Raw genomic sequence first — 69855 nt, 5'->3', positions numbered from 1 at the left:
ATTGGTTAATTGTGGGTCTCCTTGATCATTTGGGAGATTAATAGGGTTGATTGGGGATTTGATTTGGCATTCAGTGGGATCTCCATTGATTAACTGGGCATTAATTGGGGGTTTACTTGATTAATTAATTGGGGGATTAAGTGGGGTCTCAATTAATTGGGCCGCCTGCTTGATCAGTTGGGAGATTAATTGGATTATTTGATTAATTTGGGGTTAAGAGGGGCCTCTATTGATTAACTGGGCATGAATTGGTTAATTGGGGGCTTACTGGATTAATTGGGGGTTGATTGATTAATTGGGGGTTAATTAGGAATTGGTTGGGGGTGGATTTGGGGTTGATTAATTGGGCTTGATTGGTTCATTGGGAGAGTTAATTGCCCCCCAGGCCCCACCCTCCTGATCCCCCTGGACAAGGCCTCGGCCACCGGCTGGACGGCGCGGGAGGGGAAGGCGGGGGAAGAGAAGGAGCCCCAGCCAGGCCCTGCCCTGGAGGTGGAGCTGACGGCCCCGCCCCAGGCCCCCATTTGCCGCTACCGGCTGAACGTCAAGACCAGGACCCCCGAGGGAGACTTCGCAGCTCCCTTCCTGGAGGGCAACAACTTCGTCCTGCTGTTCAACCCCTGGTGTCCAGGTAGGGGCAGCGCGGCGCAGGGGGAGAGAGGGATTTGGGGGGGGAAAGGGAGATTTGGGGAGAAAAAGAGAGGTTTGGGGGGGAAAAGAGAGACCTGAGGCCATCGGGGGGGGGGGGGAGGAGGAGGAGATTTGGGTCAAATCTGTCCCATTTTGGCTCTGTTCAGGGCAAATCTCTCCAAATTTGGCTCCACTGGGGACAAACTTCTCCAATTTGGGCTCAAATTTGACAGGTTCAAGCTCAACCTGGTCAAAGTTTTTACCATTTGGATGAAATTTGCCCAATTTTGGCTCAGTCTGGTTGATGTTTTTCCTTTGCTTTGCAATCTGGGTCAAATTCCTCCAATTTTGGCTTAGTTTGGGTCGAATTTGTCCAATTTTGGCTCTGCTTGAAGTTTTTACCATTTGGCTTAAATTCCAATTTTGGCTCAATTGGGGCCAAATTCCTCCCATTTTGGCCCAACTTGGCTCCTATTTCTCCTGTCCTCCCCCTTTTTGCCCCCAAACCTGCCCCTCCCCTGCCTGTGCCCCGCCCCAGAGGACCAGGTCTACATGGAGGACACCTCTGGCCTGGCCAAGTACGTCCCGAACGATCGCGGCACGATCTTCTATGGCACTGAGGAGCAGATCGCGGAGTGCTGCTGGAACTATGGACGGGTGGCACCCGAAACCGCCTCGAATTCACCCAAAACCCACCCCTGGGTGGCCTCCCCGGGCCTTTCTGCTGCTGCTGGGACCCCAAAACCCCCTCCCTTGTCCTCCAGTTTGAGCCTGGGGTCCTGGATGCCTCTCTCTACATCTTGGACCAGAGGGGGATGCCCCACAGCGGCTGAGGAGACCCCGTGATGGTAGCCAGGGTGGTCTCAGCCATGGTGGGTCAGAGGGATGGCATCTTGGGGAGGGGTCCTGGGTGGTTCATGGTGGCATCTCAGCGGGGTTGGGAGGGGTCCTGGAGGTGGTTTTGGGGTCTCTGAGGCATCCTCGTGGGATGTGAGGAAGGGTTGGGGCTCTGGTGGCTGCTCAGGAGGGTTCCTGGGGGGGGGCCCTGGGGCATCTCAGGGGGGCTGGAGAAGTCTTGAAGGTGGTTTTGGGGTCTCTGAGGGGTCCTGGTGGGATGTGAGGAGAGGTTTGGGCTCTGGTGGCAGCTCAGGAGGGTTCCTGGGGGCATCTGAGGGGGATTGGAGGAGTCCTGCAGGTGTTTTTGGGGTCTGTGAGGCATCCTGGTGGGATGTGAGGAAGGGTTTGGGCTCTGGTGGCAGCTCAGGAGGGTTCCTGGGGGCATCTGAGGGGTCCTGGAGGGGTCCTGAAGGTGGTTTGGGGGTCTCTGAGGGGTCCTGGGAGTATCTCAGTGGGGTTGGAGGGGTCCCAGTGGGTTCTGCTGCTCCCTACTGGTCCACACTGATCCCTGCTGGTTTACACTGGTCACTGCCGGTGCAAGTCCACTCCCTGGACGACAACGGGGTGCTGGTGGGAAACTGGACCGGGGACTACAGCCGTGGGACCAACCCCTCAGCCTGGGCAGGCTCCGGGGACATCCTCAAGGCCTACCAGCGGGCGCCGGTGCACTACAGCCAGTGCTGGGTGTTTGCCGGTGTCGTCACCACCGGTACTGGCAGGCAGCTGGGTCCATGCTTGCCCATTCTGGTTCCTACTGGTCCTTACTGGTCCCTATTGACCCCTACTGGTCCCTCTTAGTCCCTCTTGATCCCCACTGGTTCTGACTGGTCCCTATTGATTCCCTACTGGTCCTGACTGGCATGCACTGGTCCTGACTGGTCCCTATTGATCCCTATTCAGTAAATTTGCTGACAACACCAAGCTGGGGGCAGGAGTTGATCTGCTGGAGGGTAGAGAGGCTCTGCAGAGGGACCTTGACAGGATCTCTTAAGGGGATCGGTTGACACCTAAGGTGCACCTGGGGGTATCAAAGGGGAATTTGGGGGCACAGAGGGATCAGGAGGGCCCCTGGAGAGTCTCCCAAAGGATCTTTTAGTTGGATATTTAGGGTTATTTGGACACACACCCCCACACCCTCCCCTCCAAAGGCCACTACTGCAAACTTACCACCACCACCACAACTAACCCTTACCATCCAACTAAAATACCCACAGGAGACCCTCCATTGGCCCCCACAAGCCTCTATATGCCTCTAAATTCCACTTGACTTCTCATTCAAATTAAAAAACTAAAAATAAAACCAGTGATGGTTCCTTTGTGTGTGTCTTGTGGGGTTTTTTAATTTATAAATAAAAGTAATTTCAAAGCCGTTTTGCATCCACCTTACTACTGCTCTGCAATCTCTCGATTAAGAGCACAGCTTTTTCTCTGCTGGAATACCTCACACTAATACTTACTTTTTTCCATGGGTTTTCATCCCCTCTGAGAGCATTCAGGCCTTCAAGCAGCTTTTTTGGGAGGCTTCCCCCACCCCTCCCTCACCTGCTCCTCTCCTGCATCACCCACCCCCATGTGGTATTGTGGAAGGAAAGAGAGACAGCTGAGAGGCTGCCCTGCTTTTTATCACCCTGACCCACAGACGCCCTTCTCGGTAGGATTGCACCTTCGGCACACAGCTGAGTTTTTGCTGCGCTTCTCTGAGCGCTGCTGCGCGGCTCTGCATCTCCAAGCGCGTTACGCGTTCCGGGATTTACTACCCCAAAAGTCACCTTGCAGTTGGTGCATTTCTTGCTGGCAATCAACTGGTCTCCTCCATCTGTTGCTCTCATTGTTTTGTTTCAGCTTTCTGAGCCTGTGTCGGTACAAGTGCTTCTCAGGGCACCACAAACAGAGAGAGACAAAGCCTCCTATTCTCCAATAGTGCCAGGAAGATTTCCAGCACCCCTAGGCAAGCAGCAACAGAGTGACAGCTGTGAGGTGACATCAGCCTGGCACTGGAGCTGGGCATTCTGAGCAGATGAGGAACCCTGGGGAACACCTGCAGAGAAATCTTGGTTCCTCTGTGGAGAAGCACTGGCCTTGGAGACAAAGCTGTCTTTGATCTGGGCACCAGCTGCAGCTCTCAGCAGTGCCCAGCTGCAGAGCAACGCCCTGCACCTTCGTCCTGATCCAGGTGGAGAGAGAACTGCCAGGAACACAACTTCTCTGCTCCGGTTGCAGCATCCCCAGGTGCCGAGCGCAGCCTCGCCCTTAGTGGAACGCAGCCCCTGTGAGAAGCTCCTGGGGTCAGGGGACAAACAAGAGGTTTTCCACAATGGAAACAAGGGAAGTCTCTTTGCCACCCCCATTATACCCATCAGAGGACCTCTGCTTGCCTACCTGCTCGGTTGGAGTCTACAGTGGCAGAAATTTCAGCTCCTCGGTAAAAGCGTGGACTGAACAATTTCCTTTTCAGCCATTCCCTCCTGACTGACAGAGATCAAACCCTACCTGGAGCCCACACAAGCCAAGCAGGAGATGATCCCCTGCTAGGCTGCAGGGCGAGGCTGTACCATCGCAGCAGCCATAGCCCTTGTGCCAACCGTGTCGCTGCTGCGCGTCTTGCTTGCTTGCTCGGTCAATGAAGTGGAAAGCAAAGTGTCAATCTGTAAAGAGTAAAGCAAAAAGCAAAGGGCAAATTACTTACATTGTAAAGCTGTGAGGAGGTTTGCATGCATCCAATAAAAATACTACAAAATCATTTGTTTCTCCTTCAGCGTTCATTTAACTTGCAAAGCTGTGAACTGATACCGTCCCAAAACACACAGTCAGCATCTGGTGGTACTTGGAGCACCAAGAAGGGAGTTCAGCATACTGGGAGGACACTTCCCCACTGGGGGCAGATCTGTGGCCTCACTGGGAGACTTGGAAAGGCACTGGGAGCACTAGAAAAGGATTTTGGAGTTACTGGGAGGAACAGGGAAAACACAGGGGCCATGCTGGGAGCAACTGGGAAAGCAGAATAGAATACAGATTTAACCAGGCTGGAAAAGACCTTCAAGATCACCGAGTCCAACCTATCACCCACCACCATCTAATCAACCAAACCATGGTATTAAGCGCCTCATCTAGTCTTATTTTAAAGACTTGCAGTGATGGTGACTCCATCACCTCCCAGGGCAGCCCATTCCTCATGAGTGTAACACAACGCAGACTTACTTATGGTCTTGCTCTCCAAAGCACAACGTATAGGCCGCTCCTGATGTAGACACACACACACATACAGCATGTATAGAACAGCAAGAGTCCTGCAGACAAGACTCCTAACAGGAGTGGGGAAACACCGGGTGTACCAGAAAGGAGAAACAGAGATAAAGGGCCAATTCTGGCATCACTTACAGTTCCACACTTCAGTCATTGTTGCATGCACTAGGAGCCCAGAGTTCCAAGTACCACTGGGTACAGCTGAGCCAACTGACTACATTTACACACTCAGGACACCCGGCGGGCCCCCAAGCCCTGAGCAGGCAGCCCCCCCCCCCCCCCTGCGGCGGCGATAGAGAAACCCCAGAAAGCAGCAGAGGCTAGCACAGACCTGGTACACAGCAGGGGACCTAAGAGCTCTGCCAGGCTCGACCCTGCACTGAGTCATTTTAAAGCATCCGGCGCCATGTTGTTGAGAGCGGTGACACCCCCTACGGGGGCGGTGCCGGCTCGGGGAGGGCGGTGCCGGCTCGGGGAGGGCGGTGCCGGCTCGGGGTGGGCGGTGCCGGCTCGGGGAGGGCGGTGCCGGCTCGGGGTGGGCGGTGCCGGCTCGGGGTGGGCGGTGCCGGCTCGGGGAGGGCGGTGCCGGCTCGGGGAGGGCGGTGTCCATCTCGGGGAGGGCGGTGCCGGCTCGGGAGGGCGGGGTCCATCTCGGGGAGGGCGGAGCCGGCTCGGGGAGGGCGGTGCCGGCTCGGGGTGGGCGGTGCCGGCTCGGGGAGGGCGGTGCCGGCTCGGGGAGGCGGTGCCGGCTCGGGGAGGATGATGACAGCTCGGGAGGGCGGGGTCCATCTTGGGCTGGGCGGCGACTTTTTGGGTAGCGCCGCCGGCGCCTGGGTTCGGAAGGTCGCCGTCGTGCGGAGGGCGGCGCTGTCTGGGTGCCCCCCCGACCCGTTTACGTGTCTCCAGACCGACTTTGTCACCTCACAGGCACAGCTTCCCATGGGTTTTATTCCCCTCCAAGACTGTTGAGTTCTGAGCAGCTGAGCCCTGGGGAACACCTGTACAGAAATGTTCCTCCGAGAGCTGTCAGAAAAACGTTCATTCCCCCAGCAGGCAGCTCTGGCTTCAGAGCAAAAGCCTTCTGTGATCATTCTGTTTAGCTCAGCACCAGCTGCAGCTCTCAGCATTACCAAGCTACAGAGTAATGGCCTCCTCCCAGTGCCCTCCCAGTCCCAGCAGTTTCCTCCCACCGAAGGACTGGGAGAGAACTGGAAGCGACTGGGAGGAAACTGGGAGTGACTGGGAGGGCGCTAGGTGGAATCTGGGAGGGAAGGAGGAGGAAACTGTCAGAGACTGAAAGAAAACTGAGTGGAAACTGGTAGAGACTAAGAGGTAGTGGAGGCTCAAGTGGGAGGCACTGGGAAGAGCTGTGAGAGAGCGCCGAGGGAACTGGGAGGGACTGGGAACAACTGGGAAAAAAGTCCCAAACAGGACCCTAAATTGGCCCAAATGGCCCCAAAGTAAACAGAGCCCAAACTGGGGTGATCTGGACCAATGGAGCCAGTGGAAGCACTTCCCAACTAAACTGCACTGATTGAAGAGAGCACAGCTCTGCTTTCCCATTCCTGGAAATCTGCCACACTGCAAGATGAGAAGGAGACTGGGAGGGACTGAGAGGAACTGGGAAAGGACTAGGAGAGATTGGGAGGGGACGGGGATGGGACTGGGAGAGACTGGGAAGGGAAGGACTGGGAGGGACTGGGAGGAGACTGGGAGAGGATTGGGAGGGGACTGGAAGGAGATTGGGAAGGACTGGGAGCGGAATGGGAGGGACTGCGAGGAACTGCAAAGGGAATGGGAGGAACTGGGATGGAAATTGGAGGGACTAGGAGGGACTGGGGGTGACTGAGAAGAACTGGGAAAGAACTGGGAGGGGCTGGGATACCACTGGGACCCTCACAAGTCTATGGGATCAGATGGGATCCATCCCAGGGCAGAGAGCTCTGGCAGATGAGCTCCAAGCCACTGTCCAACAGTTGCCACCGGTCCTGCATGACCACAGAGGTTCCAGGTGTCTGGAAGCTGCCAGTGTGATGCCATTCACAAGAAGGGCCAGAAGGAGGAAAGAACCTGGGAAGTCCAGGCCTGTAAGCCTGACCTCAGTGCCTGGCAAGACTATGGAGCAGATCATCCTGGGGGCAATCACAGCAAACCTGCAGGACGGGCAAGGGCTCAGGCCCAGCCAGCAAAGATTTGGGAGGGGCAGGTCCTGCCTCACCAACCTGATCTCCTTCTATGCCCAGGTGACCGCCTGGTAGGTGTGGGGAAGGCTGTGGGTGTAGTCTGCCAGGACTTCAGCAAGGCCTTTGGCACTGTCTGCCACAACAAACTCCTGGCCAAGCTGACACATCCTGGACAGGAGCACTCCGTGCTGGGTTAGGAACTGGCTGGAAGCTGAGCCCAGAAAGTGGTGGTGAATGGTGCCGCATGCAGCTGGCAGCCAGGCACTAGTGGTGTGCCCCAGGGATTAGTGCTGGGCCCCATCCTGTTCAATATCTTTATTGATGATCTGGATGAGGGCATTGAGTCCATCATCAATAACTTTACAGATGACACCAAGCTGGGGGCAGGAGCTGATCTGTTAGAGGGTGGGAGAGCTCTGCAGAGGGACCCTGACAGGCTGGGCAGATGGGCAGATTTTGGAAAGCATGCACAGACTCCCTGGTTGGTGAAGCAGGAAGTGTTTATTGGTACAGAACGAGCAGTTTATGTAGGAAAAATCAAGCAGGCTAAGCGATTCCCTGACATTCTTGCACCACTGCTGCTCATTGAGTTTTCTCCTTTGATATGCAGCTGTCCATTATTATCTTCATCCCATATCAGGTTGAGCTTCTCCGGCGTGGAGGCAAGCGTCCTTCTGTCTCGCGCTTCAGGCTGGTTACTGCGGTCGGCTCTTCTTCGTCATCGGACCGTTCTTCTGTTGTCAGCAGCCTGTTGTTCTTTCCTGTCCTGAAGCCTTCCATAGATACTTTCTGCTTTCCTACAGGCAGAGTCCAAGGGCATGATATTTAACACATCCAAGTGCCAGGCTCTACACATTGGCCACAACAACCCCAGGCAGTGCCACAGGCTGGGGTCAGAGTGGCTGGAGAGCAACCAGGCAGAAAGGGACCTGAGGGTACTGGTTGAGAGTAGGCTGAACATGAGCCAGCAGTGTGCCCAGGTGGCCAAGGCCAATGGCATCCTGGCCTGCATCAGGAACAGTGTGGCCAGCAGGAGTACCGAAGTCATTGTGCCCTGTGCTCAGCACTGGTTAGGCCACACCTTGAGTCCTGTGTCCAGTTCTGGGCCCCTCAGTTTAGGAAAGATGTTGAGATGCTGGAAGGTGTCCAGAGAAGGGCAACAAAGCTGGGGAGGGGTCTGGAGCACAGCCCTGTGAGGAGAGGCTGAGGGAGCTGGGGTTGCTTAGCCTGGAAAAGAGGAGGCTCAGGGGAGACCTTCTTGCTCTCCACAACTACCTGAGGGCAGGTTGTAGCCAGGTGGGGGTGGGTCTCTTCACCCAGGCAAGCAGCACCAGAACAAGAGGACAGAGTCTCAAGCTGTGCCAGGGGAGGTTTAGGCTGGAGGTGAGGACAAAGTTCATCCCAGAAAGAGTAATTTGCCATTGGAATGTGCTGCCCAGGGAGGTGGTGGAGTCACCATCCCTGGAGGTGTTCCAAAAAAGAACTGGATGTGGCACCTGGAGCCACGGTTTAATTGTCAGGAGGGGTCAGGGATGCAGTCATAGGTGGGAATTGATGAGCTCTGAGGTCTCTTCAAACCTGGTTGATTAGGTGATTATGTGAGACTGGGAGGTACTAGGAAGGACTGGGGGGTGCTGGGAAGTACTAGAAGGTACTGGGAGGCCGTGGAAGGACTCTGAGGAGGAAGTGGGGAGGATCAGGGGGGCACTGGGGGTTACTGGGAGGTACTGGGAGGTAGTGAGGGGTACTGGGAGGCTGTGGAAGGACTCTGATGGGGAGGGTTACTGGGGGGGAGTGAGGGGGCACTGGAGAACTATAAAGGTTAACTGGGAGGTACTGGGAAGGGCTCTGAATGGCACTGGGAAGAACTCGGAGACTGTGGAAAGACTCTGGGGCAGCCTGAAGGGGCTCAGGGGAGCACTGGGGGTTATGAGAAGATACTCCCAGTGCTCCCAGTGTTCTCCCAGTTGTCTCCCAGTTCCTCCCAGTGACGTCTAGCGCTCCCAGTTGGGTTCCTGCTGCTTACAGTTGTGTCCCAGGGCTCCAGCAATGCCTCCACGTGGTCCAGGTATGTCTCCCAGTGCCTCCTGGTCCCTACCAGTCCCCTCCCATACTGGGATAGGACTAGAAGGGATTGGGAGGTACTGAGAGGGACAGGAATAAACAGGGAGGGACTGGGAGGGGACTGGGAAAGGAGTGGGACAATGTGGGAGGGGACTTGGAGGGACAGGGAGGGGCCATACTGGGAAAGGACTGGGAGGGGACTTTCACAGCTGTCTCCCAGTTTTCTCCCAGTTGGGTTCTTACTGCTTCCAGCTGTCTCCCAGGGCTCCAGGACTGAAGGCAGGTGGTGCAGGTATGGCTCCCAGTCTCTCCCAGTAACTTCCAGTCCCTACCAGTCTCCTCCCAGACTGGGAAAGGTGTAGGAGAAAATGGGATGGACTGGGAGGCTGTAAAGGGCTCTGGGAGGGAAATGGGGGGGCTGAGGGGGGTATTGGGAATTCCTGGGTCATGCTCCCAGTGCTCCCAGTTGTCTCCCAGTGTTCCCAGTGGGGATGCTACTGCTTCCAATTGTCTACCAGGGATCTTGCCAGGTAGTGCAGGTATAACTGGGCAAGGGACTGGAAAGGGATGGGGAAGGGACTGGTTGGGGACTGTCAATGGACTTGGAGAGGAGTGGAAGGGGACTGGGAGGACCACTGGGAGGGCCACTGGGAGGGAATGGGAGGGACTGGGAGGGAATTGGGAGGGACTGGGAAGGGACTGGAAAGGGAATAGGAGAAAATGGGGTGAATGGGAGGGTACTGGGTAAAACTGGGAAGGGACTGGTAGGCGACTTGGAAGGGACTGGGAGGGAATGGGAGGGATGGGGAGGACCCTGGGAGGGGAATGGGAGGGACTGGGAGGAACTGGGAAGAGACTGGGATGGGAGTGGGAAAGGAATGGGACGGAATGGGATGGACTGGGAGGGGACTGGGAGGGAATGGGAGGGAACCGGGAGAGACTGGGAAGGACTGGGAGTGCACTGGGAAGGGACTGGGAGGAGAGTGGCAAGTGACTGGGAGGGGACTGGGGAGGCACTGGGAGGGGACTGGGAGGGAAGTGAGAAGGGACTATGAAGGGCCTGGGACAAAGTGGGAGGGGACTGTGAAGGGACTGGGAGGGGAGTGGGAGGGACACCTGAGTTTCTGAGCCTAGATGAGTCTTACTGCTGTCTGGCTCTGAGCTCAGGAAAACATGCCAAGCTGCTGGCTAACTGCAGACATCACATCGATACGACTGCATCGGCCCAACTTTAGATTTCAAACAGGCAGCACCTGTCTGAACGCTGGAATCACGTAAGCGTGCCCAGGCAGATCACACAAGCAGGCTCCATGTCCGGCACAGCCCTGAGGGCACTCGCCAGCTAGCAAACAAGCATCACACAGCAGGATGTGGGGGAAGACAATTGGAAGGGTAAAAGTGAGAAAACTCACGGGTAGGAATAATAGTAAGAGCAATAATAAGAAGAGCAGAAGTCCTAAGGAGGATAAGGAATGGAAATGAACACTATTGCTCACCATCAGCTGAGTGAGGTTAATCCAGTCCTGGAGAGTAGTCCACTGGCCAACCTGCCCTCCAGTTTTCTTGCTGAGCACGTGGAATAGCCTTGCTAAGTTAGAAAATTCTTGCTGAGTATGCAGCGTGCTCAGCGGTAATGAAAATGTCCGTGCATTATCAACACTGTTTGCAGCACAAATCCCAATCCAAACCCACCCCGAGACACCCCCAGCTTCCACGGGAGCCTGCAGAGACGTCCCAAAGGGTCATTCAGAAGCACCCAGGTGCCTCTACAGGACCCTTGACCCTTTTAGATGACCCCACGAGAAATTTAGATATCCCCAGACCCTTTTAGGTGCCCCCAGACCTCCTCTCTCACCCCCAAATGCCCTGCGGATGCCTCCAGATCACCTTCAGACGCCGGAAGGAACACACCTGGGAGTCCCAGGCCGGGACCCCTTCCCCCACCAAAGGATGGTGGCTTGCAGGCACCGTGGGGCATAGAACGACGTCAGGCGCCGAATCGATTGCTCTCCATAACCATTCCTGTGCCAAAGCTGCACACCCGGCGCCCGCCTCCGCCCCATGAAAGCACGCCACAGCCCATGAGGCGGGCGGGGGTGCGGGACCGGAGCCGCTGCGGCGCATGCGCTGTATCCATAGCGACGCTCGAGTAACGCTCTCCGCCCTCCCCTCTTCCCCTAATAATTTTCGAGCATCTCAAGCATTCAGCGCAGTTAGGCTGCAGCACTGATCTCCCACGGGGCGGTACACGCCGCTGCACGGCTGCCCTTCCGACCATTACACACAGGGTGGCAGCAATGAGCTCCCACGGGGCGGTACACGCCGCGGCACGGCTGCAGCGCCGACCATTACACACAGGGTGGCAGCAATGAGCTCCCACGGGGCGGTACACGCCGCGGCACGGCTGCAGTGCCGGCCATTACACACAGGGTGGCAGCAATGAGCTCCCACGGGGCGGTACACGCCGCGGCACGGCTGCAGCGCCGACCATTACACACAGGGTGGCAGCAATGAGTTCCCACGGGGCGGTACACGCCGCGGCACGGCTGCAGTGCCGACCATTACACACAGGGTGGCAGCAATGAGCTCTTCCCTGGGCGTGGGCAGCAGCTCGGCTCGTACCTGCTCAGAATGTTTTCTATTTACATTACAAACCACAACGCGCACAAGCCCCTGTTTTTAATTTGTACGGACACAGGCTGTGTTTATAGTTCAAGCCCCTATGTGATTTTATTTTGTTCTTAAAAATAAAAATCAATCCAATTCCTCACTCTCTAGAGGAAACTGAGAGGTTTTGCTCCATATTGCCTCACACCAGTACTTAACATTTTAAAATATTTTGTGATCTCCTCCGAGAATTTTCAGCATTCAGCAGTTTGCAGGGGGTGCCCCCAGCCCTCGCTCACCAATAAGAATCCTGACACTCCTAGGCAGGCACTGTCGGGGTGGCAGCCATGAGGTGACATCAGCCTGGGGCAGCTGAGGAACCCTGGGAGTGCTGGCCTAACAGACAAAGCCTTCTTTGATCTGGGCACCAGCTGCAGTTCTCAGCAGTGCCCAGCTGCAGAGCAAGGGCCTGCACCTTTGTCCCAGTCCAGGTGGAGAGAGAACTGCCAGGAACAGCTTCACTGCTCCACTTGTGGCATCCCCAGGTAGTGCTGGGAAGAGATTTGAGGCTACTGGAAGGGCACTGGGAGCACTGGGAAGGAGATTTGGGGGTTACTGGGAGAACTGGGAGGGCACTGGGAGCCCCTACTGCATCCTTTAAGTATCAGGAGGCAGGTAGGAATTCCTCATCCATCTCTCCCTAAGTGCAACCAAGGAGACAGTATGAAGTTTTAAAAGCAACACAGAGAGTCGTAATTCCTTGTGAAGTGATAATCTGCCTGCAGAAGTCACACTGCCAGAGGCAGACACCAGGAACAAAAGCCAGGGCCATTGCCGAGACAAAGCAGTGACTTGTGATTTTAGTTACACAACTAACCCAAGTGGAGCAATCACAGCGCACAGTCATCGGGGCCGGGGGGAAGGGCATCGCAGTATCTTAGTCTCTTGCTGGCAGGGCACAGGAAGGGTAGAGCAGCTGCCTTTGCCTTTTCACAGAATCACAGAATGCATCGGGTTGGAAGGGACCCTCAAAGGCATCTTGCCCACCCCCTAGTCAGCAGGCTGCTCAGGGCTCCAGCAAGCTTGACCCTGAATGTCTCCACAGATGGGGCCTCCACCACATCTCTGCCCAACCTGTCCCAGTGTCTCCCTACCCTCACTGTGAAGAACTTCCTCCTGACGTCAAACCTAAATCTCTCCTGCTTTAGTTTCAAACCATTGCCCCTTGTCATGTCCCCACAGGCCCTTCTGAGCAGTCCCTCCCCAGCCTTTCTGTAGACCCCTTCAGATATTGAAATGCAGCTCTAAGATCCCCCCTGGAGCCTTCTCCTCTCCAGGATGAAGAGCCCCAACTCTCTCAGCCTGTCCTCATAGCAGAGGTGCTCCAGCCCTCTGATCATCTTTGCGGCCTCCTCTGGATCTGCTCCAGCAGGTCCACATCCTTTTTCTGTTGAGGGATCCACAGCTGGACACAGCACCCCAGGTGAGGTCTCACCAGAGCAGAATCACCTCTCTTGACCTTGTTGGCCATGCTGCTTCTGACACGACCATTGGCCTTCTGGGCTGCAAGGGCCTATTGCTGGTTCATATCCAACCTCTCACCCACCAGCACCCCTCTCCTTTGCTGAATCAAGAGCATGAGGGCACTGTGGCTGGTCCTAGGGCAGGGTCAGTGGTGACATTCATCAGAGAGTACCAGGAGGCCCCTGCTAGAAGGGGAGTCTCAGTCACCTCCCAGGCAACCTAATCCAGCATTTCAAGGTCTATGCAGAGGTAATATCTGAGGCCAATAATTTCCCTTAATTAAGTCTTCTACGTCCTGAAGCACTAGATGCTATCCACTGACTGAAGATAGGAAATCAATAATGTGAGTTTATTTAGCTCCCTCCTTCAGGGGCCCTTGGAGAGCAAGCAAACAGCCCACTGCCAGAGGAAACAACCGAATTCAAGCAGTGCTCAGGCAGGTAGGTGGAACACCAAACCTTCAATAGCTTGTCTCAGATCTTGGGGTTTGAACTAAACACAGCGGTAAGGCAGCAAGTGATGTTTGCTCTAAGAAAATGAGTTTTCCAGTAGACCCTCAGACCAGAGAGGTAAAAAGAGAGGCTTATAATCAAAAGGGCCCTGAAGTGTCCACGGCTCCCCTATTGAGGGAGAAAAGCTGGATGTTCAAGAGCTGTACGTCTCTCCTTGGCAGGCAGGTCCTGTTCCAGGGTACACCACGTGCCCTTGACCCTGTCTTGAGGGAGGGATCTCTTTTGTGATCTTCAGGGATTTTCTAGAGAGGGTACAGCAAAGGACTGACTACGAAGATGTTGAGGGGACTGGAACAGCTCTGTGAGGAGGAAAGACTGAGACAGTTGAGGGGACTGGAACAGCTCTGTGAGGAGGAAAGACTGAGAAAGTTGAGGCTGTTCAGGCTGGAGAAGAGCAGCCTGAGGGGAATCTCATCAATGCTGATCAATACTTCAAGGGTGGGTGCCAGGATGGGACCAGGCTTTGTTCAGTGCCCAGTGACAGCACAAGGGGCAATGGGCACAGACTGGAACATCAGAAGTTCATCTGAACATGAGGAGGAACTTCTTTAATTGAAGGGTGCTGGAGCCCTGGAGCAGGCTGCCTAGGGAGGTGGTGGAGTCTCCATCTCTGATGACATTCCAAACCCACCTGGACATGTTCCTGTGTGACCCCCTCTAGATGACCCTGCCTTGGCAGCAGGGTTGGACTCCATGATCTCCAGAGGTCCCTTCTGAGCCCTACCATTCTGTGATTCTTTAAGATGAAAACAAACAAACAATCAAACAAACCTCACTAAGAGGACTAATTTGCAGCTCTGTCTACAGTCTACCATGCTCCCTGGCTTTACAATATCTCTTAAGCTCTGTACCCCAGGGCTCCATTTCTGCACCACAAAAGCCTGCTCAGGACATAGTTTGGTTATTGCTGCTAAAACCCAGAGGACAAAGAAAAGATCATTATTGCAGCTCTGGCTTCCTGGCTCTCCCTTGCCTTGGTAGGTGGTTGTGAGCAAGGAACTAAGCTTAGGAACAGGAAGAAAGGCACAAGCCTTTCAGCAGCTGCCTGCACTCAAACAAAAGAACCTGTGGAGAAACACATATCCAGTTATTTGTTCACAGTAAAGAGACAAGCTTACACCTGAACTTGGAAAAAGACAACGAGACACCGTTTAATGAACACAAGTCTTGTCTTACTCAACTCCAAGGCAGCAGAGGCCTTGGCACAGAGCAGAGTTCCTGAAAAACATGGAAACATAGAATTGTTTGGGTAGGAAAAGACCTTTAAGATCATCAAGAGACCTTTAAGAGCATCAAGACCCAAGACTACTGTGGCAAATTCACACCTTGATCTCTAGATTTTTTGGTAACACCTTGAAAGTCTGGTACAAAGGGCAAGTCCACACTGCAGCCTGAAGCAGCAATGACATCATGCTAAGGGAGACGAAGATGCTGAGCTGAAGGCAGTGCCTCCGGAGTTGCACTGTCAAGTTTTAATGCCTGAGTCCCAGGGAGTGAACAGGAGGGGGACAAGAGAGTTGGATTTAAAAACAAACTGAAGATCTGCTAGATAAAAAAAAAAGGTCCAAACTCAATCTTGAAGTTGTGCTCTGTAGCACAAAACCCCAAAAGTCTCTGGCCTCAAACAGCTCAGCGCCTCAAGTAAAGCAGAGGAAAGTTGTGGCAAGAGCTCACCAAGTTACAGATTTCTCCCCTTTGAAATGCAGAGATCACAGTCTCACAGTATCACCAAGGTTGGAAGAGACCTCGAGGATCATCGAGTCCAACCTGTCACCACAGACCTCATGACTGGACCATGGCACCAAGTGCCACGTCCAGTCTCCTCTTGAACACCTCCAGGGATGGTGACTCCACCACCTCCCTGGGCAGCCCATTCCAAGGACGAACGACTCGCTCAGTGAAAAACTTTCTCCTCACCTCGAGTCTAAACCTCCCCTGGCACAGCTTGAGACTGTGTCCCCTTGTTCTGGTGCTGGTTGCCTGGGAGAAGATACCAACCCCTTCCTGGCTACAACCACCTTTCAGGTAGTTGTAGAGGGCAGACAGAGGAGAAAAAACTGGATCAAACTCATCCCTGGAAAAAAAGAGCCTGAAAAATGAAAGATAAAATCCATTTTGTAAGAATCACTGTGAAGCCATGTGCACCACTTCAACACAGAGCCCAAACTGCATATAGAATCTATAGGATACCAGAGAGTTTCTATGACTTAGGAAGGCTTTGTCAGTCAGATGCCATCAGCACCTAATGCTAGAGAGAAGAGACCCACACTCCCTCCCCCCGTTCCTGTCCTTTCCAGGACCTGTAGAGAGCAATAAGCTCTCACCTCAGCCTTCCCTTCCCCAGTCCAACTCCCCTCAGCACCTTTATGACCCTCTGCGGGACCCTCTCATAGAATACATAGAATAAACCAGGTTGGAAGAGACCTTCAAGATCATCGCGTCCAACCCATCAACCAATCCAACACCACCTAAACAACTAACCCACGGCACCAAGCACCCCATCAAGTCTTCTCCTGAACACCTCCAGTGATGGCGACTCCACCACCTCCCCAGGCAACCACCTCCAGTGGTTTCATGTCTCTCTTGAACTAGGGAGCCTGGAGCTGGACCCATCTCTCCATCTGTGGTCTCCATAGGGCAGAGCAGAGGGAGCGGCAAATTGCCCTCAACCTGCTGGCCACGCTGTTGTTCGCGGCCCCCCAGGAGACAATTTGCCTTCTTGGCCACAAGAGCACATTGCACACGGTCAGTCTGTTGTCCCCCAGCACTCCCAGCTCCTTCTCCTTGGAGCTGCTTCTCAGCAGGTCACCCCACACCTGTACTGGTGCAGGGGGTTACTGCCCCACAAGGACAAGCCCCTCCAGTTGCCCTGGTTGAGGTTTAGGAAGCGCACTGCAGCCCGACGGCGCGCAGGGCCCCGCGACACTCTCACCCGCGGACCTACCGCTGGCTTCGGTGGGCAGCTAAGGGCACAGGGGGGGCTCCAGTAAGCCGGGCACGGAGACGGACGCAGGACCAGGCCACGGGGTACATAGTACCGCCACCCTCCCCCCGGCCATTGCCCCTTTAAGCCCCTCCCCGAGCCCCCGCCCGCGACTCAGCGGAGCTGCCGGCAGCGGCGCGGGCCGCGGGCAGCGCTCGGGATCCGGCTGTGCGGGTGGGCAGCGGCACCGAAGCGGCGGTTCCCGGGCAGCGGCATGTCCTGAGCAGAGCGACTGAGCGGCGCGGAGCCGAGCTGGGCCTCACTCCCCGCACCCACCACGGAGGGGTCGGCGGAGCCGCGGGCCAAGTGCCGGGCCCCCATGAAGGAGAAGGAGGCGGGGGCGGAGCGGGGCAAGCCCGCCACCTACACCGGGGACAAGAAGGCTCGCATGGCGGCCAAGACCAACAAGAAGTGGGTGCGCCTGGCCACCGTGCTGGCCTACGTCCTCTCCGTCTCGCTGGCCGCCATCGTCCTCGCCGTCTACTACAGCCTCATCTGGCAGCCGGTGCGTGGCGGCGGTGGCTCCGCTTCCAGCCCCGGCCCCGCCGCAGCCGCCACCTCCTCTTCGTCCGCGCAGCCCCGCGCCGCCCCGCCGCCAGCGCCGGGCGCCGGGGCCGGCCCAGCACAGGAGGCTCCGCCAGCGCCGCCGCGGACGGGCCCCGACCCCCCCGGCCTCGCCCGCACCGATCGCCCGGATGCGTCGCAGCCGCCGCCACCCGGGGCCGAGCCGGACGCGGGGGACAGTGCTGCCGCCGCGCTTCACCGGGTGCCGGGGAGTCCTTGAGGCGGCGGCCGGCAGCGCTCGGCCCCAGGCGCTGCGGGAGGACAGCGGGGAGCGGTCGCGCTGCAGCCCAGGAGGCCGAGGCCGAACTCCGGGGGAGATGTCCGCCGAGGCCCGCAGGAGGATGGAGGCCGGCGGGGGACTGCCGGAGGTGGGATGGGGTCGGGAGAGCCCCGAGGAGCTCAGGCGGGAGACTGACCCGGACTTTGCCTCGGTGCCACTGCGGTGGCTTCCCTTTCCCCCCCCCATTTTTCCACCAAAGGGGATTCTGCGGCTGCGTTCTTCTTTCTGTCCAGGGCTAGGCTTCCCCCTTCGAATTCCTCTGCTGTTTCTGCCACTGTTGCCACCTACCTAAGGATATCCCTGTCCCAGATCCCTCACTATTTACCGGACCAGCTGGGAACATGATGAATTTAGAGGCTGTAAACCATTGTTTAAGTAAAAAGAAAAAAACAAGTCCAGTTTTGTTTAACGATGAGCATAAACTTATTTAAAAACCATGTGGAAGGTAAATTGACTTGTTTACTATATTAAAATATTTTCCCAATATGAAAGTCTCGGCAACACAGCATGTATTCTTGGGTGGTGGGGTGGGTGGATTGGGAGGAATGCCCAGCTGGGTGGGCTCTCCAGGTAGCAAAAGTGGTTTGCCTACGCTAAAGGGCAGCTGTGGCATTTGATGATGTCGATTCATTTGTCATTAATCTCCTTAGGTGAGGCTGGAGGAGCCTCTGTGATGCCTCAATCCCACTGATGATGGCTCAGCATGGGTGATGGCAAATGGTTTGATCTTCCCTGGCAGAAAAGCTAAACCCAGATCTGGTGCTCTCTTCTCTGGAGCTGCTGCAGTAGGCATGGGTGGGCAGCTTTGGTGGGTGTGCTGCAGGGTGTTTCCTGGCTCTTTTATCTCTGCTCTTGCCTGCGTAGTGTGACTGATCTTAGAGACATCTCCCAGCACCTTGGTGGCATCCCAGAGGCGGTGGTATCAGGAGACAAGGCTGTGCCATCCAGCTCCTGATGTGCCCTGGAACAGGCAGTGCTCCCAGTTTAATGCTTTCCTGCCCTGTAGCCTGCAGAAATGTTCTCTGCAGCTGTGTTTATGGATGAGCTGTGCAAAAATTGTGGCTTTACCTGACCGAGGACATGGGCTATTGCCTGGGGAGCTGTGAGACCTCTTGATCATAGCAGCTGCTCTTCAGATTGATGGTTTTGGTTGAATGCCTTAACTGTGAGGCTGCCAGGCTGTTCCGGGTCCCTGGAGTTCAGATTCCTTCTGCTGAGGGACAAAAATGTGCTCTGAGGAGATGCAGGCATTTAAGCTGTGCACATCACAAAGGTGCTGTGTAAAATACAGCACTGGAATGTTTAAAGTTGAGAGGGGGAAAGAGCTGTTTTGTACCTAAATGGGAATGTCTAGGACTAGCGGTGGTGTGTTGAGCCTGCATCTCTTGAAGGGAGAAACAGGAGTAGAGGGCTCCCAGACAGAAGTTAAGTGGGGGGAATGGTATGGGTGTGAGCTTTCACCCTCCTTTTCCATCTTCTGGAGAGCCTGCAGAGGAGTCTGTGGTGTTAATGTGCTAGAGAAGAAGGTTGGCTGGTGGAAAGGAAAGAAAAAATACCAGTATTTAGTAATGTTAGTCCAAAGCATTTGTGTGATCACTGCCACCCTCCTGCAGGGCAGGTAGAGGAGCTGGTGAAAATGCTGCAAGCCCAAAAGCTGTGGCTCTAGCAGGTGGCTTCCCTGCCACCCTGTTACCTCCTGAGCTGCCTCTAAATTCTTCTTGCTTACGCCCTGCAGTGGCTGGGCTGCTGGTGTCCTGGCAGCATTACCAGATCTGGGGGTAGCTCTGTGTGGCAGTGGATGACTTTGTCCCTTGGCAGTTAGATCTGTGGCAAGTTAAGGCCTGTGGGTGGGGCTGCCACACGTGGGCAGTAGCTCTGGGTCCTGCTAAGGTTGCTCTCCTTCGTGTACCTCTCTGCTTGCAGAGTGAAAGGCTTTCCACAGCTCTCTGAGGGAGTGATGAGTGAAAAAGAGACACATCAGGCCCGTTGTTTGGTGCCAGCTGAGTTTAGTCTGTGTCTTGGCTTCGGTACTAAAAGCAGCACCAGTTGGGTAGCATCTCTGGGGTGGAGCTTGTGTTTAAGGGGAAGAATCTCCAGGGAGCAGAGCTTGTGTTTAACTGTTAGACCCTTTGGAGATAAAGAAAAGCAAGGTGGAATGACACAGATGCTGGGATTTCACAGCATCACAGAATCATTAAAGTTAGAAAAAACACCTTTAAGATCGAGTCCAACCATAAATCAGCTACCACAGCCATTTCTCTGGTTCTGGCCTGCAGCTTGGACTTGGTGGATCTCTGGTGGAGCCAATGTACACTGGAGGCACTCAGACTCCTGGCATTTCTCACTTTCCATACAAGTTCTCTCAGAAGACTAATCAAGCATGGCTGGGAGAGCAGATAGGAAAGAAAGTGGATTGAGCTAAATGGGCTGCAGAGCGGGGCTGTGAATTCAGGAGCAGGAACAGCTTCAAGCTCTTCACCTGGCTGGTGGATTTGGTGGCAGTCACAGTATTCAGATGTTTGTCAAAGGGAATAGTCCCACTGCTGTCTGTTGCCTCCTGTTTGAGTGCTAAAAATAGTTGATGAGGCAGTAAGGAGATTGTTGTGGCTGTCTTTGTTCCTCTATGAAATGCAAGCTTGAGGAGCTCCCAGACTCTGGTTTTGCATCTTCTTCTCTGCTGGGAAATTGGAATTTCAGTGAAACACTTAAATTTCTGTACCTGTTACAACTGGCTTTGGAGCATCTTGTCACTTCTCTGCTGTGGTACTAAGTATGTGACGGGAAAGTTTGTGCAGAAGGGTTGCAGGCTGCTGGGAGCTGTGATTTTGGCAGCATTGTTCTCCCTTTTGAACCTAAATTCTTCAGCTAAAATCTCTTCTACACCCTTGCCCTAGCCAGGAATTAGCTAGTCTTCTGTATGCCAAGTGTGCTCCTTTGGAGATATTGCCATTGTCAGCCTCTGTGCTTGCTGCTCTCTTCATGACAGACTGTCCCAGAAATCAGTGACTATGTGCACTGCAAATACTTCTAGTACCAAAAATGGTTTGTCTGGGGTGGTTTCTAGGTGCGAGCAGTGTGTTTGAAATCCAGGGTACTAGGGATTTCTTGGGAAGTAGGTTGGCTGCGACAAGTAACAGCTGGATTGTCACCTTGGAGTGAGAATGATTGCATCTTGTTGCCATCTTTGTTCTGACAGAGTCATCTGCATGTGAACTGAAATTTTTAGTGCCCTAAAATGGTGTAGTCACCAATCTCAGGTGAAGCTGAGGTTTAAAAGGCAGACTGTCTCCTCATCTGTTGTATTACTTCAGCTCCAATTCACTCTTTCCCTTGATTGCTCCTCAAAAAGAGCCAGCAAGATCAGTTCTGGTAGTGGAATTGTATCAGGGCAGATAAAGTGTTAAGCTGGAAGAAGGGAGGTGTAGAGTGGAGATTGGGAAGAAATTCTTGAGAGTGAGGGTGGGGAGACTGGCACAGGTTGCCCAGGTTGTGGCTGCCTCCTCCCTGGAGGTGTTCAGGGCCAGGCTGGATGAGGCCTTGAGCAACCTGGGCTGGTGGGAGGGGTCCCTGCCTGCGGTAGGGGGTTGAAACTGGATGATATTGGAAGTCCTTTCCAACCCAAACCAGTCTGTCATTCCTAGATGGAAATGGGTGAAGCCTCCTGGTTTGTAATGTGATTTCCTGGGTGTTGCTGGTGAGCATTGTTTGAGTTCCACAGAAGCTGTTGATGCAAACAGAATTGTGTGTGAGCAGATCTGTGAAAGAGGGAGATGTCTGGAAGTCAATTTTGGTGAGGAAGGTAAGTAAACATGAGGGAAACATTGCGGTCTTTATTTTAGTGGTAGAAGGAAGTTAATGAGAGTCTCACAACTTGGAAGTGTGGGATGCTCAGTTCTCTTGGCAAGGTTGTACAACAGCAGCTCTATCAGTTCACAGCCTGGCTGCTCTGAGCGTTGGGGAGTAGTCTGCAGAGCATGTCTGCTGAGGGAGCTGGAATTATTTAGCCTGAAGAAGAGGCTGAGAGGAGACCTCATTGCTCTGTACAGCTATCTGAAAGGAGGTTGGAGTGAGAAGTCAAAACTAGTCTTCGTGGACTGCTCTGGAAAGGGTCCTGCCCAAAAGGGGATGTGTTACTGGTAGCCTACTGCAAGTCCTGGAGGTGCTGAACAGGGGAATGATGCAAGAACTAATCATTCCCATACAGCTAGGGAGGTGGAGCTTGACTTTGGGCTATTTCACCTGTGTTCAGAGGCAGCTTTGGGAAAGCTTCATGTCTTGACAGTTGTTGTATCACTGCTCTAAGCTGGTGTGATCAGGAACCTGCCATGGAATTCCCAGTACAGTGGCCTTGCCAGTCAGTAGTTGCAGCGTCCTTCAGGCTGTGAACTGATAGAGCTGCTGTTGTACAACCTTGCCAAGAGAACTGAACTTCACAGCTCTGCTGTACCCTGCTCCTGCTCTGTGCCTCTAATTCACTTAAAAAGCTTTCCTCGTAAGTGAAAAAGACCTTACTGATGCTTTACACAGCAAGATTGCCGAATAATGCAAGTTGAGCTTTAGGCTGCTGCTATAACCAGTTTTATCTGGAGGGGAACTGGTGTGGCAGATTAGTGAATGCTCCTGTGATTTCTCTTTCTAGGCTCTGTACAGGGCTGCCCTTGTCAGTGGTCTGTGGAGTGAGCTCCTGCTGCAGGTGTTACCTTGGTTGAGATGGGAATGGAAAGCTGGAACTTCTGTCAAGACCTTGTGGTGTTGCCTCCTGCAGGAGTTGTCAGTTGGAAACTGAAGTATATCCAACTTGATCCAGATGTGGTTTTGTCCTTGGCTTGAGGGCTTTTAAATCAATCTCTTTGTACAGGAATTGATTCACGTCTGAAATCAATCTTGAATCAAGAAAGGAGATGATTCTGCCTCTCTGCTCTCATGAGACTTCACCTGGAGAGCTGCATTCGGCTCTGCAGTCCTCAGCACAGGAGAGACACGAACCTGTTGGAGCAGGTCAAGACGAGGCCACAAACATGATCCAAGGGCTGAAACTCCTCTGCTTTGAGGCCAGGCTGAGAGAGTTGGGGAGAGTTCTGGAGAAGAGAAGGCTCCACTGAGACCTTCTGGTGGCCTTTCAGTGCTTAAAGGGGCGGAGGAGAAGGCTGGGAAGCAGAGCCTGTTGTGACAGGATAAGGAGTAATGGTTTGGAACTAAAAGAAAGAGATTCAGACTGGAGAGAAGGGAGAAACTTGGCACTGAGGGTGGTGAGACCCTGACCTAGGTTGCCCAGAGAGGTGGGAGATGTCCTATCCCTGGAAACATTCCGGATCAGGTTGTTTGGTGCTCTGAGCAACCTGCTTTAGTTGGAGTTGTCTAGGCTGCCTGCAGGGGGTTGGATCAGATGAGCTTTAAATATCCCTTCTGACCTAAAGAGAATTTGGCATTCCATGACTTCATTAATATTAGCCACAGAGTTGCTGTGCTGAAACTGGTGGTCAGTTTTGCCAACAAGATGTCTAGCTGCAAGCTGCTCCTTTGGTTCAAAGGGTTTACAGCTCAAGAGTCTCTGGTGCTTTCCTGTTGTGCAGAAGATCTAGAATAAGTTCCACAAAGGCCCTGAGCTACCAACCTCTGCTGGAAGGAATCGGATACCTCTGTAGATAGATGACTTTGCACTTTGCAAGCTGCTGTCATATTTGCTTGCATGAGAAGTGCTATGGCAATGAGAAGGCTTTGATGCCTCTCTGAAGTCATTAGTGCAGTGAGCTTTTTGGGTGAGGGAGCTGAGCTAGCCCAAGAGTTGAGCACTTTCCTAAGGGGTAAGCAAGTTAAATTGGAGCTGTTGCTCTAAAAAGCAAGAGATTACTGATTCAGTTCAGAAAACTCCACATGTGGGACTGAAAAAGACTTAAGAAACTGGAGATTTTATGACTCATGACAACTTTTATTTCATATAAATACTCCTTCTACATCAGAGTTTTCAGCTTTTTCATCTTTTCTATCACCATAAAGAAGAAATAGCCACAGTTTTCTGAAAACTTGCAATCCAGGCACCAACCAAAGTCAATTTGAGCAAAGTGTTAATGAGCAGGGGGAAAAAAAAAAAGACTTAGAATAGGCACTATCTGTACAGTCCCATCCCCAGAGCTTGGAACAGACCCAGTCCTTCCTCAGCATCATTCAATGCAAAATGATTTGGCTTTGCAGGAGAAAAAAGAAGAGGAGGGAATGGGGGACAAGTAACGGTTTTCCTTTCAACGAGGATAAGATACAACAGTTGCAGGCAGAATTTCATCTCTACAACCAAGCTGCTGGAGCAGGGGCAGTGTAAAAATTTCTACCTGGCTGGGTGCCCAAGTGCTGCTGAGGTGCCACAACCTCTCGATCTGAGGGTGTGTTTTATATGGACCATGAGGCAAGGCAGCTTCTGGTGTGTGCTGGTAAGGACTCAGCCTGCCTGAATGAAAAACAATCATAACTGAAACAATAAACCAGCTGTAAGCAGGTTTTGAGCCAGTCAGATAAGGAAAATCGGTCTGTAACAGCAATGGAGATCTCCAGGACTTGGAGCACTTTTACAATCTGGCTTTTTTCTGTCTGCTGGATACCCAGCCTGAGCTTTGGGTGGGGTGAAGATGTTTCTACTGATAAAACATGCACACTCTGTTGCTTGAGAATACCTGGTCTGAAGCCAGTAAACTCTCCTGAATTTGGGCAGCAGAGGAAATTTTCAGGCTTGTCCCTCATATGGATCCATGGTTTGAGGGGCGGGGGGGAAACAAGCTTTGTGCAAATATTTGTTTATTAAAGCAGCATACAGCATTTCTGTCCACACCTACCACCCTTTCTGTCCACACCTGCCACCCTTTCTGTCCACACCTGCCACCCTTTCTTCCAAAGGATCTTGCTCTTCTGGTTAGCAAATAGGTCTTGCAATGAAACCAGATACATCTTCACTGACAGCTATCCACACGTTTATTTACTCCTGCTTCAAGTTTTAGAGCAGCACTTCAAGGTGAGGGCAATACCCTCTGTGCTCTGCATTTAGTCAGGAGTCAGAAGCACAGGATTGTTTGGGTTAGAAAAGATCTCCAAGATCTAGTCCAACTGTCAACCCAGCACCACCATGGCCATTAAACCATGTCCCACAGTGCCATGGTCACGCATTTCCTGAACACCTCCAGGCATAGGGTCTTCACCACCTCCCTGGGCAGCCTGTGCCATCCCCTGACCACTCTTACAGGAAAGAATTTTTTCCTCATGTCCAACCTAAACCTCCCCTCCACAATTTCAGGCCATTTCCTCTTTTTCTACCACTTGATACTATGGAGCAGAGACCAGCCCCCACCTCACTCCACCCTCCTTTCAAGGAGTTGCAGAGAACAATGAGGTCTCCCCTCAACACAGCTTGAGTTAACTCCTCCTCTGGCAGCCACGCTTCAGCTGGGTTCTACTTGCTGCAGCTCTCTTTGCTGCTTGGCCTTCCAGGCAGCTGGCAGTTTGGCACATTTATGCTTGTGATTGCTCTTCCAGATCCCTGATTTGAAAGGTGTCTTGTAAGGCAGGTTCCATGTGTGACCTTTCAGGGGAATTGCTCCCCACCTTATCCAGCACAGGGCTGTGAAAGGCACAACCAGGAAGGTGAAAGCATTCAGCAGGAAGCTTTAGGCCTTTGCAGAATCGCAGAATCGCAGAATGCTAGGGGTTGGGAGGGACCTCTGGAGATCATTGAGGTCAACCCTGCTGCCAAGGCAGGGTCACTTAGAGAGGGTCACACAGGAACATGTCCAGGCGGGTTTGGAATCTCTCCAGAAATGGAGACTCTACCACCTCTCTGGGCAGCCTGCTCCAGGGTTCCACCATCCTTAAAACAGAGAAGTTCCCCCTCTTGTCACTGGGAACCACTGAACAAAGCCTGGTCCCATCCTCCTGATATCCACCTTTGAAGTATTGATCAGCACTGATGAGATTCCCCTCAGTTCAGCTCTGGTGTAGCCTGGGTCCTGCTGCAAACTCCTCTGTGCAGTGCAGGGGAGAAGCAGGCAATTGCATTTGTGCTGCCTTCCTTGTCCTGCTTAGCACATGGAGCGGCAGGCATCCACAGCTGCTGGAGCCTGGCCAGTGTTGGGAGGGAGTAGGGTGTCCTGCTGAGCTCTGTGCTTCCTCCAGCAGCCACCTCAGCAGAAAGCCCAGCCTCCTGACCTGCTGATCTGCTGCTGCTTGTGTCCTGCCACATCCCACAGGAGGAGGGAGGCTGTTCCAGGCTGAGATCATAAAACGGCAGAATGGTTTGGGTTGGAAGGGACCTTCAAGACCATCTCGTTCCAACCCCCCTGCCAGAGACACATTCCCCTAGACCAGAGTGTTCAAAGCCCTGATGCTGATGTGCTTGTCAAAAGCACCTGCAGCACACAGCTAAGTGAAGACTCCTCCGTCCCCTTTGTGTCCTGCAGCTTGTGGCACTACTGCACCCCTCTGCCAGCACTTCAGCCACCTACAACACTGCTCTGAACACCCCTTTGTCAACCCACCTGCTGAACCACAAGTTCACCATCCCTCACCCCAGCTCCTGCTCCCTACCCAGCAGACAGGGAGAAGCTCCCCCAGCCCCTGTCAGCCTGTGTGGGAGGGAAGGGGGGAGTGTGGCTAGAGACCTGCATCCTAGCTTGAAAACAGAATTAGTTAACAAACTAAAGTGCATCCAGTCAAGGTGTCATTGGCCTGCCACTTAGCTGCAGTAGAGGCAAAACAAACACAAAGCACAAGTGATGGTGTCTCCTTCGTAGGCTGGGGGTGTGCAGCCTTCCCTGTCCTTCAGGATCGGGATGGGGAAGGGTGAGGCCAAAACAGTTGAGTGAGGGGAGATGAAGCAAGACCCCAAGTGTAGTGAATGGTACTGAAGGGCACAAGGCAGGTGCTGAAAGCTGGTTTCATAGGAGATCAAAGAGTGAGGACAAGTTTGTGCTCCTCTTCTCATCCACCACCTTCAGCACATTATCCTGTGAAAGGAGAGCAGAGACAGCAGTGGGATGAGCAGTCTTCAGGGAACTGCTGAGCAGTAAATGAAAAATGTGCTGAACCTCAGCCTGACCTTCCTGCAGGGCTGGAGCTGCTCGAGAGCCACCAGAGACCCAGCTGCTACATCCCAGGGCAGCAGTGAGGACTCTGTGGCCCAGGGGATGAACTGAGCCTCCAAGTCTGGATGAAACATGCTCCCAATCCTCCTCTGGGTTAGGTAAGACAACTTTACTCTCTCCTTTTTGTCTCAAGAGCAGTAATCTTTACATGGTTTTGTGCCTCAGTAAGAGGAGGGGCTGGTTTGGGGTTGGGCTTTGTGGTACTCTTTTGTGAGACCTGGCTTGGGGATACAGCACCTACAGAATTATAGAATCCTGAAGGCTGAAAAAGACCTCTAAGATCATCGAGTCCAGCTTTCTGCCAAACACCCCCACGACTACCAAACCATGTTCCAAAGTGCCACAGCTATTCATTTTCTGAACACGTCCAGGGATGGTGTACACCATTTTCTCTGGAGAGAAACCTAACCTATGAGAGGAGCCTGCTGTCCTGTACCTGCCTCCAGACCCAGAGAGGTTGATTTTAATTGGCAAAGGCAGACGTGTTTTGTCCTCCAGTTGTTTGGGTGCTGCTCAGATCTGATGAGCTGGCATTTCCCTGCATCCGTGGTTAAACCCACAGATCTGCTGACACAGATTTCAGCACCTAAGGCTCCAAAAAAAATGGCAGAGGGGAGAGATTAAAAACAGATCAAACTCCATGAAGGCAGGAGAGGTGATGTGTGTTTGTACACCCCCATGGATCAGTAGAGACTGGGACTGAGAGCAGCTCAGCAGAGCAGCTCTGGGGAAAAGGACCTTTGAGTGCTGGTGGACAACAGGATGCCCATGAGCCAGCAATGTGCCCTTGTGGCCAGAAAACCAAACCCCTCTTCTGGGGACCATGAAAAAGAGTGTGGCCAGCAGGTTGCGGGAGGGTTCTCTTCCCCCTCTTCTCTGCACTAGTGAAGCCATATCTGGACTACTGGGTCCTATTTCTGGGCTCCCCAGTTCCAGAGAGACAGGGAACTACTGGAGAAAGTCCAGTCCACCCTCACTGTAAAGAATTTCTTCCTAATCTCCACTAACTTTCCCTTCTTCCAGCTCATTCTGTGTCTACAAGCCCCTGTAAAAAGTCCCTTCCCAGCATCCTTTAGGTACTGGCAGGCCACTGTAAGGTCTCCCTGAGGCCTTCTTTCCTCCATGCTAATCACTGTGTCTTATTAGTAAGAGAAGTAATGAATTCAGATCCCACCAGCTGTGGCTGTGCAGTCTCACTTGTGCACAGAGAGAAGGTGCCTGTGCTGTAAGGATAGTGTTGTAGAAGAGGGAGGAGAATGGTCTGCCAGCACCCAGAGCACTGGGTTGTCACTGAGACCCTTGAAACCCTTAATGATAAACAGCCAACAACAAGCAGAGCTGGCCCTGGAGCAGCTCAGACCTGGCAGATCATTTTGCAGTATCTGGACCACCAAGTACAACTCAAAATCTCCTTCCTGGCCCTTCCCAGTAGCATTAAATCCCCAGAGTGTGCTGCTGCAGCACTGAGCACCCCCTTGGCAGCAGGATATGGCCAGCCCCATCCCTTGCACACATGGCTGTGAAAAATGTCTCCAGCAATAGGCTCCGAGTCTTGGCTGTGGGTGGCATTGATTATTGCAGGTCGTCACGTCTGATCTCAGGGCAGTTCCTTATTAGATATCAGTGACTGTGTCTGTACATGATTCCTTTACAGGCTTCTTTTTTATGCAAGACAAGCTGATTATAACAGAATCACAAGATGGCAGAGGTTGGAAGGGTCCTCTGGAGGTCACTGAGTCCAATGCCCCTGCCAAGGCAGGGTCACCTAGAGAGGGTCACACAAGAACACGTCCAGGCAGGTCTGGAGTCTCTCCAGGGATGGAGACTCCACCAACCCTCTGGGCAGCTTGCTCCAGGGCTCCAGCACCCTTCAATTAAAGAAGCTTCTCCTCCTGTTCAGATGAACTTCTGATGTTCCAGTCTGTGCCCACTGCCCTCTGTGCTGTCCCTGGGCACCACTGAACAAAGCCTGGTCCCATCCTGGCACCCACCCTTGAAGTATTGATCAGCACTGATGAGATCCCCCTCAGGCTGCTCTTCTCCAGCCTAGAAAGCCCCAATCCTTTTGGTCTTTTTCCTCCTCAGATATTCCAGTCCCTTCAACATCAATGTAGCCCTTTGCTGTACCTTGTCCAGCAAGTCCCTGTCTCTCCTGACCCTCAAGTCCCTGTTCCCATCCTCTTGCCCCTACCCTTTATCTCTTGCGAAGCATTGATCAGATCCCCTTTAGTCTGCTCTTCAGGCTCAACAAGCCTCAGGTCTCTCAGCCTTTCCTCCTGACAGAGAAGCCCCAGGCCCCTCAGCATCTTCCCAGCCTCCACTGGACTCGCTCCTGTAGTTCCTTGTCTCTGTGGAACTGGGGATCCCAGAACTGGACATTATCTGCCTTGCCTTTCCCAGCCTGACAGCACCTGGCTGGATATAGAACATCACTGGGATGACTTTTGCAGTCAAGCTAGCATTGTAGAAGCTACTGGTTACACCTCGCATCATGAGGGTGGATGTACAGGAGGTTCCTGAAGACTGCAGCTGAATGCAGTTTGGCCCTTTTTTCTTCAGCTGAGCCTAGTGCTATCCATCCTCTGCCTGGGTTGGAAGGCATTGTTTTGCTGGGCATCCCCTGGGACAGGTCCAGAGCTCCCAGAGAGAATTTCATTCTTAGCAAACCACTCAGACATTCTGGTGAGATACCATCTGCTAAGCATCATCACACCACCTTTTGTCCCCTAGTTTAAGTGTCTCTATCTATCTGCCGTTCCAGCATGCACTGTGAGGCCAGAGAGAAGACCTGTAAGATCATGAGGCATCTTCTACCTAGTCTGGAGGTCATGGAGGTTGGGTAGAAGGTTGGACTCAACCATCTTAGAGGTGTCTTCTAACCTTTATGATTCTAGTCCCTGACAAAGCATGCTGGTCAGGCCCTGAAGGTGAGAAGAATCCCTGCTTCAACCATGGAATGCTTCCAAGCCACATGCCCTCTGCAGGTAACAATCTCTTTCTAAATTTCCCAGCTTCATTTATGGGCTCCCTCACAACATTGGTCCTTCCACCAGTCTTGTTTTCTGGCTCGACTGTTTCTCCTCCTTCACTGGTGTTCACTACCCTGTTGTATTTATAGAGATCCCACCTCCCTCCTTGCTGCCTTCATTTTGCTAGACTAAACAAACACTTCCTGAGCATCCCTGGAGCCCTTCTCTGTGGCTCTCCAGTCCTTTTTTCCAGAACCAGTCTCACATAATCCCTGACATCCAATGTTAGCAGTATTTTCCCATGGCATGCCACAGGAAGGGCCTCCCATCACTCCAGAGGTATGAAGATAACTGCCAAGTCCTGCATTCAGCCAATTTACAGAAAGAGTGATTGCCCATTGGAATGGGCTTCCTGGGGAGGTGGTGGAGTCGCAATCATTGGAGGTTTTCAGGAGAAGACTTGATGGGGTGCTGGGTGCCGTGGGTTAGTTGTTTAGGTGGTGTTGGATTGGTTGATGGGTTGGACGCGATGATCTTGAAGGTCTCTTCCAACCTGGTTTATTCTATGTATTCTCTTCTATGTATTCTGTCCCAGTTCTGCATCAGGATGAGAAGAAATTTCTTTGCTGTAAGGGTGCTGGAACCCTGGAGCAGGCTGCCCAGAGAGGCTGTGAAGTCTCCTTCTCTGAAGGCTTTCAAGACCCATCTGGGTGTGTTCCTGGGTGACCCTGCCTTGGTTTAGGAGGTTTAGGTTGGATATAAGGAACAATTTACTTGCTGAAAGAGTGGTCAAGCGTTGGAACAGGCTGCCCAAGGAGGTGGTGGAATCACTGACCCTGGAGGTGTTCAAGACAGGTGTGGCCACGGGGACAGGGCTTCGTGGCCATGGTGGTATTGGGTTGAGGGTTGGAGTCAGTGATCTTAGCGGTCTCTTTCAAACCAAATAATTCTCTGCTTCCCCTGAACCTTGAGGAAGCTGATAGGTCCTTCAGTAGCTCTATAGCTATATTGAGAAGTGTTGGCTTCCACTTGCACTGCTTCCTGCCCCAACTTTTGGTGCTGGTTTGGATCAGACAGCTGACCTCCTCCGACCGCTCCTCCTGCGGCACTCAGGCCCTGCCTGCCTCACTCCTCTTTACGTCAGCCAGAGCTGCAAGGTCAGCTCCCTGGAGCTGCTCTGGAAATCTACCCCCAGCTGCAGTTTCTCTAAAGATGTTAGGATTAATTTTCTCAGGAGACTTCAGGGAAAAGCTTCTGTGTTTTTTGTGTATCATTTACTTCTCTGGGACTTGTTGGCCACTCTCCAGGGATTCCAGTCCTGCACTTCGGGTAAATATTTATTCCTTGTTATGTGAAGCAAAGGATGAAAGCCCCACCACACTCTCTGCACTCTATCTCCAACTGGTTTGAAGGTGCTGGAGATTTTTAGTGCCATAAATAGACATTAGCAGTGGAAGCTGGTGAAACCCACATGCTGCAAGGAGCTGCTCTGCAGAAATGGGTGAGCAGCATCTGTGGTGGAGAGTGAAATCTGCCCCTGCACAGGGGGCAGATGGTCTCCACAAAACCCAGGAGCAGGGCAGGTGGAGAGCATATTATAGAATCACAGAGTGGTTTGGGTTGGAAGGGACCTTCAAGATCATCCAGTTTCAACCCCCTACCACAGGCAGGGACACCTCCCACCAGTCCAGGTTGCTCAAGGCCTCATCCAGCCTGGCTTTGAACACCTCCAGGGAGGAGGCAGCCACAGCCTCCCTGGCAACTTGTGTCAGTGTCTCCCCACCCTCACTGTAAAGAATTTCTTCCCAATCTCCAGACTAAATCTCCCCTCTCCCAGCTCATCCTGTCACTACATGCCCTTATAAAGTGTCCCTCCCCAGCTTTCTTGCAGGCCCCCATCACTGATGTTCACTGTTGCTGCAGGCACCCACTGAGCTTTGGGACATGTGAGATCTGGGAACAGAGGGCACATCCATGGCAGCAAGTGACATGAGCTGGTGGAGGAGTTTCTGCTAGCGGGGGAACTCCACAAAGATGAACTTTTTAGTGGTCTGGGGTTTTCAAATACCTTTTGGGGCTGGCAGGTGGCATTCCTGCCATCTGCTTCCACGGTGATTTGTCAGTGACTGCAGCACATCCAAACTGAATCCCCAGTCTTTAAAACCACCCCATTAACATTTTTTGTGCAGAAGAGGTTTAACCAGCACTCCAGTTTGGGGGTGGTGGAAAAGGAAGGGTTGAAGGAGACACAGTTCTGGTACAGGCATGAAATTTGTTAAATCTGTCTTTCAACAGGAAAACCAATACTGTCTGACTGAGAAGTTAGACATTAGGACAAAGTTCCTCACAATGTGGGTGGTGAGGCGCTGGAACAAATTGCCCACATAAGTGGTTGAGGCACCATCCCTGGAGACATTCGAGGAGAAACTTGCCAGGGCCCTGAGCAACCTCTTCCGGTTGGAGATGTCTCTGCTGGCTTCAGGGGCAGTTGGACAAGATGATCTTCTGAGGGTCCCTTCCAATCCACACATTCTATGAATCCGTGATGTTTGTTACCTGCTACCTCCTGGCAGGAAATTATGAACCAGTCCTGACAACCCAAGATGGCACATCCCACCAGATGCTTCTCCTCAAGGCTGGTCATATGCTATGGTCCTGATTGCATTAATTCTCTTCCCTGTTTGCTGTGAACCCTCTGTCCTCCAGGACAGTTGTCACTCAGAGTCTGTATAACTTGGATTCTCAGCCCAGACTTCGCTCCTGTTTTCCACCAGGCACTTCAGGACATTCCCTGGTACAATGTCTGCTGGTGCCACGGACACAGAACCCAGCAAAGGTCTCCAGCTGGCCAGGATTTACCAAGACAGAGCTGCTCAGTACTGGAGTGGCTGGAGAGCTGCTTGGTGGAGAAGGACCTGGGGGTGTTGAGTGATAACTGGCTGAAGATGAGCCAGTGTATACCCAGGCAGCCAAGAGGGCTGATGGCATCCTGACCTGGATCAGCAGGAGTGTGGCCAGCAGCTCTAGGAATGTGATTGTCCACCTTTACTTAGGCCACACCTTGAATGCTAGGGTCAGTTTTGGGCCCTTCATTCCAAGAAGGATATTGAGGGGCTGGAGCAGAGCCAGAGAAGGGCAACAAAGCCAGGGAAGAGTCTGGAGAACAGGGCTGATGGGGAATGGCTGAGGGACCTGGAGTTGTTTAGCCTGGAGAAAAGGAGGCTGAGGAGAGACCCTATGGCTCTACTGAAAGGAGGCTGGACTGAGGCAGGGGTTGGTCTCTTCTGGCAGGGAACAAGTGACAGAACAAAAAGAAACAGCCTCAAGTTGGACATGAGGAACAATTTTCCCAGAAAGTGTTGTCAAGGCCTGGCCCAGTCTGCCCAGGGAGGTGGTGAAGTTGCCATCCCTGGGGGTGTTGAAAGACTCTTGGATGTGGTGCTGAGGGGTGTGGGTTAGTGGCAGGGGCTCAGCAGCAGCAGTGGCATTGTGAGCTCCAGGGGAGCAGCTGAGCTTGATGAGCTCAAAGGTCTCTTCCAACCCCTACAGTTCTATGGTTCCTGGAGGCTTGCATAACAAGCCATTTACCTTGCCACATGAAGTCCTTCATCTACAGAGAACTTGTGGTACCACAGGGTGAAACCACCCCCTCCTGCCACCTGCTGCTGTGGGATAATCTGGGAATTGTGTGTGGCTGACGTCAGCTCAGTGCAGTCGAGCTCAGGCTCTGCAGCCGAGTGTGAGCAGCTCTTAAAAGCTACACGTGAAGCACCACCCACAGCCTCCCACCTGCTCTCTGGGCCATTCCCTCAGGAGTACCCATTCCTTAAGGATTGTACTCAAGTGGTGAGAGGAGGCAAATAATGAGGGTGGTTTGGGCACCTGAATCCACGGTGCTAGGCACAAAGGGAAAAAGAAATGTGTAATTCTGCATGATAAGGAAAAAAAGCACAGCTCTTGGTGCAGTGCTTCATCTTGCTGCCCTCTAAGTGCGCAGAATGATCACAGAATCATATAATCACAGACTGGTTTGGGTTGGAAGGGACCTTAAAGATCATCTAGCATCCAGTTTGTGCCCACTGCCCCTTGTCCTGTCCCTGGGCACCACTCACAAGAGTCTGGCCCCAGCCTCTTGCCCTCTGCCCTTTATCTCTTGCTAAGCATTGCTCAGTCCCCTCTGGGGCTGCTCTCCTCCCGGCTCTCAGCCTTTACTCCTCACAGAGATGCTCCAATCCCAGCATCTACAGAGCCTCCTCTGGATGCTCTCCAGCAATTACCTGTCTCTCTTGAACTGGGGGAGCCCAGAGGTGGACCCAGTACTCCAGATATGGCCTCACCGGTACAGAGTGGAGGGGAAAGAGAACCTCCTTCAACCTGCTGGCCACACACTTCTTCATGGCCTCCAGGAGACCATTTGCCTTCTTGGCCATGAGGACACATTGCTGGCTCATGGTGACCTTGCTGTCTACCACCACTCCCAGGTTCTTCTGCTTGGAGCTGCTTCCCAGCAGGTCACCCCTCACCTGTACTGGTTGCAGGGGATTATTCCTCCCCAGATGCAGGATCCTTGTTGAATTTCATGACGTTCCTCTCCCCCAGCTCTCCAGCCTGACCAGGTTAAGTGACATTTCCCCCAAGGATGCCCATACCTATGAAGTCCCTTGTGTGCCACACACCATGGCTTTGCTGAACACAGGTTTCCTGTGGATTGCCCTTTGTGCAATTCTTGCCCTAAAGTATCATCTGGAGCCAGGTGCAGGCATCAGGATCAATAAACAACAAAAAAAAACCAAACAGGAAAACCCTGCCAAGGATCCCAACTGACCTCAGACTGGAGCAATCCTGAGGGACCTGGTTCTAAAGAGCTGCTTGAGGGAGAATTCCATGGATATAAGGCAGAGCTTTGCAGGTCTGTATACACATTGTGGTCTGAACTTGACGTCTGTGGAGCAGCAGGAAACAGATACCAGGGGAGAATGAAGGGACTGCCACCAGCTGGTGGCTATTTGTGGCTGCCATCTGTGGTTGTGTGCAGCTTGCCATGGGGATCTGGGAACTTCAAACACTGGCAGAAACAGACATGAGACCTTTTTGCTCCAAATATAGGGACAACTTAAGCCCCTTGAGCCAAATGAGCTTTTGCTGTTTGGTGGTGGTGGTTCTTTGGTTGCTCCCAGGAGCCCAGCTGGACAGCCAGGCAGAGAGGGGACTGCTCTGGGTGTGCTGAGCTTGTGCTGGAGAAATCCAGGTTTTTTTCTTTTTTTGTTTTGCTGTCCCAAAGAATGTTCATAGAGTCCCAGACTGGTTTGAGTGGGAAGGGACCTTTAAAGCTCACCTAGTCCAACCTCCCTGCAGTCAGCAGGGACATCTGCAACTAGAGCAGGTTACTCAGAGCCCCAGACAATGGTTCCAGGGCATGGGTCATCTCTCACCTCTCTGGGCAATCTGGGACAGGGTCTCACAGTCCTCAGTGTCAAGTATGTCTTCTTTCTAGTCTAAATCTTCCTCTCTTCATTTAAACCATCACTTCTTGTCCTGTCACAACAGGCCTTGCTCAAAAGTCTGTCCCCAGCTTTCTTCTCTCTATTGGAGGGTCTTAACAAGGTCTATCCTCAGCCTCTTTTCTCCAGGCTGAACAGCCACAGGTCCCTCAGCTGGTCCTCACCAGCCCTGTTCTCCAGACCCTTCCCTGGCTTTGTTGCCCTTCTCTGGACACGCTCCAGCCCCTCAATACCCTTGTTGGAGTGAAGGGCCCAAAACTGAATCCAGGATTCAAGGTGTGGCCCCCACCAGTGCCGAGTACAGGGACACAAACACTTTCCTACTCCTGCTTGCCACATAAACTCCTTCAAACTCCTTTCCAGGAGGGCCCTGTATTGCTGTTAATGAACATTTGTCCAATTATGACCACAGAAAATGGGGCTCTGGGGCTGTACTATGGCTGAGACGGGAGCACACTGCATTGGGTTAGGAACTGGCTGGAGGGCCGAGCCCAGAGAGTGGTGGTGAATGGCGCCACATCCAGCTGGCAGCCAGGCACCAGTGGTGTGCCCCAAGGATCAGTGCTGGGCCCTATCCTGTTCAATACCTTTACTGATGATCTGGATGAGGGCATTGAGTCCATCATCAGTAAATTTGCTGATGACACCAAGCTGGGGGCAGGAGTTGATCTGCTGGAGGGTAGAGAGAGGCTCTGCAGAGGGACCTCGACAGGCTGGACAGATGGGCAGAGTCCAAAGGCCTGAGACTGCACACATCCAAGTGCCGGGTTCTGCACATTGGCCACAGCAACCCCATGCAGTGCCACAGGCTGGGGTCAGAGTGGCTGGAGAGCGGCCAGGCAGAGAGGGACCTGGGGATGCTGGTCGATGGTAGGCTGAACATGAGCCTGCAGTGTGCCCAGGCAGCCAAGAGGGCCAACGGCATCCTGGCCTGCATCAGGAACAGTGCGGCCAGCAGGAGCAGGGAGGTCATTCTGCCCCTGTACACTGCACTGCTTAGGCCGCACCTTGAGTCCTGTGTCCAGTTCTGGGCCCCTGGGTTTGGGAAGGAGGTTGACTTGCTGGAAGGTGTCCAGAGAAGGGCAACAAAGCTGTCAGGGGTCTGGAGCACAGCCCTATGAGGAGAGGCTGAGGGAGCTGGGGTTGCTTAGCCTGGTGAAGAGGAGGCTCAGGGGAGACCTTCTTGCTCTCTACAACTCCACGAAGGGAGGTTGTGGACAGGTGGAGGTTGGTCTCTTCTCCCAGGCAACCAGCACCAGAACAAGAGGACAAAGTCTCAAGCTGCACCAGGGGAGGTTTAGGTTGGAGGTTAGGAAGAAGTTCTACACAGAGAGAGTGATTGCCCATTGGAATGTGCTGCCTGGGGAGGTGGTGGAGTCACCATCATTGGAGGTGTTCAGGAGGAGACTTGACAGGGTGCTTGGTTGCATGGTTTAGTTGTTTAGGTGGTGTTGGATAATAGGTTGGACACGATGATCTTGAAGGTCTCTTCCAACCTGGTTTATTCTATTCTATTCTAATAGGATAACAACCACAGTGTGGGGAGAGGGGTCAGGGACTCACCTTTTGTCTCAGGCAGGCTGGTACAATCTTTGCTAGTTGTGGGTGTCCTCACTGTCCTTGTCCTTGCAGTCCTCAGGCTGGTCCCCTTCCCTGGACTGTGATTTTGCTGTGTCCTGATCAGATACAACAGTCTTGTCAGAGCTGGTGTTCCTTGGGGGCAGAGGATCTCCTCTGTGTTCAGTGCTCTCAGCATCTTGACTGTCTTTCAGTGCAAATGTCTGTCCCTGAAGGGCAGTGGTTTGGGTCACTTCCTCCCCTCTTTTTCCCACCAGCTGTCCTTGACCTGCATCCAGTCTGTCTCCTGCTGCTGTGTCCAGCTTTCCTCCATGGCTGCCTGGAGAGTTCTCAGTGGACTCCTGTCCTGAAGCTGAGGTTTTCTCTGAGCCAGCTCCCACAGGCAGTGTCAGAGTCTCCTCACTGCCATACCTGGTGGCTTGCTCAGTGCTTGGAAGGCTGCTCTGTGGAGCAGAGCTGTTAGTGCTTTCCTTCTCCTGGGAGACATCAGCAGTGCCAGGCTTCCCATCAGCATCTTCCCCAGCGCCTTCCTGACTTGGCTTGGGCCCTGGCTCTGAGTCGCCTGTGTTCGCCATGGGCACCTCCCTGTCCTTCACTTCTCTCTGCTCCTCCTTCTGGCCATTGTGGCCAGATTGGATCTTTCCACTTCGTAGCCTTTGTGATAAGGGGGCCCCATGATCTTGGAGGCTTGTCTGTTTCACCTTCTCCTCCAGGTCAGCTGTGGAGCTCTCTTCCATCCCCTCCTCACCTCTGCTCTTCTCCTTGTCCATACCAAGGCTTCTCTGAGGAAAGGAGATAATTATTTCAGCTAATTAAATCAGCAGAATAGTCTCCCTTGTCTGTGATGGGTCTCCAAACTTGAGGAAACTTTTGTGGAGACCATTAAAGGACGTAGAACAATGTAGGGGGAGATGTGTCCAGGGAGCAGAGTAAGTGGGATTATTGTGCTGATAGAGGGTCAGCACAGGACATGAAGCTGCTCTCAGACCAAGCCATCTGCAGAGTGCCAACGAGGGGCACATTCATCCCAATATGGAAGTCTCCCAGCTCTGCCCTGGCCAAGAGCCTCCAACTTTCCTGACAGTAGATGTTTTGAGAGAACTCAGCAGCTAGCCTTGAACTCATGCACCCACCTGGCTGTCAAGGTCATCCTTCAGAAGAGACATGTCCTCACCTTCTTTTGCATCCCACCTGCCAAGGAAAAAAATAAATCAGGATTTAGGCCTTCAAGTTCTCCTGTGGCAAAGCCACTCTGCCTGCCTCACACCTGCATGGGAGTTTCTACTAGGTCCATGAACTCCCTCTCTGAGCCCTTTGAGCAGGCAGCAAGAGATAAAGGTGGCCAGCTCCTGATCCAGATGCTTCTGGCACCTGCAAAGGACTGAGCCCATCCAGAGACACTCATCTGAGACCACTACATCTTCGTGAGCTGGTTGTTATAATTCCCAATGGAATGAAAACCTAGGACCCAATGGCCAGAACAGGCAGCTGGCCTTGGACTAACAAGATCTACAGATGGCTCCTGCTGATGTCTGCCATGGCCCTGTCCGGCTTGTCTGACAGTGCCCAAGTGTCCCAGATCTCCACAATGCCAGACGCAGAGGCAGACAGGGAGGGGCAATGGGCCATGGGCACAAACTGGAACTGGGATTCCAGATGAAGATGAGGAGAAATTTCTTTGGTGTAAGGGTGCTGGAGGCCTGGAGCAGGCTCCCCAGAGAGGCTGTGGAGTCTCCTTCTCTACAGAGATTCCAGACCACGCTGAACATTGTGGTCCTGGGCAAGGTGCTGTTGGTGCCCTGCTTGAGCAGGGTGGGTATACTGGATGATCTCCAGAGGTCCCTTCCAAATCCACCATGCTGGGATACTGTGCATGTGAGATTTAATTCTTCTCTGGACAGACCCTGTTGGGCTTGCTGGCCTCTCCCTCTGGCAGATTTGGGCTAAGACACAAAACGAATGGAAATGCACACTGAGGTGGCTGCAGAAGCAGGCATTCCCAGAGACAAAGGTGACAGTGACCCCACGTGCCCTTGTGAAACTGATGTGGGAGCTGACATCACAGGCTCCACCACACAATCACACTGAGCTGCTTCACACCTAGCCCACTCCCTAGGGCAGGAGTGAGTTACATTTGCTGCACCTTCATGCTCTCTGAGCAGAGAGCTGGAGACAGTGTCCTTATTGAGAGGTTGAAGCAGCTTGGAGCAGACACAGACCCCACACCCAACCCAGGAGCAGTGAGGTCCTGTCCTCAACATGGGGTAAGTCATTACCACCAGCTCAGACCAAAAAAGGGTGCCTTTTTGTGGAAGAAGCCCCGCTAAGCAGGGATGCATTTTCAGTGGTGCCCTGCAAAGGTTCTGAAAATCAGTGTGGAAAATTTTCTAGGCACAGGCTAGACAGGTACAGCTAAAGGTGACCTGCAGAGCAAGCCCAGAGCAGACCCCCCCCTGCCCAAACCAGCTAGACACCAATGCTGAACTGGCCAGCATGCTCACCCGACCTGTTCTGAGGCGTTTACAGAACTTAGCAGCACCAAGCAAATCTCTTGGTGTGCCTATCCTGAACATCCTCTGGGATCTGTTGTGGCCCAACCATGCTGCATTCAGTGGGCAGGACAGAGCCAGCAGGACCACAGCTCATCAGCTTCTTTCCCAAGGATATATTATTAGGGATGGAGCTGAAGAATGGGAAGGGGTGGAATATAACTCACAGACAAAGCTAACTGGATTGTGTGCTGATGAATAGAATAGAATAGAATAGAATAGAATAGAATAGAATAGAATAGAATAGAATAGAATAGAATAGAATAGAATAGAATAGAATAGACCAGGTTGGAAGAGACCTTCAAGATCATCGCGTCCAACCCATCAACCAATCCAACACCACCCAAACAACTAACCCACGGCACCAAGCACCCCATCAAGTCTCCTCCTGAACACCTCCAATGATGGTGACTCCACCACCTCCCCAGGCAGCCCATTCCAATGGGCAATCACTCTCTCTGTGTAGAACTTCTTCCTAACATCCAGCCTAAACCTCCCCTGGCACAGCCTGAGACTCTGTCCTCTTGTTCTGGTACTGGCTGCCTGGGAGAAGAGACCAACCTCTGCCTGTCTACAATCTCCCTTCAGGGAGTTGTAGAGAGCAATAAGGTCACCCCTGAGTCTCCTCTCCAGGCTAAGCAACCCCAGCTCCCTCAGCCTCTCCTCACAGGGCTGTGTTCCAAGCCCCTCACCAACTTTGTTGCCCTTCTCTGGACACCTTCCAACAAGTCAACCTCCTTCCCAAACTGAGGAGCCCAGAACTGGACACAGGACTCAAGGTGTGGCCTAACCAGTGCAGTGTACAGGGGCAGAATGACCTCCCTGCTCCTGCTGGCCACACTGTTCCTGATGCAGGCCAGGATACTATTGGCCCTCTTGGCTGCCTGGGCACACTGCAGGCTCATGTTCAGCCTACCATCAACCAGCATCCCCAGCTCCCTCTCTGCCTGGCAGCTCTCCAGCCACTTTGACCCCAGCCTGTGGCACTGCATGGGGTGCTGTGGCCAGTGTGCAGAACCCGGCACTTGGATGTGTGCAATCTCACGATCCCATCCTTCAGCCAGTTCTGAGAATTAAATCTCATTTTAACAAGGTTCATTAACCAGCAGGGCTTAGGAAGACAGCAGACAACCCATCTTTAAGTGGATTCCCAGTCCCCAGCACAAGAAGCTGTGGGTTCTGACTGCTCAGGTGCATTTCCTCAAGCACAGCCACTGGAAACAAAAGCAACGTTCCAAGATCTCCCGGCCTAATGGAGCGCCAGGCTCTGACTGTGAGACCTACTGCTGTCCTGAGAGCAGAATCCTCAACACGAGGAGAATCTTTGTTGTGAGGGTGCTGGAGCCCTGGAGCAGGCTGCCCACAGAAGTTGTGGAGTTTTCTTATCTAGAGACTTTCAGGACCCATCTGTATGCATTCCTGTGTGACCTGCCCAAGGTGACCCTGCTTTGACGGGGGGGGTCAGATTTGGTGATCTCCAGAGGTGCCTTCCAACCCCTACCATTCTCTGATTCTATGGCGCTGCTTACACACACCCTGCCTAGCTCCTCAGGTCAGCCAAGGAACAGCCAGCAGCAGCTGACCTCCAACTTAAGAGTTTCTTACACCACCATTAACATTGGAAAAGACCTCTAAAATCAAGTTCAACTGTCAACCCAACACCACCAAACCATGCCCACTAAACCATGTCCTGAACAGTTCCTGAGGGAAATGGGGCTGTTTAATCTTCAAAAGAGAAGAATGAATGGAGACTTCTGGCTCTCTACCACCCCCTGAAAGGAGGTTAGAGCCAGGAAGGAACAGCCTCAAGCTGCACCAGGGGAGGTTTAGGTTGGACATGTGAACAATTTCTTCCCAGAAAGGGCTCTCAGGCACTGGCACAGGCTGCCCAGGGAGGTGGTGGAGTCTCCATTCCTGGGGCTGTTTAAAAGCTCTGTGGATGTTGTGCTGAGTGATGTGGTTTAATGGCAGGGGCTCAGCAGCAGCGGTGGCATTGTGAGCTCCAGGGGAGCAGCTGGGCTTGATGAGCTCAAAGGTCTCTTCCAACACCAACAATTCTATGAGTCTGTGCTTCTGTGAACTCTCTCTCTGGGAAACACTGCAAGTACCCCTGTGAAGCAGGATCTGGATGTGCATCTGGTGAACTGCATGGTCATAACTGACCTGGATGGTTAAAGAACACCAACATTAAGTGCTGCAGAAAAGATTTAGTGTCTGGATAAATGAAGAGGCCTGAGGTATGTAATCAACTCTTCATCCTTTAGTTGCCTGCTAAAGGGCATGGCAGTGCTGTGAAGATGATCACTGTTATTAAACCATCAGCATGGCTCCAGGAAACTGGAGACTGCATTGAGATTTAATTATGGGGAGCAGCAGGGGAGGGGCCTGGGAGGACGTGGGAGAACCTGCAGAATGGCTTCATTTTGCTGGTGATCTGAAATGACTCCTGTACAAATCACTGCCCTGCTGTATGCTGCACACAGCTGGCAGGAGCAGGCCCCTTCCCTCCCCACCAAGTCAGGAGGCTTTAGGAGGAGATGCTGAAGCAGGAGACTGTACCACAGTGTCAGTCCTAATTACCGCTGATTCAGTTGGGAATCATCTTTGGAGGCTGCCCCTCCACATCAGCCATGCCTGGAAGTCAGATGTGTTCAAAAGCTGTCTGGGGCATGTGCCAGTACAATCCAGATCTGGTCAGGGAAACCCTGACCTCCTCAGGGATGTTCTGCAGAGATGCAGGGTGTCAGTACAGTGATAACAGACCACACAAATACCACAGATCCCACAAAGCCTGATCCTGCCAGACGTGGCCCCAGCCAATGTGAACTCATTCAAACAGCTGCCCTTGTGGAGCAGTATCTTTGTCTGCCTCTCTCCACAGCTAGGCAAGAAATGAGACCTGGACATCCTGACCTGTATCAGAAATAGTGTGGCCAGCAGGACTGGAGAGGTGATTGTCCTCTTGGACTGGGCACTGGTGAGGCCACACCTCAAATACTGGGGTCAGTTTTGGGCCCCTCACTCCAAGAAGAACATTGAGGGGCTGGAGCAGATCCAGAGAAGTTGATGGAGGGTCTGGTGAAGAGCAGCTGAGGGACTTGGGGTCGTTCAGCCTGGCGAAAAGGAGGCTGAGGGGAGACCTCCTGGCTCTCCGCAACTCGCTGAAAAGAGGTTGGAGCCAGCGGGGGTTGTCTCCTCTGCCAAGGAATAAACAACAGCAGAAGAGGAAATAGCCCCAGGCTGCCCAAGGGCAAGTTAAGGTTGCCAGGAGGAACAACTTCTTCATGGAAAGGGTTGTCAAGGCCTGGCCCACGCAGCCTGGGGCAGTGGTGGAGTTCCCATCCCTGGAGGGGTTTCCAAGCCGTGGAGATGTGGCACTGAGAGACATGGTTTAGTGGGGCCCTGGCAGTGCTGGGTTAAGGGTTAGCCTCCATGATCTTAAAAGGTCCTTTCCAGCCAAAACACCTCTGTATCACAAGCACAGTGCCCATGGCAGTGCTGGCAACCTCCTTACCTCCTGGCTCTGCCTGTCAGTCTGTCCTTCCCCTTGGCTCGGCTGCTCACAGCAGACACCACCTTCTGACCAGGGTCGCTCACATTCACTCCATGCTGTCCTCCACCTAGAAGACAGATTGGAAATATCATGCAAGAACAGGAAAAACCAGTTGATGGACCACCAAAAGGACCAGCACCCTTGTGTCACTGGAGAGGAGCTCTGGAGGGGGAAGCCCCCAGAACTGTGTGCACACTGCATGTGCCATTTCTAAAGCAATGAACACACTGAGAATTTAAGGGGACTTCTTCTGCAGCTTTTATTCCAAATTCCAATTAGAGCTTTAACTCTTATTACTGGGACACAGTCTCCCTTGTGCTGTTCTCAGAAGACATGTGATCATGGTTTAGCCCCAGACTTGGTAGAGTTAGATCATGGTAGGACTTGATGATCTTAAAGGGATTTTCCAACTGAAATAGAATCACAGAATGGTTTGGGTTGGAAGGGACCTTAAAGATCCTCTCGTTTCAGCACCCCTGCCATGGGCAGGGACACCTCCCACCAGCCCAGGTTGCTCAAGGCTTCATCCAGCCTGGCCTTGAACATTTCCATCCACAACTTGAAAATGCCTTGAAACAATCAATCTCACTGAACTCTTCACCACACCAAGAACCTACTTTTCTTCCAGAAATGATTCCGTAAGACCTTTCTTCTCCTCCCTTGCCACACAGCACAGACTTGCACCACACAGCTATGAGGGCAACCATGCGGTGTGATAACAAAAGGCTCTCCAAATCTGGGGTGACTCTCTCAATGAGGACCTATCAGAGGTGCTGACATTTAGAGGGGTGAGCAACTGAGTCTTGGGCTTTACTCACCTCTCCCATCGGGAGGAAAGGACCTGTGCTGGAATTTCCTTGGGTTCCTTCCACCTGGAAGGACAAAGCAAAGCAAGCATGGAGTGAATGAGGTTCTGCAAGGGACAGGCAGCAAAAAGGCAGACATTCAAACAGGGTGTCACAAGGGAAAGTTTTGTTCTGCCAGTCCATCTCCTGAGGAACAGGAGTCATGATGGACTTCTGCTAGTAAAGAAGCCAGTATGTGCCACAGGGATCAGAGATGATAAGCTCTGGAATAGGACTGCCTCTCAAACCAGTGTCTGGGACAGGAGGCAGTGTCCAGCTCCTTAGGAGCTGTCTTAGGAGGTTATGAAAGCCACTGCTCTGGATGGGAAGGTCAAAAGCTCTAGCACCCAGACACTCAGAGCCCTGAGCACCCTGCAGGGCAGCGAGGGCTGGCACCCCTGCGCTGCACTCGGAGGCATTCGCCCAGCAAGCAGTTTCGCAGCTGACATTTGGCATTCACCAGCATCAGGGCAGAATCTAGGTGTCCCTTGCCAACCTTTCTTATGGCTGGGATTATCCAAGGCTGGCTCTCCATCCTTAACAAAGTCTTCTTCAAACCTGCAGGTTAAAAACAGGCATTGTAAGACCTGATGGTTCTCCTCCAACGGGCAAAAGCATGGGCAGGAGACCTTGAGATGAGCAGGCTCCAGCCTTTGACCCTTTCTGCACCTGCCCACTGACAAATACATGCAGGCTTGGCAGCAGGATCTGCAACTGCACTGCCCAGGAGAGGTGAGGCTGTGAGGCAGTTCTACCCCGAAAGAAGACCCTCTAAAACATTTACATCACCACCCATATGGATGGATTTAATTCTAGAATAGAATCATAGAATTGTTTGGGTTGGAAAAGGCCTCTAAAATCAAACCCAACCCTCAACCCAGCACCACCACAGCCATTAAACCATGGCCCCGAGTGCCATGGCCACAGGTTTCTTGAACACTTTCAGGTTGGTGACTCCACCACCTCCCTGGGCAGCCTATTTGAAACCCTGGCTGCTCTTGCAGGAAAGAAACTGTTCCTAATGTTCAACCTAACCCTCCCCTGGCACAATTTCAGGCCATTCCCTCTCATTCTATCACCTGATGCTAGGGAGAAGTCATTAACTCCTGCTGAAGTTCATGTAGCACGTAATGTGTTAGGGTGTTGGTGACATGTAGCTGTCCCAGGCTCAAATGCAGCTCCCCAAACTTCCAGTTTGATGTAGCTTCAGAATGTGTCAGACTTTGGTTGAGATAGTTTGATTTGTTTCTAATCCTGTTTGGTTTGTATTATGACTTTTCCCTTAAAAATTGATATTCAGAAGAGTGGGGCTCAGAACTGTCTTAGAGCAACACTCAGCACCCACTTAAGTCAATTTGCCTCTGATTATTGAGGTCTCAGGGACTGCAATCTATGTATTTGGTGCCATTCCTCAGCCAAAAGGTTGTCCCACCTATCTGCCCTGTACAAACACCTTTCTCAGAAAACATTCCCCAACTCCACACCCAATCAAACCTCATCCTGCCGCATGTGCCAAGTCATCCTCCAGAGCTTTCTACCTGGTGTGACCCAGCTGTACAAGCACAGCTTGAGGGACCGTGCTTAAAGCAGGGAGATGTCAGACCCCAGTAAGAGCTTTCCTGTGTTGCTGTCTCCAACATTTCCTCCAGAGCAGATGTTTAAGTGACCCCTTCATGCTGCAGCACCTGAAAGGGCTTGGTTTATGACGTACAGAGGATTTAGGCCTGGTGGCCTCTACGCTGGTTGAAAAGGAGAAACAAGCAGGGCAGCTGAGAAAACGTGCAATGTGAGCTTGTCCATTCTTGTTTCTAGAAGAGCACCTGTACCCTCCTGCTATTGGATTTATCCTTGGGGAGATGGAGAGGATCCTCCAGAGGCAGATGGAGCATTGATTCATGCTCCCTTCTCTCCCACAGTCCAAGTCCTGATGGAACCAAAGGCAGGCAAGCTTTGTCAACTCACAGTATCTCCTATCAGGATAGGAGCCCTCATATCAGAAAGAAAACAGAAGGATCACTCACATACCTGGGCCCACCAGACACGGTTAGGAGGAGAAAGAGACAGCAATGTGGGAGAGGCACGTGACAGCAGGGGATTTGATCAGCAAGAGAGAGCTACCCAAGATGTCATCACTGGCTTTACATGGCCTGCTGCAGACAAAGCACCCCAGGACTGAGCAGGACCTACATGTGCTCCGACTTCTCCACATCCCAGGCACGCCTCCACTCGCCCCTGGCGTTCCTGTGCCGCGCCAGCCGCTCCAGGTCGATCTGGTCCCGCTCCCTCTTCCAGCGCACATACTCCGAGCGCTCCCGCCCTGCCAGGGCCCAGCTCAGCTCTCCAGGGCTCCTCTGGGCTGGCTTCCCACCATCCTACAGGAGGCAAAAGAGCTTCTTGTTAATAAAGTGTCTGAAACAGCTTTGTGTGGTGTCCTTGCTCTGTCACCACCAGAAATGTTCAGTGACACTGGAGAGCCTGAAGCAAGGTCTTCTTCTCTCTCTGAAGTAATGTGGACATGGAAGGGCTCAGCTTTACCCACAGCCTAAATATCTTAGAGGTCTTTTTCAACCAAAATGATTCTATGAATCCATACTGGTCCCAGGGCTGGTTGACATCACAGTTTTGCAGACTTTTAAAGCATTTCCAACTGTAGCCTTGAGCAACCTGGTCTAGCAGAAGCTGTCCCTTCCCATGGCAGAGGGACTGGACCTAGAGCTTTAAGATCATCCAGTCCCAACCCCACTGCCATGGGCAGGGACACCTTGCACTACACCAGGTTGCTCAAGGCCTCATCCAGCCTGGTCTTCAACACTAGCAGGGATGAGGTCCCCACAACTTCTCTGGGCAACCTGTTCCAGTGTCTCACCACTCTCATAGTAAAGATCTTCCTTAGGTCCAACCTAAATCTATGCTGCTCTAGTTGCAAACCATTGCACCTTGTCCTATCACCACAGGACCTTACCAGTCTGCCCTGGAGGAAGGAGAACTTAAAAGCCCTTCACACCGACAGGGCTGAGGAGGAAAAGAGCCTTCTGTGGCCATCAGGCATCCACAGGAGCCCACTGTGAAGGCTCTTCACTGCCCTTCTAGCCTCTTCGTTTCTCATTCATGAAGGACTAGTTAAGGGCTGCCACTGTTCCAGAATTCAAAGCTTAATGAAAAGACAGTTCCAAGCTGCTGGAGCATGTGAAGGGAGGGGGCAGGTAACCCAGCTGTCAGGTTAATGGATGTGGTGGAACCAGCAGCCAAGTGGCCATGGTGTGCTGTCAAGCAATACAACATAGAGAATAGCCTAGTGCAGAGCTGGGTCCCAGGGTGCTAATTGCCAGTGGATAATTCATCACTTCACACATGTGCCCTTCCACACCAGCCACCCTCACCCCTTCCCCAAACTAGAATTAACTCCCTGGGTTGTGCTGATGATCAAAGCAGAGTAGCAGGGAAGGAGCAACTAAAAGCCCTGTTACCAAGGAGACCCAGCAGCGTGGGCTGGAGTTGGGGTGGCAGTGATTGCTCCGTCATTCCTTAGCTGGCAGGAGCTGAGGGACCCGAGACTGCATCTGCAAGAAGGGAGAGGTGAGGTGCACAGAAAGGCAAGGAACACAAAGACAAAGAAAGGGCTGGGGCACGGACCTGGAGATGCTCCCCCCAGCTTCCAGCCTCACAGTACAGTAAGGGACAGCAGGTCCTGCCGTGATGGATCCTAACGTGCCCAGAAAAGAGCAGCATGCAAGAGCTGAGCAGCACACAGCTCGTGAGAGCAGGTTCCCGCTCCAGAACGGGAGGACAAAGGAAGTACCCTGTGCCCTCACCTTGCCCCTTAGCCAAGGGGAAGGCAAAACTTTGGGCAAGACCAAGACTAATGCCTGCACTTGCTCTGGGGAAATGCAGAGGGAGCTATGGAACTCCAAAAGCAGGGACAGCTGCTCCCTGACCAAGAACTCACCTCAGCTGCAGCCTGGCTGTGGTGAGCTAGACCACAGGCTGCTGTTCTCCCCTTTTCTGCTCTTGAGGGGTTCATATTCAGCTGAAATTAATGTTTCAGAGCCCATCTGTGTCCTCCTAATGAATCCCACTGAGGTGGGGCTATTAAATTTAAGCTCTGTTAATTAAGAGCATCTGCAGGCTGGGGGGGAGCCAGCATGCCCTCCAGGGTTTGCATTAAAGAGTCAGTGGGAAAAGCTGTGCTCTCATTTACCTCCAACCTCCTGGCTACTGCTGCAGGGAGGAGCTGCAGCTAACACTAATCCTGAGCTTCTCAACCCATGAGCAAGTGTTTTGGGGCAAGAAACCAACAAAGGCAGTACTGCCACACGGGTGAGGACCCTACCCTGTAAAATACCCCTCCTGCTGGGCGGGTGTGTGAGAGACTAAAGCTTGTCTCTCCTTGTGTGACTCAACAAAGATAAAATCACTTGCTGCTTGCCCAGACAACAGCTGATATGTGTTGGGCAGAGCCACTGGAACGACTCTTGGAAGGTGCAAAAGATAACATCAACCACTGGACCACAGCTGGCCTCACAACAATGGACCGAGGCCACCTTCGGGAATATGCGTAAGACAAGATCATTTCCAGCCATCAGATACCCCAGGAAGGGAGGATGGTGAGACAATGGATTCACCACCTGTTTCCTGATGTGTAATGACTATGGGGGCATGTAGATGGAGAAGGAGGAGGCAGAGGACACCCCCCCACCTCCATCCAGACCCCTGCCCAAACACACAGGAATGCACAGAAAGATTTCCTGGGGAACGATACCTGGATATTTACCTAAGGATGATTTCCTGGCCCCTGAATTCCTGAGGGACAATGCTTGGACACATACCTAAGGACTAAAAACTGTATAAAAAAACTTGAGCAACTACTGGCTTGGAAGAAGAAAAGCGCAGAAGAAGGACCATGCCGCTGAGAAGGAAGGAAAAGCCCGGGACAGTGCTGCTCCGGAGAAAAGAGGCCGTGGAGCCTGGGAGAAGCAGACTGAACCCTCTCTCCGTGTCCTAAATCACGCCTGCTGCCACTCATGGAGCTGAAGAGGCTGCCCACAGGACCGCATCTCTTCTCCAGCCAAAGCCTCAGCACCCTTTCTCTACAAACCCAGCATCTCCTGCAGCACCTTTCCTCCACGGACTCAAACTGTCTTGTGGGGGGTGAGGGGTGCGGTAATATAATTCCTTTCCTCTTCTCTCTCTCCCTCTCTATTTTCTCCCTCTCCCCTTCTCATTTCCACTTTATTTATGTAATAAATAGTCTAGCTGTTGATATTTTGGCCTCGTTTGTGCCTCTAATTTCACAACACGGGAATATTCAAAAGAACTTGAGTCTCTTTCCCTCTCCAGACCGAGACAGGGTGGCAGGAGCAGCCACCACGAGGTGTGAAAGGCAAGCTCCCCCATTACCTCTTTCCAGCCCTGCTTTGCTTCGGGTCTGTTCTGCTCAGCAAAGCTCCAGATGAGCGGAAATGGCCTGAAATTCTGCCAGGGGAGGTTCAGGTTGGAGTCTGGAACAATCTCTTTCCTGCAGAAGTGGTCAGGGATTGGAACAGGTAGCCCAGAGAGGCAGTGGAGTCACCATCCCTAGAGGTATTCAAGAAATGTGTGGCCATGGCACCTGGGGCCCTGGTTTGATGGCCGTGGTGGTGCTGGGTTGAGGGCTGGACTCGATGATCTTAAGTCTTTTCCAACCCAAACAATTCCATGATTCTATGATGAGAGGGATGAATGGTGGGGACCACATCAGAGCACATTGCTGCTTCCTCTAGGACTGAGGGCACTCTCACTGGTGGAGTGGCAGATCCTACTGGTTTCCTCTTCCAAGACAAGGCTCCCCTCCAAGGGGCACTGGACTCCACTCACCCTTCGGCCGTGCTCATTTTCAAGGCCTCTGTCACTGTCTGATCTCCTCTTCTCTGCTGTTCTCCTCTCCTCTGCCTGCAGGACCACAGACAGGGGAATTATTTCAAGGACTAAGCAAGATCTCCTGGCAAGGGAATCACTTGCTGACCCTGTACCCACCAGGAAATGTCAAACTGCCCATGAAAGGTCAGCAAAAGAGAGAAGATTGTTTTCTGGGGCCCTGAATCAAACTGACACTGAGATAAAAGAAGTCGGAACGCAAGGGATGCATGAGAAAAGCATGAAAAAGGGATGTGTTCCCACACATGGGAGTCACCATCCCTGGAGGTGTGGCCATGGCACTTTTCGTGGCCATGGTGGTGTTGGTTGATGGCTGGACTTGATGAGCTTAGAAGTCTTTTTCAACCCAAACGATTCTATGATTCTATGTCCCTCCTCCTCCCAAAACATTGCTCTTCTGCTGGGGTCCATCCCTGCTTCCAGTGGAATTAGCCATGCTGCTACCATGAGTGCATAGACCCCAGGGTACAGGGATGAGGGATCCCCAAATTCCCCTCCCTGCTGAACTGCTCCAGGGCAGGGGTGTGGGGGGAGCATGAGATGATCATGATGCCATTTTGCACAGCCAAGCAAAACCCGAACACAAAAGGCACAGTGGCAGCCAAACTGCCCTGTCAGCTCTTCCAGAAAGCATGGGTGCTGAGGTCCAACCCTGGCTGAGAACAGGGGATTTGTTCCAGTCGTTACCACCCCCAGCATTCCAGGGCTGGATGGGGGAAACTCAGGATACTGGTCTCAATACAGAATCCTCCAATCCCAGCATGGTGGGAGGTGGAAAGGACCTCTAGAAACCATTCAGGGCACCCACAGCATCTTGCCCAGCAGCACAATGGCCGGGGGGATTGGAAGCTCTCCAGAGAAGGAGACTCCACAGCCTCCAGGCCTCCAGCACCCTTACACCAAACAAGTTTCTCCTCTTGTTCAGATGGAACCTCCTGGGGTCCAGTTTGTGCCCAGTGCTGCTCCTCGTCCTGTCCCTGGGCACCACTGACAAAAGCCTGGCCTCAGCATCTTGCCCCTCCACAGCCCCTTAGCTCTTGCTGAGCATTGCTCAGCTCCCCTCTAGGGCTGCTCTTCTCCAGGCTCTCAGCCCCAAGGCTCTCAGCCTTTGTTCCTCACAGAGATGCGCCAATCCCAGCATCTTCAGAGCCTCTACTGGACTCCCTCCAGCAGTTTCCTGTCTCTCTTTGACTGGGGAGCCCAGAACTAGACCCAGGACTCCAACTGTGGTCTCCCTTGGGCAGAGTAGAAAGGGAGGAGAACCTTCCACGACCCACTGGACACACTCTTCTTCATGACCTCCAGGAGACCTTTGGTCTTTTTGGCCATGAGAGCACATTGCTGGCTCATAGTGACCCTGTTGTTCACCAGCACTCCCAGATCCATCTCTGCTTCCTATGAAGCTGGTGTAACTCCAGTTCAGGCAGAAGGCTTGTGTAAAGACATCCTTGGAGATGAGAAGGAAGATATACCTGTAGGATTTTGCAGGGAAAAATTGGAACAAAACGCAAAGGGATCTGTGATCAGAAAATCCATCCCTCAATACATCTCAGCTGCTGCAGAATGGACTAGGAGATGGTGAAAGACGATCCTGGGTGTTTATTTCAAAAGGATATTGTGGTAGGTAACCAAAAATGTTCCATCCAGGCTCAAAGTCAACTTCTCCTGCAGCCCTATCTGTAGAACCTGCCATGAGGAACCTAACAAGTCCCTGCAGTCCCCCTCTCTTGCATTGTAGAGGTTAGACCCACAGGAAGCTGGAAAGTTTGCTTATTTGAGGAGGCTGGCTGGGGAATGAGGAGCAGATGGATATTTAGCCTTTAGAGCAGCTGTAAAGGAAACTCACCAGTTTAGAGAAAGCATGAAGGAACCAGCTGCAGCCAGAGCTGGAGCCCCTCAATCCCTAAGGGAAGCCTCGGGTGTGAATAGAGACGGGAGGGAAGAAGCACAGATTGCTTTGGAAATGCCAAAGACATTTCATAACTGGGTTCAGTTTTGGGGCCCTCACTCCAAGGAGGAGGTTTTGGTGCTGGAGTGAGTTCAGAGAAGGGCAACAAAGCTGAAGAAGGGTCTGGAGAACAGGGCTGGTGCAGAGCAGCTGAGGGACCTGGGTTTGTTCAGCCTGGAGTAAAGGATGCTGAGGGGAGACCTCATGGCTCTCTACAACTCCCTGAAAGGAGGCTGGAGCCAGGTGGCTGTTGGTGTCTTGTCAGACGAGAGAAAATGGCCTAAAGCTGCCTCAGGAGAGGTTTAGTTTGCACATTAGAAGAAACTTCACTGAAAATTCCTCTGACAGTGGACCAGGCTTCCCAGGGGGGTGGTTGAATCCCTATCCCTGGTGATATTTAAAAGCTGCAGAGATGTAGTGCTGAGGACTGTGGTTTAGCCTTGGTACAGCCAAAGAATGGTTGGTCTTAATGACCTTGAAGGCTTTTTCCATCCAAAATGATTCTGTGGTTCTATAGCTGCTGGGAAGCTGGGCCAGGGAGCTGCACAGGTGTGTTCATTGCTTCACCTGAGTCTGCACATTTCAGATGCAAGCTGATGTGAGGAACAGCTCAGCCTGGACCCTTCACAATGCCCAAGCGTGTCCCTGAAAGAGAGGAAGCAGAAAGCATGCAGAGCCTGAGCCAGGCTACAGGGGGTGGCACTGCCCTGCCTGTCTGCAGCCCAGCACAGCTTGTCCTCAGCCCTGGCTCTGCCAAGGAGCAGCCCAGAGCCAGGAAATGTGCTGGGCAGGCCTGGCTGAGGGACCTTGAAGAAGAGGCAGCTCCTATGTGGCTGGGACCTGCAGCCCTGAGGCTCTGCTGCTTTGGGCACGTCACAAATGGTTGTGTCACAGAGACACTGCACAACTCTCATCCTTTCACAGCCCTCGCTCAGAGCCAGGCTGCCTTTCCCCTTACTCTGGTGCTATTTTTACTCCTCAAAGGGCACTGTGGAAAAAAGGACCCAAACAATCTTGTCCTTCCCCAGAAGGACAGCAGGTCTGAGCTGTGCAGACAAGGGTAGGCTTGGGAGGAGAAGATATGGCTCCAGGGAGAGCTTAGAGCAGCCCTGGGGGAAGGGCTGGGGAGCTGGAGAGGGCCCTTTGACAAGGGCTTGTAGTGACTGGATGAGGGGTGATGGCTTTGAACTGTAGGAGGGGAGATTGAGACTGGAGGTGAGGAAGAAATTCTTGACGGTGAAGGTGGTGAGTTTCTGGCACAGGTTGCCCAGGGGGGCTGCAGCTGCCTCCTCCCTGGAGGTGTTCCAGGCCAGGCTAGATGAGGCCTTGAGCAGCCTAGGCTGGTGGGAGGTGTCCCTGCCCATGGCAGGGGGTTGGAGCCGGCTGAGCTTTGAGGTCCCTTACAACTCGGGCCGTGCTTGTGCACTGGCTGGGGAGCAGAGCGATGCCTGCTGCGCGCTGCCCTGCGCCGTCAGCCTGCTGCGACACACACCCAGGCCATCAGGAAGCAGAACGCTGCTCTGCCCTTCCTCCTCCCCGCCCCCAGAATGATGAAATACGACGAAGTCATTATCAGCTCAGAGTTCAACTGTTCCTGCACAGCAGGGGACAGATGTGGGGAGGGACAAAACCCTCAAGGAAGCAGAGAAGATGACGTTGGTTTATCCTGAGATTTATGCCAGGATTTCTCCATTTCCCAGCCTCAGAACGGTCTGGGGTGGGGCAGAGCCTGTTCCTAATCAGGATCCAGCTCTGGGATCCCAACTGCGTTCCAACACTGTGTTTGTCTCGCTCCCAGCACACACACACACAGAACTAAGGCTCCTGATGCCATTATGCAGCACTATGTTAAGCACTGTTTTGAGCTTCTCCAGCCCAAAAGCTTTCACAAGCTTCCACGTCTCTGAGCTACTTCACTGTCACCTTATTTTGAAAGTGCCTGCAATCATTAAACTAACTTTTTGGTGCCCACTTCTCCAGGCACATGGAGGCACCAGAAGTGACATTTCTTTTGCAGGAGGAGTTTTGTAAAAGCTCAGAGCTGGTTCTCCAGTGCTCAGCTCTCCCCCAGGCAGGATTTTGGAAACTAGTACGCAAGAAGATTTTTTTTTTCTAATTCTTTTTTGAAAAATCTGCCTATGAATTTCACTGTTTGAAGTGGCTTAAGGCTTTTCAGCCCCCCTTTCTGACTCTCCAAAAGCAAGTGTTTCTCTGCCCTGGGTTTGGTTCCTCTCCCATGCAAGCACAGGAGTCAGACTCATCTGTCTAAGTCCCTGAAAGCAGCTTTTGTGTCTCTTGATTACAGTCACTGCTGCTCCACCACCCTGGGAAACTCTGTTAATAGAAGGACAATTTAAAAGCCCTGAAGCCCTATCAACAGTCCATTTAAAAGATGATTTGTAATCTGCTAATTAACCATTGTGCTCACTGGTCCTGGTCTGCCTGCTCCCAGCTCTTAGGTGTTAATGATCCTGAAACACTGCCAGGGTGGCTTTCAAAGGAAACGTGCTAAACATTAAGCATTATCTCCAGCCCTGATGCAGATTTAGGGGCTGCCAGGCAAAGGTGGGAAGGGAGGTCCCACATGTGGCACCTGAAGCCAGCAGCAGCACTGGAGGCCATGAAGTTGCAAGGAGCCAGGATAACTTGGTTCCCTCAGCCCTCTGTGCTGAGACTAAAAGAGTCCTTCACTGGGAAGGGAAGAAACCAGGTTTCCAGATGACAGGGTAGAGGCACTGGGTCTGTTTCAGAAGAGAAAAATCAGGAGAACAGCCTTTTTTTTTTTGTCCTTGCATTTCCTCTTTGGCAGCCTCTGCTACAGCTGTGTGATGCCAGCTGATGTGCTTTGGGACTGACAGTGTGGTCCTAACTGGAAGCACCAAGGGCAGCAAGAAGGAATATTTTCCCCTCCTCCTCCTTTTTACTGAATTTTATCATGAATGAAAAATAGAGAAAAGAACATGGGATCATGAGGATGCCCATCAACTGTTTTAATTGGATACAATGGGCAAGTGCAGGGAGGAGGAGGCAGGTTGGACAGTAGCCAGTCTACAGGACATCACCAAAGGGAAGTGGTGGATGTGACCCTCTCTTCTAGGCACCGTTTCTGTGGGAGGGAGGACACAAAGAACCCAGAATGAGCAGGAAAGCAGCTGGGGCATGAGGTGAAAAATCCCAGCCATGCTGGGGTAACAGGAGAGGCTGAAAGCTAAGCCTTGAACTGAGGATTTCAGCTCAGGTCCTAACACTCATGTAGTTGGCTCATATCCAGCTTCTCACTCACCAGCCCCCCCAAGTCCTTTTCTGCAGGTCTGCTCTCTTCACCCTCAATCCTGGACTGATACCCAGGATTGCTCTGATCCAGGTGCGAGACCTTGCACTTGGCCTTATTGAACTTCCTGAGGTTCTCTTGAGCCCACTTCTCCAGCCTGTCTTGGTTCCCCCGGATGGCACACATCCCATCCTTCAGCTACATCAGGCCCTCCCTGTAGTAATCAATTTGTGATGGACATTAAGTTTCTCTTTTGGATTAACAACTAAGTAAAGGATAGAAACCAAAAAGTGGCAAGAAAAGGCCTTTTTCCACAGTAGAATTTTAGCAGAGGAGGGCTACTGGAACATGGGCTGCCCAACATGCTCATAAATGGTCTGGGAAAGGAGATAAAGAGAGGGATGACAGTTTGCTGATGATACTAAATCATCCAGGGCAAAAAAATGTAATTTGCCAGGAAAGAGCTGCAAAAGATCTCTCAACACTGAGTGAGTGCCTGCATCGCAGAATCACAGATAAAGTTCAAGATCAACACTACACAAGAACTCACATGGAGAAAAATGTCCCTTTGACACACATACAGGCAGTAATGAAGCCTGAGCTGCGATTAACTCTCAGGAGTGACATTTTGGTATTGTTGGGACTAGCTCTCTGAACATGTCAGCTCAATTGGTTAGGAAAGATAAGCAAAGAAAATGCAGAAAGTTGTTAGGCAGAAGAATAGAGAAGGAGCTGAAAACGCTGCTGTGTCACTGAGTACGTCCACAAGAGCCCACAGCATAAATACCACAGATGGTTCTGGCCCTCTTGTGTTAAAAGAGTACAGGAAAAACAACAAAGGCACCAATGAGGGCAAGGAGAGTGATCAAAAATACAGAGCTGCTTCCTCCTCAGATGTGTCTAAGTAGTGTCAGTCTCAGTGCTGACGAGGAGGTGGCTGAAGGGAGATGAGAACCAGACCGATCAAATCATTTGTGCCTTGGGCAGGTGAGCAGAGGATGATCTGTGCACTGCTTCCTGTGGGGCAGAAAGCTCAGCTGCAGCTGTCAGGTAGAAAGACTGGAGAAAAAGGGTTGGGAGAGACCTCCAAGATCATCAAGTCCAACACATTCCTTGAACACCTCCTGGCATGGGGACTCCACCACCTCCCTGGGCAGCCTGTTCCAGTTCCTGACCACTCTTGCAGGAAAGAAATTGTTCCTAATATCCAACCTAACCCTCCCCTGGCACAATTTCAGGCCATTTCTTCTTTTGTATCACCTGATACTAGGGAGAAGAGACCGATGGGTTGCCCAGAGAAGTTGTGGATACCTGGAAGTGTTTAAGATCAAGCTGGAATGGGACCTTTAGCAACCTGGTCTAGCAGGAGGTGTCCCTGCCCATGTCAGGGGGCTTGGAACTAGGTGATCTTTAAGGTCCCTTCCAATTCAAGCCATTCTATAATGATTCTATGATTCATTAACTAGGAATGGAACAGGGCCTAGGGAAGTCATTGGGAACAAGAGCACCTCCTGAGCTCAGATGGACTCTGAAACATATCCAGCTAGGGACAGCTATTGGAAACTAGAGCCTCACTTTTTTATCTTTTTCTGCATGATAAGAGGGACAAAGAACAACAAATTCTCCCGTGAAACCCATTTTGAAACCAAGATCATTATCATGCTCTTCCAGCCTCCCCATTTCCCTGCTGTTGGAGGTGAGCTCCAAGACATTCCCTAGGCTTGCTCCCTGCACGTGATCCCTGGAAGCACCCTACCTTCCAGGGAGCAGCAAGCACCCATTCTGTTCCCTGTGAGCTTCCAAGATGTTGGGGGTGGGATGGTTCGAAGCGAAAACAAGGGACAAGCTCTCTGTGCCAACAAGAAGCATGACACCGTCGCTAAATGGGTCTTGCCAGTGATGTTAGTCACAGGCTGCTGTTGAGCCAGGCTCCTGTGCAGACAGAAGATGATCAAGCAAAACTGATCTTCCTTTAAGGCCTGAAGTCGTGCTGAGGGCATATGCTGCTCCTCAGCAGGGTTATTTGCTAGCTAGAGTTACATGAAGTCACTGTCACTTTCCTGTGCTCCTGTTTGGCCCAGAACAAGGTGTCAAAGTGACATGCGTTGAACATGGCACACGAAGGCACCAAATGCCTCTGCACAATCCTTCTCCCTGTGGAGCTCAGCTCCAGCATGTGCTCATCCAGCACCAAGCAGCCCTCCCCCCCGGCCTACTGGTGTTAGAGGAGGTCCTGAGCTTCAGCCCTACCCTGTACCAATGGAGCAGTGGGGTTTGTGTTAAAGGGAAAGTAAAAGGGAAGACTTGAAATGAACTTTGGTATCTGAGGAGGAGCAGCATTCAGCTGTTTGCATTCCTGGGGATTACCAGGATTGCCTTCCAGCCCAAGCTGGGTGAAGGAGACCACTGGGGTTCTGCACAGTTGAGAAATGGAGGATTGGCACAGCCTATGTGAGCTCCTTGCACTGCTCCATGAGGGTAATTTTATTCACTGAGAATTGCTTTCTGAAATGAATGGTGGCACAGTGGGAGCTGGAAGTAGCAGGAGCAAGGCCCAAGCTGCTGAGTCACCAAAATTTACTTTGCATCCTCTGTGCCAGCCTATGATTCAAAGCATCAGATCTTCAGTGTTTCATAAAGAAAGGTGCAGGCAAATATGGTCCTCAGCCAGCTTGGCTGGGGGCTTGCCCTCAGACACACTGAATCTACCTCCACATGCCTGGAGCCTCAGCCCCAAGTGGACCTTCAGTTCCATGAAAGCACATTGAGAGCAGCCTAATCTAGTTGGAGGTGACCCTGGTGACTGCAGGGAGTTGGGCAAGATGACCTTTGAGGGTCCCTTCCAACCCCATGCAATATGTGAATCAGAGATTTCACCTTTTCCAGGACTGTTAATGCACTTCAGTCAGGGTACAGGATCTGAAGCCAAAATCCAGGCACTCCTCCTGCTGCTCCCTCCTAGCACAGTCCCAGCCTTGATGACCTCAGGGACAGGGACTTAAGCAAGACCAGCAAGAGCAGAAGCAGAAACACTTGCTCTGCATATCACAGGATCACATCTAACAGCCTCAAGGACAGCTCCAGCACGGACATGGCCAGGTTACTCTCATCATGTCCAGGTGTGTTGGTGATGCCTGGGCTGAAACAGGCAACGGCTGTGTGAACCTCTGGGGAAAGGACAGCTACAAGTAGCTCAGGCAGTATATATCACAGAATCCCCCACTCCCAGCATGGTGAGGGTTGGAAGGAACCTCTGGAGTCCATCCAGTCCAACCCTTCTGCTCCAGCAGGGCACCCTCAGCAGCTTGCCCAGCAGCACAATGGCCAGGGGGGGCTGGAAGCTCTCCAGAGAAGGAGACTCCACAACCTCTCTGGGCAGCCTGCTCCAGGCCTCCAGCACCCTCACACCAAACAAGTTTCTGCTCATCTTCAGGTGGAACCTCCTGGGGTCCAGTTTGTGCCCAGTGCCCAATGTCCTGTCCCTGGGCACCAATGACAAGAGTCTGGCTCCAGCCTCTTGCCCCCCACAGCCCCTTAGCTCTTGCTGAGCACTGCTCAGATCCCCTCTGGGGCTGCTCTTTTCCAGGCTCTCAGCCTTTGCTCCTCACAGAGATTCTCCAGGCCCCTCAGCATCTTCAGAGCCTCCACTGGACTCTCCAGTCCTTGAGCTGGGGAGCTCCAGAATACTCCAGAGGTTTATGGCATTCAAAAAACCTCTTGGTAACCAAGAGAAAGGTGCATAGGGGTTTCCAGTGCCTAGGTAAACCCTGGGGAGGAGGAGGAAGAGAAGCTGAAGTCTAATGTGGGCAGATGGTTGGCTGCAGTCTCAGAGAGGGTGCTGCATTGGCCTCCCAGCATTCCTGGGTGCGTTTGGCAGCTATGCCAAGTGTTATTTTCCTTCACAGTCCTTGCTGACCCCATCTGCTGCAGGCATTCTTACTTATCTCTGCAAACTCTCCACTAGAAAACATCACAAGGCTCCATGTGTGAGAGGAGGAAGGGATTTGAGGAGAAGTATTTCAAGTATGTTTGAAAGATTAACAAAGTTCAGCCAGCTACCAGTAGGTTATGGCCAGGCATGGCAGGGCTTGGGTTCAGAAGCAGATACTGCCCAGCTCTGTGAACTTTGAAGTCATGTAGTGAGTGAAGAGGACACTGCTCTAGACCTACTCTGCTGTATGGCCTCAGAAGAAGCTGGTCAGTGACAGGAGGTGAGATTCATGCCCTATATCTGGCAGTGCTCTCATCCATCCTCCCAAAACAGCATCTGATGTCTTTGAGAAGAGAAGGTTCTGGGGAGACCTCATAGTGGCCTTCCAGTACCTGAAGAGGGCTACAAGAAAGCTGGGGAGGGACTTTAGATAAGGGCTGGGAGTGATAGGATGAGGGGTGATGGTTTTGAGCTGGAAGAGGCGAGATTTAGACTGCAGATTAGAAAGAAATTCTTTCCAGTGGTGAGACACTGGCACAGGTTACCAGGGAGGCTGTGGATGTGCCCTCCCTGAAGGTGTTCAAGGCCAAGCTGGATGGGGCCTTGAGCAGTTTGGTCTAGTGGGAGGTGTCCCTGTCCATGGAAGCAGGGGAGCTGTGTGCATGGAATGAGATGACCTTTAAAGTCCCTTCCAAACCAAACCATTCTGTGATTCTATGATCTTATGGACCCAGTATGTGCTAGAGCCTGCTAGCTTTAGCTGGGCTCACACAGAAGGGACAGGTCTGCAGCCTTTCCTCTTTCACAGTGATAGAGGACAGAGTTTGAAGGTGATAAGCTTCACACCAGCAACATACCGTCTCTTCCAAAGTCCTGTCCTAGCTCCTAACCTGTCTAGATAGCCTTCCTCAAGACAGCAGAACAAACGGCTGTCACTGCTAGGCTGCAGTCCAGTCATCCCCAGTGCACTGACCTTTTCCTTGTTGTCCATGGTGATGGCAATCTGCATCCTCCTGCCCCGGCGGAAAGCCACCAGCTGGTCGGTGTCCTCCTCAGCCAGGTCTGGCGCCCTGCCCGGGCCAGGGAAGCCCTCGGGGCGCTTCTCACTGACGATGCGCTTGCCCTTGGAAGCACAGCGTGAGTTAATGACCCCTCCAGGAGCCCAGAGCACTGCCACCCCAGTCCCCACTCTAGGTGTGTTTGAGCACAGTTTAGCAAGGCTGGGATTTACCCCAGTCAGATGCTCTGCAGCATGAACACTGAGTGATGTTTAATGGCCATTGTGGTCTCAGGCTGATAGTAGGACTCAGTCATCTTGGAGGTCTTGCCCAACCCAAACGATTCTGATTCTGTGTTTTTATTTCAGACAGGCATTGTGTCATTGAATCACAGGCAAAGCTGTCCTCTCACCAAACAACATCTCCCAATAAAATCATAGACTTGTTTCAGCTGGAAGAGACCTTTAGGATCATCATGTCCAACCTTCACCCTAAGGCCACCATGGCCACTAAACCATGCCCCAAAGTGCCGTGTTCACACATCTCTTGGACACCTCCCAGAATGGTGCAACCTTGGCAACCTATTCCGATGCCTGACCAAAGTATGAGGCTGTGGTGGACCAGAAGCCTAGAAGGTAAAAAAGAAGGGAAAAGAGGGTTGTATCCAACCTTGCCCACAGAGCAGTTACTACCCTGAAGTGCATTAACACAAGCCTGGCAGTGTGCCAAGTCCAGGCTGCATGGAGCCTGCAGCAGCCTGGTCTCGTGGGAGGTATCCCTGTCCATGCCAGGGAGGGTGGAACTGGATGATCTTGAAGGTCCTTTGAACCTAAACCTTCTGTGATTCTACGATTCTATGAATTTATCTTCTTCATAGGCAGTGGTGTTCATACCTCTGGACTGATTTATTCAGCAGTGGAATAGCTCAGAAAACTGATCCATCGGCTCCCTGAAGAAGGACACTTTGCCCCTCTCAGATGTCATTTCCAGCTGTCTGGATTTACATCTGGTTCTTATTTCGTTAATGATCTTTGTTGCTGGCTGAGCTCCTGCCGGTGCCCTCAGCCATCGCTTCCACAAAATGAACACAGCTTTTGGGCAAAAGGGCTTGCTTTTGTTCATTCAAAAGTTCCATCGTGTGCCCTTTTATTTTTGCCTTAGAAGCAAATGAGAGACACAGTAAATCAGCTCCATCTTTCTCTCTGAGCTTTTCTTTTCTCTTCATCTGTGTGAGTCCACTGCTCAACTTCAGCAGGGATGAACCAACCTTAGAAGCTCCCCTCTCCAAAGGATGGTCTGTTTTCCTCTCTGTTTCTCCTTGGACTTCCACAGGTACTGGACTCTTGATTTCAAAGGGGGTCAAGATCTCCAAGTAAACTTCAGTCAAACTTGGGAACTCTGCGGCTACAAATTTGCTTTCAAAAGCCAACAGCACATGCTGACCTCTGGAAGTCCTGCAAATGTCAGAGAACTTGCCATGACACATGGTCTTGATGCCTTGCATTAGCCTCACCCTCACTTGGCTCTGCCAGAAATGCAGGTGTCAGCATGGAGGCGGTCATGCTGCAGACAGCCCCCATCAGCAAGACCTTTCGTATCACTTCTCCCGTCTTTGAGCTTCCTCATGCATGATATTTCAGGAGGCACTGGAGCCTTTCCAGCACCAGACCTTCAGTCTCCTGTTTTACTTCTTTCACATCTGTCTCATTTGCAGTCTTACCAGAGACAGGTCTTGAGCTAGTCTGGTACAAATGAGAGGAGGAGTGAGTCTCTGTGCTGCTGTTGATTGTCTGTTCCCCTTTGCCCTGCATGGGCACTCTTCTCCTCTGAGATCCCTCAGTCTGGGAGCCATCTCACTGAGGGTCAGGAGCTCCCAGTGTGGGACAAGCAGTCTAGGAAATCACTGATATTGTTTAATGAAGAAGCAAAGAATCATAGAATTGTCTAAGCTGGAAAAGACCTCTAAGATCATCCAGTCCAACCATGAACACCACCTCCCTGGGCAACCTGTTCCAATGCCTGACCACTCTTGCAGCAAAGGAATTGTTCCTTATCTCCAACCTAAAACTCCCTTGGCACAATTTCAGGCCTTTGCCTCTTGTCCTATCACCTGATGCTAGGGAGAAAAAAAATTACCCCCCTACCTCCTCTCAGGGAGCTGTAGAGAGCAATGAGGTCTCTGCTCAGCCTCCTCTTCTCCAGGCTGAACAACCCAAATTCTCTCAGCTGCTCCTCCCAGGACTTATGCTCCCTCAATGTCCTTCATGGTGTGAGGGGACCAAAACTGACCCCAGGATTTCTCAAACCCTTCTCAGCAACTAAGTGCCACCATGCCAAAGCTGCCACTAGGATGGTTTTGTCTTGATGCATAGGCTCCATGAGGGATGGTGGAGCCCAGAAGGGGCTGGCTTGGGATTTAAACCATGAAGCAGCATTTTCAATTACTTTTTGCCTCTCACACAGGGTTTAATTAAGTCTGCAAATACTGACTGACACTGGCAGCTGCAACAGACACTTGTGTCACTGGGGTTTGCTGCTGCATTGAGGACTCTCTGGGATACAGCAGCAGGGAGAAACGGTGCTGGTTTTACCACAAGACATCACTGCCTCTCTGGGGAGTGATGCAGCTAAAGCTTTCGGAGCTCCCACTTATTTGCATCCCCTTTCTAGGCACAGTGACACAGTTTAGCAAGGCCTGTTGGCGGCCCGGAGGACAACGAGGGTACTGATCTCTCAGAAGGGGGAACTGAATGGAGCTACTGGGAGGTTTAGCAAGGCCTGGGGCTGAATCAGGCATGAGGAGGAAAGTGTGTGGCAGCTGAAGCTGAGGACTGAGGTTGTGCTTAAGGGTTGAGAAATGAGGGAGAAGCAGGAGGAAGCAAATTCTTCCTTCAGAGAGGGGACACGAGGGGACATGCTGAGCTGAAAGCTCCAGGGAGAGGCAGAACAGAACCTCCTTTGTAAGTCAAATGGCTGCAGTGTAGGAGGAATCCTCCTCCTGTCTCACCTTGGCTTTGTTGTCCATGGTAACAGCCAGCTGCATCCTCTTCCCCATCCTGAATGTGAACATATGATCTGCTTCCTCCTCCTCCTCTTCTTCCTCACTGCCAATGCCAAACCCAGGGCTCATAGGACGGGGGCTCACCCATTTCTCACTCACCACCCTTTTGTCCTGGAAAAGGAATGATTCCTGTTAGCAAACCCAGGCCCCTCATCTCCCCACAGCAAGCCCCTTCCCCAAACACACCTGCACAGGAGCAGGAAGCCCAGCTAGGACCAGGCTGGCCTTGCCCCAGGAAGCTTTCTGTGCCTGGCACCGTGCCATGCCAGCCCTGGGGGACAAGGGGCTCCTTGTCTGCTCAGCAGCCAAACCCACAGTGACAGCAGGTCTGGAAAATCCTTTGCACTTACAAATCTGACATTTCAGACTAAAATGCCATAGTTATGGGAAACAAAGGCCATCCTCAGCTCCTTCTGCAGCACTCTGAGTTAGCTTGGGCAAGCCCAAGTCCTGATGGAGATGGCCTTGGAAGCCAAGTGGATGGCTCCTGAGGGTGGTGCTCACCATCAAAAGGGCTGGGCTATCTTGTCCATAGTGTTCAGTCTGGGTAATTGCATCTTTCAGGTCCTGTATGAGAGAAAAATGCGTGCAACAGAGCACCCCTGGAGAGAAGCAAGGGCTGGGGCGTGGGTCAGGAGTAAGCAAAGCTCCAGCCTGGAGCTGACAGCCCAGGAACACTGACTGCATGGAAGGGACTGGCAGAAGGCTTCAACCAGGGCTTCCAGCAGGACAGGCTGGGTGGTTTACCAAGGCCCACGCTGCCAGGAGGGGCAGGCAGGGCTTGTCAGATACAGATTTGGTCCAGCGATGAAGGTGGGACCTGAAGCTTTTGGTCCAGTTGTGGGAAGCTCTGCAGCAACCGAGGGTCACTTTGCCCAGCCTGCAGGCATTCCCAGGGGCATTCCTGGTGTCTCCAACACACACATGATCTGCCTATACATATCTGCAGTGATTCTGACACGTAAGACCCATCCAGAGCCACGTGTGCCTGTCCACACATACATTCACAGAATCACAGAATGGCAGGGTTTGGGAGGGGCCTCTGGAGATCATGGAGTACAACCCTGCTGCCAAGGCAGGGTCACCTAGAGGAGGTCACACAGCAATACATCCAGGTGGACCCTGAAAGCCTCCAGAGATGGAGACTCCACCACCTCTCTGGGCAGCCTGCTCCAGGACTCCCTCACCCTTAAATTAAAGAAGTTCCTCCTTATGCTCAGATGGAACTTCTGTTGTTCCAGTTTGCGCTCACTGCCCCTTGTGCCTTCACTGGGCACCACTGAACAAAGGCTGGTCCCATCCTCCTGGTACCTTCCCTGATCAATGGATCAGCATTGGTCAGATCCTCCCTCTGTTTGCTCTTTTCCAGCCTAAAGCCCCGATTCTCTCAGTCTTTCCTCCTCAGAGAGATGTTCCAGTCCCCTCAGCACCTTTGTAGCTCTCTGCTATGCCCTCTGCAGCAAGTCCCTGTCCTTCCTGAATTGGAAAACCCAGAATTGGACCCACCCAGTACTCCAGATTTGGCCTCAACAGAGCAGAGCAGAGCAGAGGGGAAGGAGAACTTCTTTCAACCTGTTGGCCGCTTCTACTAATTCTAGGTGCTTGGGTACAGGTGCCTGGGCAGGGCTGGAAATTCATCTGCATCCACTCAGATGACTCAGAACACACATCCCTGCAGAGCTGTCACATCTGTTGGCAAGGGCTGAGGAGCTGTGACCTGCATCTGAAGAAGTGCTGCTGTGGAGTCTTTCCTGAAATGTCACTTGGGTGAGGCAGCACTTACATTGTGGGCTTTGGTGATGGTAATAGTGAGCCCATCCTGCTTGGGTCTCCTGGAAGTCACAGCCATGCCCTCCTGCTCAGCTCGCTTTTTATCCTCTTCTATTTCCTGAAAGACAAGGAAATTCTCATCATCAGCCTGTACCTGGATGTCTGCAGATGCTGTATGCAGACACTCATGGGGAAGGGTAAATAAATCCACAGAGGCAGCTCTGGGTTACCACAGTGTCACCCAAACCAGCCCAGACAAGCCAGGCTGGATATCTCCTGCAGGCCTGGGCAGACTCTCTCGGCCAAGACAGGATCAGAAAACCCAGGGGTGTAGCTGGAGAACTCCTCCTAATGCAGAGGGAGAAGCTGCAGCAGCCAGCAGCCTGCTGTAGTCTCTATTTGGCTTTATCTTCTGGGGTTTTTTTCCCTTTTCATGTAATCTCTTTTGGACACATCTGTACTCCATGGAAACACTAAGACCAGCTAGGGAAGAGCTTTAATCCACATCCCTGCCCTGGCATGAAGATAAACTTATCAAAACTCTGCCATGGATCCAAGAGGATAAGCAGGAGGCACTGGGAAGGAGACAAGGGAACAAAGTCAGAAGAACGTGAGGCGAAGGGGAGGGATGGGTGTGATGCAGATGTAGGAAGATCTGGTGAGATTGCACCTTGAGTACTGTGTCCAGTTTTGCCCACTGCGATGTGAGAAGGACACTGAGGGGCTGGAGCAAGTCCAGAGAAAGGCCACAAAGCTGAGGAGGAGCCTGGAAAACAGGCTGGGGAGCAGCAGCTGAGGGACCTGAGGGTTGTTTAGTCTGTAGGAGAGGAGGCTGAGGGGAGACCTCATTGCTTTCTACAGCTCCCTGAGAGAAGATTGGAGCCAGACGAGGGTTGGTCTCTTCTCCCAGGTAAGAAGTGGTAGGACAAGAGGGGAGGTTTAGGTTGGACATTAGGAACTATTTCTTCCCAGAAAGGGCTCTCAGGCATTGGCACAGGCTGCCCAAGGAGGTGGAGGAGTCGCCATCCCTGGAGGTATTCAAAAAACTTTGCAACATTGATTAATGGTCATGGAGGTGCAGGGTAGAAGGTTGGACTTCATCTTAGAGGTCTTTTCCAACCTTTATGATTCTTTGATTCTATGAAGAGGGTAGGGTGAGAGGAGATGCTGCAGCCCGAGCTGCAACGCAGGAGCTGTATCTAATGGCAGAACTCTGCCCACCTGCTCCCAGGGCTTTCTGACATAAGAATGGCATCTGTGTCACAAAGTGGCAGAGTGGACTCTGAGACTGCTTCCCACTGAGCTGGGGACCCCAAAGTGAGCAGGGGTGGGGCAGCCCCTGCAGACTCACCTGGTACCTTCGTATGAGCGCTTCATTCTTCTTCCGCAGAGCCAAGATTTTCTTATCAAGTTCAACATCCTTCTGCTCTTTCTTCCTCAACACTGCATCCTCCATAGCAGCATCCTGATAACAGAAGCAGCACAAACCCTCTCAATCATCCTATCCCCAGTGAGGGGTCTTATCTGTGCGGGTTTAAGAGCCCTGGCCGAGGCTGCTCTCCCAGCACAGGCAGAACTTTCTCAGGTGGAGCAACAGGGCCATTTAAACCACACCTTCTCCTGATGAACAATGGGATCCTGCCAAGGACTGCAGGAGAATTAAATGTGCTTTCCCATTGTCATCCATCAATCAGGTGAGGAGATGGCCTGAGTGGGTAGAAACTCTTCCAGGACCACCTTGCAAGGCTTTAGCTGAACAGAAGCTTCTCTGTGAACAGCAAACTGGCAGCTTTGCTGTTTGCTGAGTGCTGGGGTGTTGGCTGCCTGAGGGTGGGACCAAATTGATGCATGGTCTACAGCACACCCCTTTCATCTCCAAATTCCTTTGAAGGAGGGCTGACAGAGCTGCCAGCTCATGGAGACGTTTGAAATTCCAGCCCAGGTTCTATTTGTGCTCTTCTCTTTCCAGAGGCATGGGGTAGAAAGGACCTGTGGGGCTGCCCACCCTCTCCATGCATTTGTCAGCATTTTGTTGGCATTGCAACACAGCAACACAAGGGGAAAAGGGGTGGGTGGTCTTTCCACTTCCAGCTGGAGACCAGTCACTAGGAGGGAAGTTTTGCTGGTATCCAGCACTTCTCCTCCTCTTTTTTGATGAAGCCATCAATGTATCACTCTAAGCACAATTTTTTTTACATAGAATACAGAGAATAAACCAGGTTGGAAGAGACCTTCAAGATCATCGCGTCCAACCCATCAACCAATCCAACACCACCCAAGCAACTAACCCACGGCACCCAGCACCCCATCAAGTCTTCTCCTGAACACCTCCAGTGACGGCGACTCCACCACCTCCCCAGGCAGCCCATTCCAATGGGCAATCACTCTTGCTGTATAGAACTTTTTCCTAACATCCAGCCTGAACCTCCCCTGGCGCAGCCTGAGATTTTATAGAATCATAGAATTGTTTGGGTTGGAAGAAAACTCAAAGATCATTGAAGTCCAACCGTCAACCTAGCACCACCGTGGACTTTAAACCATGTCCCCAAGTGCCCCCCCAAAAGTCTGTTTCACCTCCCCAGAGGAAGCCATGAAGATGATCAGAGGGCTGGAGCACCTCTCCTATGAGAACACAGTGAGGAAATTTGGGTTGTTCACCCTGAAGAAGGCTACAGGAGAGCTGGGGAGGGACTCTTCACAAGGGCTGGGAGTGACAGGACAAGTGGTGATGGCTTCGAGCTGAAAGTGGGGAGGTTTAAACTGGAGATTAGGAATAAATTCTTTACAGTGAGGGTGGGGAGACACTGGAACAGGTTGTCCAGGGAGGTTGTGGATGTCCCTTCCCTGAAGGTGTTGTAGCCCAGGCTGAATGGGGCCTTGGGCAACCTGGGCTGGTGGGAGGTGTCCCTGCCCATGGCAGGGGGCTGGAACTGAATGATCTTTAAGGTCACTTCCAACACAAACTATTCTACGATTTTAAGAACAGCTGGGGAGCTGAGGAGGAGAGGTGGCCCTGCCCCACACACCCAGGACCACAGAGCAGTGCAGAAGCTCCCAGCAGCATTTGGAGCTCACGCACCAGCCCCAGGGGCTGCCCCATTGTATGCTTCCAGCCAAGTCAGCGTTTGCTCATCGGCTACACACAGCCAGCTGATCACAGGGAGCTGTGCCCTCTCCTCTGCTTCTGGAACAGCCCATGGCTGGAGCTGATGATCAGGATGAAAGGGGGCTGCTGGGTGCCCTCCCCAGAGAAAAGCTCTCCCAGGGAGCCACGGTGCCCGTGTGTCACAGCCATGAGAGAGTTATAAATGGCTTTGGCAGAGCAAACCTGCCATGGCTTCGAATCCCAAAGCAGCCCGGCCTCAGCCTGCTGGCCAGCAAGGCAGAGCAAGGGAGGACAAGGAGAGGCTTCTTGCTATCACAAATACAAATGTCACCAAAGGAGGGGTAGAAAGTGAGCAGTTTCATGCCTCAGGTCTGTGACGACATCTGGCTCAGCCATGCTCCCTCTCCTGGGTGGGACACGCACAGCTCACAGGGGCTCTGGGGACGCCTCTCTCAGGCACTCCGGGATGTGTTTTCCCACATAGTTCCACCATCTCCTGCTTCTGCAGGAGCCAGGGAGCTTGGAGGCAGCAGGGATGGGAAAGCGAGGAAGGCAGGAGGTGGGGGGTAGGGTAGCAGGGCCCTTAGCTAACCCTCTCCTGCGTAGGCAAACCCATCTGCTCCCCGTAAGGAATATCCTCCGGCGCGGCAGCTGCAGCCGAAAGCCTTAGCTGGGACAGCCGACATCCAGCACTGCCTGGCTCTCTGTCAGCCACCCTGGTCTCCCACCCTCCTGGGAGGCACACTGTCCTCAGCCAGGCACCACAGCCTGCCACAGCCATGGACATGCAAACCCTGGCACCCAAAAGCCACCCCCCGCCGGTGCAGCTTCTGTTTGCTCCCCGTGCCTGCCAGCAGCCGGGCGAGGAAGGGAAAACAACAAAGCAACAACCACCAAAAGGCCACCCTAAAGGAGACGACTGCAAGCCCTTCGGTGGGGGACCCCAGCAGCCCACGCCCCTCCCAGGCCCCAGGCAGGCAGCACTCACAGCTCGGTGCATGTTGGACATCGGCGGCAGCGCCCGGCGGATTCCAGAGCAGAGCTAAAAGAGGAGAGCCATCAGACGGCCTCCCAGCACTGGTTGCACAGCCTACAAGATCATGTTTTGATTACAAAAGCCTCGTCTGGGCTCCCAGCCAAGAGCACTGGCTGCCTAATATACTAAGCACAGAGAGGGCTTGGAGAGCCTGTGTCCTCCTCTCCAACCTCAGTCTCTTTTTAAAAGAAACACTCCCCCTTCCCCCCCGCCTGCCCCCCCCCATTCCCCCCCCCCCCCCCCCCCCCCCCCCCCCCATTCCCCGGCTCCTTTTGACTTCCTGATGCCACCAGCCCTGGTTCAAAGTGGAGAAAAGCCAGGCGAGCAGTGCTATATGGGGAAGAGAAGCAGCTCAACTTCACTTTGTGGCCATTCATGGGGTCTCAGAATCATAGAATTGTTTTGGTTGGAAAAGCTCCCCAAGATCTTCAGGTTGTGTTGTTTGTGACGTGTGGTTAGCTGCATGTCTGCCAGGGTCACAAATTCACAGAATCACAGAGCAGTAGGGGTTGGAAGCCACCTCTGCAGCTCAAGGGCAACATCCCTGACAAGGCAGTGTCTCTCAGCAGGTTGCAAAGGGTGCATCCGGGTGGGCTTTGAATGTCTCCAGAGATGGAGACACCACCTGTCTGGGCAGCCTGTTACAATGCTGTTCCTCCTCATGTTTAGATGGAACTTTTTATGTACGAGTTTCTGTTCATTACCTCCCATCTTCTTGACACCCACCCTCTAAGTATTAACCAGCATTGATGAGATCCTCTCTGTCTTTTCTCCAGGCCAAAAGCCCCAAGACCCTCAGCCTTTCTTTGTAAGAGAGATGTTTGGTTCCCCTCATCATCTTCATAGCCCTCTGCTGCACCATCTCAAGCAGTTCCCTGTCCTTCTTGAACTGGGAAGCCAGAACTGGACCCAGGACTCCAGCTTTGGCCTCACCAGGACAGAGTAAAGGAGGAGGAGAACCTCCCTCACCTGCTGGCCACACTCTTCTTGTTGCACCCCAGGAAGCCAATGGCCTTCTTGGCCTCTGCTGCAGTGAGCACCACCAGCAGGCTCCACGATCTGCGCGCTCATTCCCACTGTTGAGTCTGGGGCTGGGAGGGCAGCGAGTCCAGAATGTCTCCTGAGTGTGAGCTGAGCATGAGCCTCCGTGGCAAAACAGGTGCTGGATTTGCATCTTTCTGCTTGATTTTTATATTCTCCAGCAGTGATTTCCTGCT

General features: G+C 52.5%; 2 protein-coding genes across 2 annotated transcripts; one reads left to right on the top strand and one right to left on the bottom strand.

Annotated features, from left to right (window-relative positions):
* Positions 1 to 16735: 16735 nt before the first annotated feature.
* Positions 16736 to 17978, top strand: LOC128898340 (putative transmembrane protein INAFM2). Its single transcript, XM_054171809.1, has one exon. The coding sequence runs from the start codon at positions 16963 to 16965 to the stop codon at positions 17425 to 17427; it is 465 nt and encodes a 154-aa protein (XP_054027784.1). The 5' UTR covers positions 16736 to 16962; the 3' UTR covers positions 17428 to 17978.
* Positions 17979 to 25160: 7182 nt separating this feature from the next.
* CCDC9B (coiled-coil domain containing 9B) lies at positions 25161 to 68639 on the bottom strand. Its single transcript, XM_054171669.1, has 14 exons — positions 68591 to 68639; positions 65848 to 65961; positions 64510 to 64614; positions 63231 to 63293; positions 62673 to 62837; positions 59641 to 59790; positions 49458 to 49532; positions 45792 to 45976; positions 44101 to 44162; positions 43578 to 43631; positions 42721 to 42826; positions 37791 to 37848; positions 36643 to 37439; positions 25161 to 26471 (listed from the first exon to the last, which is right to left on the bottom strand). Exons 1-13 carry the CDS (start codon positions 68609 to 68611, stop codon positions 36675 to 36677), a joined length of 1923 nt encoding a protein of 640 aa, XP_054027644.1. The 5' UTR covers positions 68612 to 68639; the 3' UTR covers positions 25161 to 26471; positions 36643 to 36674.
* Positions 68640 to 69855: the final 1216 nt, after the last annotated feature.

This window comes from Dryobates pubescens, chromosome 22 (assembly GCF_014839835.1).
Source record: "Dryobates pubescens isolate bDryPub1 chromosome 22, bDryPub1.pri, whole genome shotgun sequence".
NCBI lineage: Eukaryota > Metazoa > Chordata > Aves > Piciformes > Picidae > Dryobates > Dryobates pubescens.
Note: the sequence above shows the minus strand (reverse complement) of the source record. Positions and strands in the feature narration are given on the sequence as shown.

Excerpts from the sequence above, each read along its gene's own strand:
- LOC128898340 (XM_054171809.1), top strand. The coding sequence starts at position 16,963 with ATGAAGGAGAAGGAGGCGGGGGCGGAGCGGGGCAAGCCCGCCACCTAC.
- CCDC9B (XM_054171669.1), bottom strand. The coding sequence starts at position 68,611 with ATGTCCAACATGCACCGAGCT. Across the intron at positions 65,962-68,590 it reads TGTCCAACATGCACCGAGCT|GATGCTGCTATGGAGGATGC; the intron begins GTGAGTGCTGCC and ends TTCTGTTATCAG. Across the intron at positions 42,827-43,577 it reads CTTTCCTCCCGATGGGAGAG|GTGGAGGACAGCATGGAGTG; the intron begins GTGAGTAAAGCC and ends TCTGTCTTCTAG.